This window comes from Eublepharis macularius, chromosome 15 (genome assembly GCF_028583425.1).
Source record: "Eublepharis macularius isolate TG4126 chromosome 15, MPM_Emac_v1.0, whole genome shotgun sequence".
NCBI classification, from domain to species: Eukaryota; Metazoa; Chordata; class Lepidosauria; order Squamata; family Eublepharidae; genus Eublepharis; species Eublepharis macularius.
The window spans coordinates 55,432,444-55,487,380 of record NC_072804.1 but is presented as its reverse complement, the minus strand read 5'-3'; the positions used below and the strand labels follow the sequence as shown (position 1 = coordinate 55,487,380).

Sequence of the window (54,937 nt, the reverse complement as noted above, 5' to 3'; positions counted from 1 at the left end):
CCGGTGATGCCTACAGGCTTGTTCTGTAGAGCCACAAAGTTTATAACCAGATTCCAAATTTGTTCCCATGATATATCCCTCGGGTTATTGTGGAGAGAGAGAGAGAGAGAGAGAGAGAGAGAGAGAGTAGACTCGCCAGTTTATGAGATGCACAGAACTTTTTGTTAGGAGAAAGCACCACCAAGCATAACTGCCTAAGTCCCAAACAAAGTCTAAATTAGTTTGGACGGTAACTTTGTTCCAACAAACCAAAAGGGAAGGGATATCAAGGTTCCAGATTGCAAGAGAAGCTCATATGACACATCCACAGGACCATCCAGCCCCACAGAACAGACATACACACTGGTCCAAAAAGACGTACAACCAAACTGGAGAGAAGAGAAGAGGCACGAGGGGACTCCTGGAACCACGACTCGCATTTTCTGGGGGTTTTCTCCATTGCTAATATATACTGGAGACGGTCACAGCCTCCTCCTCACAGTTCCATGTAATGGTTCTTCCTTCCCTTTCCCATTGAAGATCAGAAAATAAAAGGAATCTTGTGGCACCTTAAAAACTAACACTTAAATCTGATGTAAGCTTTCCTGGAGGAAAGCTGGAGCCAAAAATGCTTAGACCAAAGTTGCCTTGAGTTTTCCCCTTCTCAGTTTTAAAATGCTCCACTTAGCAGATCTGTTTCCTCCCAATTCTTTCACCATCTCTTGGTCTCACTCTCTTTCCATCCCTGCTCTTCTCCCAAATTTCCTCCTCCCGCCTCAGTTTCTACTCATCTCGGCTATTATGCCCCAGGACAGAAATTCAGAGACTCATAGAGGACTGTAAAGGGTTAATTCAGCTTCTTGACGTAGAAGAGCCAAAACTACATTTCCCAGGGCAGTGAGTGGCGTAGAAGCCCGGATGCTCTTGCGCATTTCCTGCCCCTCCCTGACGCTTCCCTTTTCTCCTCTGGAGGCCCCCTCCACTCCCAACTGGCCATAGTTCTATTTTGTGGGGGGGTGCTAAGGTGGGATTTCGACAAGCGGTGGGATTTTTTTTTTGCTTGCAAGGATCTCAGCGCTAAGCTACAAGTGACGCCTGACACAGGTTGGACACTTGTCAGCTTCCCTCAAGTTTTGATGGGAAATGTAGGCATCCTGGTCTTGCAGCTGTAATGGAGAGCCAAGCTGTAAAACCAGGACACCTACATGTCCCATCAAAACTTGAGGTAAGCTGACAAGTGTCCAACCTGTGTAAGGCGTCACTTGTAGCTTGACTCTCAGTCCCGGAGAAAATTATATGCCCATACATTATGTTTTGTTCCTATAGCGAGATAAACAACTTTCATCCTAGCATTGAAAACATTGATACCTAACAGCCTGGAGATGCGGCGATGGGCATAGTGTAGACGCTCCATTAGTGTAGTGCACGCATGCATTTTAATCTCCAGGCTGCAGTTCTTTAGTGCACTGTGCAAAGCACAGTCTGGCTCTCGCCAGCTGTCAGCAATCCATGCAAGTGGAGCCAGAAACTTTCATTCCCGCCCCGCTTTCACGTTCGCCCTTAGCCTGGTCATTTCCCTTCTTTCGCTAATGGTGTGCCGTTTTGATTTGCGTTACGTGCGAAGATGTCTCCTGCTTCTGGAAAGTCAACCTTCTTGGCTAGTTCAGTAGACAGCGATCTTATTTAGCTGGGCTACACGCTCCTTAACATTTACAGAAAAGCCCAAGAAATGTTTAGTTGTGTGTTTTTGGAGTAAACCATTCTTTTCTGAACTTTTGCCTTCCACCAGCTGTCGCTCACTCTCCCTGTGCAGCTTTTATGAAGTTGGCTGTGCGTGTCAAATAAGACACCGAAAGCAAAATTTCAAACATTAAAAAATTATGATTCCTACATCCCTGGATAGTTTTAGGTGGGTGGCCATGTTGATCTGTAGTAGAAGAGCAAGATTCAAGTCCAGTAGCACCTTAAAGACCAACTGGATTTCCTGGGTACAAGCTTTCAAGAGTCAGGGCTCTGACGAAGGGAGCTCTGACTCTTGAAAATTTGTACCCTGGAAATCTAGTTGGTCTTTAAGGTGCTACTGGACTTGAATCTTGCTCTTCTACATCCCTGGAATATCCCTCAAACCACCTTCTTCCTCTCTTCTAAGTCTCACTTTGGAACCCACTTTGTCCAGTAAAAATAACTATGAGACTTGTGGTACCTTAAAGACTTTTATTGTAGCCTAAATCCATCACCCAAGAATTTATGCTAATTTAAAAAAAATGTATTTTATGTGCCACATAAAATTCGGTTCTCATCTGCAAAAGCTCATGTTAGGAGAAGGTGCCATTAGCCTCTTGGTTATTTTGCTATCCCTCTGGATTTATCAGCTTGCCTGTGTCTCTGCACCCAATTACTTCCCCTAAAGTTAGGGCAAATACGATAGGATATTTGGACACCGATGGTGGGATGTTCCGTGGTTTTTTTAAAGGTCCTGATTTGGTTCAGGACCTTGGAGCAAAGGCAGAAAAGACAGATGGGGATTTGACCCTTCCACCTTCACCCAGTTTCATTAATCAAAACTGACCTTCCTCTCTAGTTATTAGCTCTGGAGAGGAGAAAAGGCAGACCCCACCATTTGTTGACCACCAGCGTCCCTCCATGACTATTCCATGTGCTTTGGAAGCCACCTGGCCCATGTTGGCCACTTCCCAGCTAGCCCCAGGCTGTCCTGAAATTTAGAGGAATTAAGCATTTCCTCCCTTTGCTTCACAGCTGCAGTTCCAGTGAGTGCCAGTGGCTGGTTTGAAGTTAATAATATAATAACATTATAATAATATTTGATTTATATACCACCCTTCAGGATAACTTCACACTCACTCAGAGCAGTTTACAAAGTATGTTGTTACTATCCCCACAACAAACACCCTGTGAGGTGGGTGGGGCTGAGAGAGCTCTGGAAGAGCTGTGACTGATCCAAGGTCACCCAGCCAGGGCTTTTTTTCAGCTGGAACACAGGGGAACAGAGTTCCGGAACGTCTTGAAAATGGCCACATGGCTGGTGGCCCCGCCCCCTGATCTCCAGACAGAGGGGAGTTGAGATTGCCCTCCGCCACGGAGGGCAATCTCAACTCCCCTCTGCCTGGAGATCAGGGGGCGGGGCCACCAGCCATGTGGCCATTTTCTCTGAGGGCAACCCACTGAGTTCCACCACCTCTTTTCCCAGAAAAAAAGCCCTGCACCCAGCTGATTTCAAGCGGAGGAGTGGAGAATCAAACCCTGTTCTCTAGATTAGAGTCCTGCTCTCTTAACCGCTGCACCAAACTGGCTGTCAATGATATGAATGAATGGGGAACATTTGCCGCTTACTACATAGCTAAGAAAGTGGCCTCTGGCAACGCAGCTAAGAATTTTGTGCCAGCAGATTCCCACACCTACCAAAAATGTGTGTTGTGTTGTGCTTAAAGCCTGTCTGATGAAATGTGAATTCTGCAGAGAGGACTGAAAGTTGAGAATTGCCTCTGGGCCACGCGAAGGATCACCTCTGGGCAGCTGTCAATCCGACAGCTGACAGTCAGCTGGCCTCAATTTCACATCTGCATAATGGGAGTAACAGTGAAATGAACTGCTGGAAACACCTTGCAAATTATTTTGTAAAAGTGCTTTCTGGATTATTAAAGAGAGTCCAATTTTTTTTTAAATCTTGGAGGCAGGAATCTTTTGTCTGGTATATAGCCCATATTCCTCCTCTCCCCACCACCAACAAAGCTTCTAAATGTTGTACGCAAAACGATTCCATGAACACCAAGAGATCTAGTATGAAAATAGTTTATTAAGTTTCCATAGAGATGGGGTTCAGCGGTGTCGAGAGGGCATTGCTGTTGGGCTACCTTGTCTCCAATCATCTGAGGCAGTAGATACTGCCTGGGGGTCTTTTCTGGCACTGAAACAGCTGGCCCCCTCACCCCACTTGGTTGCTGCCCCTCCATATCTAGTTTTCAGGCACTGGATCAGGTTGGGGTAGAGTTGGAAGGGGAAGATGGGGTAGGGAGGAAGGGAGGGTGTCTTTGGAACTGGAAGCCAGCCAGACCCTCTCATCCCTGCCCCCCTTGCCTTGGGTACAAGTGAAGCTAGAAGAGCGGTCTGCCTGCTCATTTGCATTGTGTCCCCCATGTCCAATGTCTCTGGCTGGCCTTCAGTCCTAGGCTGAACCCTGGCCTCTGCAAATAGTGACCCACTAGCCAAAATGCAGCCTGCCTGTCAGGGACCCACCAGGGGCTCAATTAAGTGGCTAGGCTTTGCTGTTTGCCTGGGCCTGCCAACACAAGGGTGGTGTGAGTGGCCAAAATGGCCTATATTTTGTTGGCACACAAGCTGTGGATGCAACCAAACCCCATTGCAGCAATGACTGAAGGTGGGGGCCGGACAGTGTCTGGTGAAGGATGAAATCTTGCATTATTTGTGTGGTGGTGGTGGTGGTGGTGGGATCTCTTGCGGGGGGACAGAGGGATGTCAGGAAGACCCCACCTCCACAGGATGTGCATCGCCTCCTTTTTCCTCTGCAGGGGGCAGCAGCAGGTCCTGAGCTCACTCACAAATTCTTCCAGCGGCCCCTGCGTTTGCGAGTAGGGATCCCTTTCCTCCGTTTCTGCGGCGATGTGACTTGGGCTGGAGACGGCCTGGTTTCAGCTGCAAGCCTGCCTTCCTCCTGCAAAGGCCTCTCCTCGCCCACCCCCTGCTCTGGGGGCAGCTCCACCTTGGTGGTAAAGGAGTCGCTGTCAGGCAGGGTCTCCGTGGAAGGAGCTGGCAGTGGGGCAGATGTCTCCCCCTGCTGGTGCAAGAGGGTATTTGCCTGGACCGGGAGGAGTGGCAGTAGGGCAGCCACGATGTCGGTGAGCCTCTCTAGGCCTTGCCGCAGGGTGTAAGTCAGCTCACGGATGGCTTCAGCTGTCTCCCTCTGGGCCTGTAGGAAATCCAGAGGAGGCTCCAGGGGCATATCTAGGCGGGTGCGCCTGCGCCGCAGGGGTGGCGAGGTTGAGGGGCAGGGGGTGGCCAGCTGCTCTGCAGGGGAGTGCTCGGGAAGCGGCCTGCAGCCTATGCTGGCTGGAGAAGGTGCCAGCTGGACGATCTGCAGAGAAGAGGGCTGGCCTGGAGGGGGTGCTGGCGAGTCGCGTTCCTTAGGCCGCAGCAGCCCGCTATCCAGAGTGCAGCAGGAAGCCCGAGCAGAAGTCTCTGGGCTACAGGAGGTGTTTCCCCGAGCTAGCATATCTGCATGGAAGAAAGGAGAAGACGGACAGTGCTGGAACACAGAACCTTCCCTCGGAGAGGAGCAGTCCTTTGCCCTGACCCTTAGCAGGCGGCCTGTGGACCACGTTGCACCCACTGGTCTATTTTTCCAGGTTTTGCTTTCTGGACAGATTTAAAACATGCAGACATGGCAAGTGGTATAGCTCACTGGGGGCTGTAACGCTACAGACAGGCAAAATTCACATTTGCCTCTCAGACCCTTTTTTCTGCTGTTCCACCAGTCCTTGGTGATGCAAATGTGCAGAAATAAGTGGTATAGCCCTTCCTGGACTGGACTGCTTCAAACTGTGGCATCAGACCAAAGGTCCATTCAGTCCAGTTTTTCATAGAGGCTAAACAGATGGCCATAAGTAGGGTGTAGGGGCTAAATCTCCCAACTCCCCCTCTGTTGCTGCCCTCCCAGCAGCTGGCATTCAGAAGCACATTGCTTCCAACCATGGTGGCTCCATTTAGTCATTGACAGGCCTGTCCTCCATATGGCTTATCGGAGCTAGCTCTGAAAAAGGGTTCCAACAGATACATGCTGGCAAACCAAATTAAACCGCATAGCAGTGGAAGGGGCGAGGGGGGCCTTTGTAAGTCATGGCTGTTTTGGCTGTGCCCTCTTTTTACCCCCACATGCCCCAGAACGAAACTTGCTAGGGAGTACGGGGACAGGTGTGTGTGAGTGTGTTGGAACTTAAGTGATGCAGGTTCATCGTCGTGTCTTCTGTGCAGTCCCACATGGGCACTGTGCGTGCGCAGCCCAGCCATGCACATGCGCAGTTCCCATGTGTGCCTGCACGGAAGAACACTCAATGAACAACAGTTACACGTAGGTGCAACCCTGTTTTGTTTAGGTAAGAAACGAGATCGAAAAGCGCTGGGTTTTTGCTGGCAGTCTTGGCTTCTTCCCCCACCCTGAACTCTGAGGCAGGATTTTTACAGAGGTGGAGAGAATTAAGAGTTACAAAGCAATGGTTTTCCTTCTCTGAAAGGAGATCAGAGTCAGGGCAGTGCTGAGCAAGGCATTGTTCCTTCACCTACCACTCCAAATGGTAGAATGTGTGACTCCCCTCGCCCCTTCAGTTTTGCAATACTCGTGTTACTCTCTCTGCAGTTTATTTGGGCCTATATGAGGAATCCAGATTGCTGACAGAAATAACCCCCCTTCAGCCCTTTGAGTGTCATCCTTGGAGTGTTAAATGCCTCTGAGCATGAGCAAAGTGCCTTTCTCTACCACAGAGCTGTGTAACCCACTCACACCTGCCTGGCATCTGGAACTAGGGGATGGATTTCCAGGACGGAGAATGCAGCTTCCAGGATACCTGGGCTCCAGCACCTCTTTGTTTATAAAGAAACAAGTGGCAGGAATGGCAACAATCGCTTTAAGGAAAGCTAAACGTGATGCAGTCCAGCCAACACACAAAACGGTACAAACTGGATGGATTGTAGGCGTTTATAATCCGTCAGCTAAAAACAACATTTTAGAAAGAGAGAGCTCTTTTCCAGTTTGAAATGACGTTTCTGGGTCTGTACAGCACCTGTCACCAATGATTCAATCCATATGTGGACATAGTGTGGAGTAGTGGTTACAGTGCCAGGCTAGCGTCTGAGAGACCCAGGTTCAAATCTCCACTCGGCCGTGGAAGCTTGCTGGGTGGCCCTGGGCCTGTGATTGTGTCCCAGCCTAATCTGCTTCACAGGGTTGTTGTGAGGATAAAATGGGGGCAAAGAGGATGACTTGACCCTTTTTAGGTCCCCCATTGGGGAGAAAAGCGGGATATCAATATATCTAAATAAGCAAATAGAAGTAGTCACTGAGCTGGCTGGCTGGTGATTCAGAACCTGCTTTGCACTCACATAACCAACCCATATTCCTATGAATATTTCAAGCCTGTATTTCACACAGGCGGCTCTCCAGATATGAGTGCGTAAGGCATAATTGCCTTTGCTACACGGTTCTTCTCTCCTCCTCCCTTTTAAATCCTGTATTCGTTCCAAAAAAGCAGTAAAGATTTACCAAGTGCTGGTTTTCATCAAGCACTGGGGCTCAGACTGGCCTGACACTTACAGCTCCTTGCCTGGAAGCTCTCCCACCCCACCCCACCCCACCTTTAGCCCAGTCCTATATGGGGCCCGGTTGCAACTGTCCAGGGCAGTAAGGGAAAGACCCTGCGTACGTGCTCAGAGGCACCAAGTTAATCACTTCACGTTGTTCCAGGTTAAGGCCTGCCTAACACCCCCACACACATTTGCTTTAGAAACTGACTGTTGGAATATGTGATTTACTCCTGTGCCCCTGTTGGGTCTGAATGCCATCCTGCCAAGTGGCACACCCAACGCTGTTATTGTTGCATCACAGCTCTTCCTGATGCCATGGCAAAACCAGCATCAGAAGTGGTATGTAGCCTCTAGCTGGCATCGCAGCAGGAGACTGGCTCTCTGCCCTCCGGACAGGTCTGGCACTCTGCGTACTCACCTGCGCCGTGTTCTGCTGCCAGGCGGTAGCTGTGGGCAAACCCTGGGGTGTTCTGCATGGTGTTGGGCTCTGCCCGGCCTGTGCCCATCATCACACCAGGCCCCAGGATGGCAAAGATGGTTTCCTCCTCAGCTGAAAAGGATTCGTCGCAGGCGTTGCCCGCCCCCTGGGTAGAATGGGGCACCCTTGCCAGCTTCTCCTTGGTGCGCCGCTTGAAGTCATTCCAGCGTTTCTGCACTTCTTGGCCAGTGCGTTTCCAGCTGGTGATCCCATTGATCTTGGCAGCGATGCTCTCCCAGACCCGCCGGCGTTCGGCCACTGTCACTCGCCGGCTCTGGGTGCCGTACAGCTTGCCGTAATTGGTCCTCACTTCTTGGATAAGAATTTGGTTCTCCTCATAGGAGAAGCGTGGCTTGCGAAGGCGGGTGATTTCTTCACTGTCACCAGACATTCTGGGGTTTGTTCGGAAGCCCCCCCCCTCCTTTTTTGCTGAAGTTTCGCTGGCCACACAAAGCAGCTTTGTTAAGCCTGGCACTGTGCAGCTGGCACCGTGCAGATGACAGAGGCAGGGTGGGCGCTGGTCCCAAGAGAGAGAGGGCTTTCTGGCATCACTGGTCAGGTGCCTGGCATCTTATGGGCTGGCACGGTGTTGCCATGAAAGGGGGCACAGTGCCAAGCAGGCACACGGCATTGCAAATTTCCCTCCAGTGATGCTCTCTAGCCTTCCCCCCCCCAACCCTCCCCACCTGGGCCAGGGAGAATGGGGAGGGCTCAGCCTCCGGCACTGTGCTCCAATGCCTCCCCTCTGGCTGCCTTGCTGCATTGAAAAGCCTCCCCCGCTCCTCCCTCCAGTTGCTCTTTGGTTCCTCCTCCTCGGGCATGCTCACTCCTTAGCCGCACTCCCAGCAGGCCAAGGGGCTGCCTGGGTGGTTTCCGTGGCAACCCTGGCCTCCTGCCTACTCACGGGGCCTCCAATGGCAGGCGGTGGGCCGCAAAGGCTGCTGGGGGTGCAGAAACATTGGTTCAGAGGAGAGCAGCTTTTTCCTAGCCGCATCCCCCTCCAGGGGGTCACCTGAGCATCTGGAGCAGGTGGGAAACACCTGCAGCTGAGGAGTGGCCAGAAGTAGAGCTGTGCCAGCCACTTTTTGTCAAAGCGTTTTTTAAAAAGTTGCTTTGCCGTCACACCAAAGCGGCCGTTCCATGTCCTGATTCCAGCATTAGCCATTCCTTTCCTTCCCTTTTTAAAAATGTTCGCTTCTGCCGTCAGATGTGCTGCAAAGGCTGGTGTTCTGTCCCTGATAGGAAGTGAATTCATGTATAGCTAAATCAAAAAGAGTCCAGTAGCACCTTTAAGACTAACCAATTTTATTTTATTGTAGCATAAGCTTTCGAGAATCAAGTTCTCTTCATCAGAAGCTAGAGAATGCAATTTTGTTATTTCTTTTAAAAAAATGTTTATAATGCACCAAGCATCTCAACAGACATATAATACTGATATCAGAAGTTTAAAATACGAACATTAAAATGGTGAAATTGGTGACATTTAAGACAAGGAAATAATTTCATCTTTGCTGCATAAATAGAATGTGAAAAGTTGATAAATCTAATGGCATCTACAACCGAGCTGTGCCAAAGACTCAAATCTTTGGAATAGGGGAGCAAAGTATCTGCCAATTCCCCCCTCCCACTGCTGACCTCCACATAGCTCCTGCGGGTCCATCAATACCCTTGTAACAGAATTTGGGGAGGGGGGGGTTCAATGGGTTGCAGAGAAGGAGAAACAGAGAAGTCCAGCATTGTGGGGAGAACAGTTGGCTGACTGCACTCTACTGACTCTTGAAACCTGCTATCCTTGTCTTCTTCTTTGGTGTTTGGCCTGGCCTTGGTCAGTTTAAAAATTACAAATGCATCGTTATTTTTGTTCGTATGATAAGGTTGGGTCCTGCAAACCTGTGCCACTTACGCTGCGGCTTTCCTCTAGGTTAATAACGTTCTGATGCCTCTCTTAGGCTCCTTGTCATGGAGGAAAGTCCTGTTGTGTGGGATGGGATCCAATCCACGTTATGTAGCCCCATCAATTGTTCATGGTGTTTTATAGAGAAACAAACTCTGCCCCTTGTCCCCAAGAAGAATACAATGTACATTTCAGCTGCGCAGATTAGGAAATAAGAGGATGCAAGGTAAAAAGAGATTTGCTAACAGCTAGCCATTTTTATTACACAGGAAAATGCACTTTAAAAACAGCAAGTAAACGTCCTATTTTTGTTTCTGTGTTCAGTAAATAAGCACAAAAATCCATCCATGAAACACCCTGGTTTGTACCCAGGTATTTTTACACACATACACAAAAAATCTTCAGAGCCATTTGCAAGCTTTTAAATGAAACACATTGAAACACATTAATGCTGAAATTCCGTGGCACATATTTTATTTTAAATTAGCAGTAATGACAGAGGTGTAATGGTTTATTCAAGGGAATACATTTTTTAAAAAACTAGGCTCTTAAAAAAAACAAAACAAAAAAAACCCTGGGCTCTTCAACAGCAGCAATGGTGGTACCAAACCGGCATCGGCATGCTGGGAGAGGATTCCTGAACTGTAGTGTCACCACCGAGAAGGCCCTGTCTCTGGTTAACACTGACCTAATCACAGGTGGTAGGAGAGCCGCTGATGATGCGATGTGTGAGGGACCAGAATAGTGTCAAGGGAGGCAGTTCTTCAAGTTTTCTGGACCCAGATTGTTGAGGGCACTCTAGTGCACAGCTGCCACTCTGAATTGTGACTGGAAACACATCAGTGGCCAAATAGCCCCCTTCAGGGTACTTTAAACACTTATAGAGTTGAACTAGCCAAGTTTCCTCTCTCTTTTTCATGATTTCCATTTTTGTCGAAGGCTTTCACGGCCGGAGAACAATGGTTTTTGTGGGTTTTCCGGGCTGTATTGCCGTGGTCTTGGCATTGTAGTTCCTGACGTTTCGCCAGCAGCTGTGGCTGGCATCTTCAGAGGTGTAGCACCAAAGACAGAGATCTCTCAGTGTCACAGTCACTGAGACACTGTGACACTGAGAGAACTGTGACACTGAGAAATCTCTGTCTTTTGGTGCTACACCTCTGAAGATGCCAGCCACAGCTGCTGGCGAAACGTCAGGAACTACAATGCCAAGACCACGGCAATACAGCCCGGAAAACCCACAAAAACCATTTCCATTTTTCTTTAACTGACTCAACATTATGCACCAAGCCAGTTTTTTGGGTGTGTGTGTGTGTTTTTATAATTTATTAATAATATAACATTTTATTTATATACCACCCTTCAGGACAGCTTAATGCCCACTCAGAGCGGTTTACAAAGTATGTTGTTATTATCCCCACAACAATCACCCTGTGAGGTGGGTGGGGCTGGGAGAGCTCTGAGAGAGCTGTGACTGACCCAAAGTCACCCAGCTGGCTTCAACTGGAGGAGTGGGGAATCAAACCCGGCTCTCCAGATAAGAGTCCCGTTGCTCTTAACCACTACACCAAACTGGCTCTCAGAGCTATATTTTGCTGGATACTTGGGGAGTTCTTCAAGCATGCAGAAGCCTCAAGGTTGTAAGATGTGGCCCTGTTTTACTGTACTAACAATAAGCATGTGACCACAAAATGGTAGTAAACCGTAACTATTCAAGTAGTGGTTTGCCATTGCCTGCCTCTGCAATCCTGGTCTTTGTTGGAGGTCTCTCATCCAATTACTAACCAGGGCCAACCCTGTTTAGCTTCCAAGATCTGACAAGAGCGGGCATCCCTGGGCTATCCAGGGTCAGGGCACTTTCTTGGTTGGCATGAGTGAACAGCACCCAAACCAAGAACTGGCAAGTAACAAATTGATCCCTGCATCCCTGCAGGATATAGCAGAGAGTAATTGATCAAACTACAAGCATAAGTAAAGGAGGGAAATGGAAAAGAACTGTAGCCCTGAGAAACTTCAATAGCTCTTTGTCATCACTTGGATAGCGTGACGCTGCAATTGTATTTTATATTTTAAAACAAGTTACTAGGGGCTCAGAACAGGAAAAACACGGGGATGTAATAGATTAACAACCTGTTGCCTGGATTCTTTGTTAAAACATGAATGAATGAGTTACGGTAATTTCAGATTAAACTTTACAGACCAATTAGTTAACAGTAATTCTAGACGATGAGTGAAGCAACTAAATGACCAGCAGGTGGCAGCACAAAAACGGTACCCAAATCCTGGGAGTTACGATTGATAAATTCATGGGATGAATGCTGCAGTTTATAACTGAATTTTTTTTTAAAAAAAATGCATTTGTATTTATTGAAGAACGCAGATGTTACTGCGTTCCTTTAAAAGGGACAGTAAGAAAGCAAGAGGGAAGAAATCCAATTTATTTCCATATCTAGAGTCATTTGATGAAAGCAACAAAACTGAGCCTATCGCAGAAATGGGGGGAGTTAGTCCAAAGTCCCGCGGGGCTTCCCATTCCAGATAAGTATAAAAATATGACTCTGTAAATTGACCCACACTGGAGGGGATATAAAATAAAAACCCCTGGCATGGTGAGCAGTGAGCTGACGACACTTACGTAACTTAATTTTTAAAATGTATTTTATTTATTAGTGGTCCGTCTTTCTCACTGGGATTCAAGGCAGATCACACGGTGCGAGTCAATGCAATGAGCTGGATGAGAGTCCAAGAGATAAAAAGAAGGAAAGATGAGCCCACCCCAGCCCTTGAGCGTTTAGAGGATTTGAGGGGAAGGTTATGGAGGGGGGGGTTCTACCCCCCCCCCCAAGTTCTGCCACTTGTTTTTAATACATTGAGCAGAACCACAAGTGACAAAAGGCACAGGTTGGACACTTGTCAGCTTCCCTCAAGTTCTGATGGGAAATGTAGGCAGCTTGGCGGAATGTTGGACAAGTGACAGTTGAAGAGTCCGTTGGACAGCAGTAGGAGAGCCAAGCTGCAAGACCAGGATGCCTACATTTCCCATCAAAACTTGAGGGGAGCTGACCAGTGTCCAATCTGTGCCCTTTGTCGCTTGTGGTTCTGCTCAATTGACCCATGTGGAGTTGCGTTCTAGTGCTGCAATCCCAATCTTCCCAATAGGGGGAGCCACACTCTGGTGGCTCTCCCTCCACGCTGAGCCTGATTTTGCAGCGCACCCGAGGCACGACGCTTGCCCCGCCTGCAGGGTCTTTGGGGCATTGAGAAAAGGGGACCGGGCTGGCAGCGACGGCGAACCCTCCTGCCCCCCGGGATCTAACTCCTCTGGATCTATGCTCCTGGAGCCTGTGTGGCACAGGGAGGAGGGGCTGCTCAGAGTCCAGATGTGTCGTCTTTGGACAATAGGGGAGTGAGCGAGGACAGATGGGCCAGCTGACACAATGGCCGAGCCGTTTAGCATTCACGGGCTGTGCTCGGCCGACTTGCCTCCCCTCCCCCGCTGCCTGTGCCGCTATTGAGCCAGCCAAAAGCTGCCAGGATGAAAAGGCCTCGCCAGAGCCCATCTGCCGCAAGCTCTCCCCCCCCCGCCGCCCCTTCCAGCCTCCGAATTCAGCTGAGGAGCAGAGATTGCAGTTCTCCGTTTCCCTCCTCTTCTCCATCCACAGGAATCGCCAGCGGTGCGTGTGCGTCTCGCTAATTGGCTTAACCACACAAATCGTGACAAAATGCTTTCCCATCTTCTGGTATGTTCATCCTCACAACAGCCCAGACAGCAAGGGTGACCCTGTACCCATTTTAGAGGTCGGGGTAACCGCTTCTAAGAGACAAACTCCTCAGTTCTATCCCACGCTTCAGGTTCAGTTCTTTTTTTAAAAGATAGGTGTAGAGTATCCCCTGTGCAGAAAGACAGTGTGTACAGTGATCCAGAGGAGTTAGCCATGTTAGTCTGTAGTAGCAAAATCAAAAAGAGTCCAGTAGCACCTTTAAGACTAACCAATTTTATTGTAGCATAAGCTTTCGAGAACCACAGCTCTCTTCGTCAGATGCATGCATCTGACGAAGAGAACTTGATTCTCGAAAGCTTATGCTACAATAAAATTGGTTAGTCTTAAAGGTGCTACTGGACTCTTTTTGAGTGTGTGCAGTGGTTAGTGTGTTTACTTAGCACCTGGGAGGCCAGAGTTTAAATCCCAAGTCAGTCCAGAAGCGCACCTTAGGCCACTCACTTGGTCTTAGCCTAACCTAACCTAACCCATAAGGTTGTTGTGAAGATAAAATGGAGGGGAGGGGAATTCTAGACACTGCCCTGAAGTCCTTGGAGGAAAGCCAGAATAAATTTGTGACAGATAGACGCATAGATGATGGACAGACCTTGTGATGTGAAGCTGCCTTGAGGACCCTTTGGGTGGAGTAAATAATCTCCATAAGCAAATAATTAAAAATCCTTCCTCCTCCTCTGAGTAACCAATGCCTGTAGCTTCAGTGGAAGGCCATAAGGGGCATTTGGCTTTGTGCAGCATTTCCTGTCCTTGGCAGCACAATGAAGTGACAAGCTGTGTGTGTCGAAGTTTTCTTTAGCACAATTATGAAAGGCAAGAAGCGCTGTGCTTCATTGCTAGTGGCTAGCCATGGCTGGTGTGGCCTCTTCTAAAGAGCTCCTGTGCCTTAAACGGCAGCACGGCAGATAGAAAAATGGAACAGATGGGGTTCCCCTCCTTTGCAGATTCAGCCACTGAGTTTCTGCCTGCTGGGCTGCAGTAAAAGAGGCAGGAGCCCTGCTGAAACAGTAAGTTGGCAACTCTGCTCCCACATGAGCTGTATCTCTTGCATGCCTCTCTTCATGGACTCAGGAGAGCTAGTACAAGAGATCTTGAAGAGATATGAAATCAGGAAGGACCCATACAGTAAGGGGGATTTTACAACAATGTCATTCATTCATTCATTCATTCATATCCCACCTTTCCATGTGGTTCAAGGCAGTTTACAATCATAGTTTTTTAAAAAAATCCAGTTTAAATCAAAATAAATTTCCAAACCCCTTGTCTCTCCCTCCCTCTCCCCAATAATACCATTTTAAGAACAGGGTGCTGTCCGTAACATGCACCTGTTGGCCTGCTGCCTGCCTGTGCTTGAAACTGTATTGCTATTTGTGGGGCTGGGAGCCATGCTTTTCAAGCTGAGTTTAACAATGGAAACTGGCGTGCTTATTTTTGAGCTTGCACGTAGCAAAATGCGCATCACTCTGGCAAGCTTGACGTGGCGGAGGCGGCGTCTACTCATATTGCAAGAACCCCCAGCAGTGGGGGCAATGCCTCTCTGACTGCACTCTCCATGTGAGATCCCAGTCAGTTGGGAGCCAGTGTCTGGTTGTACTGTGACCCAGTAACCAAACCAGTCTGGAACTGAGTCAAGAGGAGGGGTGAACATGAAGCTCGCCTCTAAGTGTAGAGCCACCAAGGTCATGAACTGATGAAAATTACATCAGTTGCTGCCTATGGTTTTTATCCAAGTGAAGCTAAACAAATAGCCATACAGTCAGGGCTTCTTTTCAGCGGGAACGTGGGGGAACGGAGTTCCGGCACCTCTTGAAAATGGTCACATGGCTGGTGGCCCCGCCCCCTGATCTCCAGACAGAGGGGAGTTTAGATTGCCCTCCGTGCTGCTGGAGCGGCGCATAGGGCAATCTCAACTCCCCTCTGTCTGGACATCAGGGGGTGGGGCCACCAGCCATGTGACCATTTTCTCCAGGGCAACCCACTGAGATCCATCACCTCTTTCCCCAGAAAAAAGCCCTGCATACAGTGATTGCTGCTATCTTGGTAACTATTTATTTATTATTATAAATTGACTAAGATCTTTGTAATGTTTTTATGAATTTTTATGAATAATTGTATGTAATTATGTTCATTGTATTTTAAATGATATGATCCACTTGTGGAGAGGGCGGAATAGAATTCCAGTAAAATAATAATAAATAAAATTTAAAAATAACAAAAGTAGCCCCACTCATACAATCCTGCCTCATATCAATCCCCACCTAGCCAAGTATTGTCTCTTCTGACTGGCTGCGGCTGCCTGCTACCCATGATCCTTTAGCAGGAGATGCCAGGAATTGAACCCATGCCCTTCTACACGCAAAGCAGTAAACCTGCCACTGATCCATAGCCCCAGGGCTTTTTTTCTGGGGAAAGAGGTGGAGGAACTCAGTGGGTTGCCCTTGGAGAAAATGGTCACATGGCTGGTGGCCCTGCCCTCTGTCTGGAGATCAGGGGGCAGAGCCACCAGCCTTGTGACCATTTTCAAGAGGCTCTGGAACTCCGTTCCACCGCATTCCCGCTGAAAAAAAGCCCTGCATATCCCTTTCCAAGTCTATAGTGGGTCCCTTTTGCTTTCTCCCATAGAACATTTGCTGCTCATTCCAATGGGCGAATGTAACAAGTTACTTTGGAGGGGCAGCAAGAGGGAGGGGCATTCTACAGGTAGAGAGCAGGAGCAGAGAAAGTGCTTGGCCAAGCTCGCACAAGCACGCAAGCAAAACTCATGAGAGGGCACTACCTCTATCCCCCCCCACTCCCCACTTTGCAGCTACATGCAGCTTTCTGACCATCGTAACAAATGAAAAGTATTCTGTGTTAGCCATCCTCAAAAATGGTTTGGAGGCTACAGCTGGTGAGGAATGCAGAGGCTCATCTCCTACGGGGAGTGAGTGGCAAGAGATCGGTTCTCTGTCTGTCCTGGTTTCCCTTAGTATTGTAGGCCCACACAAAAGATGTGCTTTAGCAATGATTTCTGTGTTGGTCAGCAGGTGGCACAGCGGCTTAACCCTGCTGTAAGGAACACTTTGGTGAAAGGAACCAGTGCCTTTAACAGCTGCCTTGGTGGCTCAACATTTAATTGGGCCCCAATTCTGGGTGAGGGATTATAAGGAATAAGATGGAACCCAAACAGCAAGAATTGTAACACCCTTGTATGGATCTATGTGAAAGCTGCATTAGGAATACTTGGTACAGTTTTGGTTGTCTCCCTCTCAAACAAGAAACTGTATAACTGGAAAAGGTTTGTAAAAGGGCAGCCAAAATGACTGATGGGTTGAAATACCGTCCCAGCACAGCAAGCGCGATGAGTTTGGGGCTTTTTAGTTTAAATAAAAGATGACTGGGGTGGGGGGACATGATAGAAGTTTATGAAATTATGCACAGATTAAAGAAAGTGGACGGAGGGACCTTTTACTTCTCCTATAATACTAGAAATTGGGAGCAGCCAGTAAAGTTGATGGGCAATCGATTCAGGCATAGGAAAGGAAGCACTTCTTCACAATTAACTCATGGTAGCAGGCTACAGGGATGGCTGCTAGTTTAAATGGCTTCCAAGGAGAGTTAGACAGCTTTGTGGAAGAGAAACCCAATGGTGGGGATTAGCCGCAATGGCTAAATGGCACCTCCATGTTCCAAAACTGTGTACCGCTAAATACCAGGGCTGGGTCTTTGTGCAGGGGGCTTATAGGCCTTTGTGAGGCATCTGCTTAGCCGTGTGGAATGGTGGTGAGACATAAAAGGCTGGACTAGTTAGATCTTCGGCCTGATCCTGCATGGCTGCTATGCTGCTCCTAAGATTACAAAGAGCCAGGGAGCTCTCCAAGGTCTTGTGCGGAGGCCTTTCCCAGCCCCATTACCTGAGAGCTTTTAAGTGGAGATGGGGCGGCGGCCGGGTGTGTGTGTGTGTTAAACCTGGGGACTTTGACACGTGGGTTTGCCTGCTTCCATAAAGCTTGAAGGTGTACTCCAAAACAAACCCCGGGTCAGATGCAACTTTTTACATGGAGACGGAGAGCTGGTTCCTAACCAGTTTGTTGAGGACCTTGTTGAGAACTTAGGATGGATGCAGAAGATCAGGGGAAAGCCTTGTATGAGCAAGCCCCCCCACCTCCCCATTGCAAGCTGAGTCTGAAAGCAGACCTTCCTGGTATGGAAATGGGTGGAGAAGGTGAACGGTGGGCAGCCTGTGGTGTGGCGGGGAAGGCAGAGCCGACCCCCCCCCCAAAGCGACCTCCCTCCAGGAAGCTCTCTTGCTCCAGGGGCAGTTCCCGGTCCTTCCAAGGAAGCGTTTGCAAGAGAACTTCCCCAAGCCTCTGCTGAGCAGGCAGGAGGTCCCCAGTTCAACACCCCCCCCCCCGCATCTCCATTTCGAGGATTTCCGCTCAGAGGTGACAGGAAAGACTTCCCTGGCCCCAGACCCTGGCGAGGAGCGAGCCCTGAGCTGGCGGTCCCTGCACACGACCATATTGAAGACAGGGACCCAGGGAGAGAGCACCTGTTCGGTGTGCAGGGAGGCACGTGCCCGTTTGAAGAGTCCCGGACAGCAAGTCCTGGGAAAGACCCCTTTTCGGGTTGGGGTTGGACAGCAGCTCTTGGAGAAGGTCGGACCGAACTGGGTGCTTGGGCTCCAGCCAAGGCAGTCTGGAATGGACGGTGCCCTCCCGGGCAGCAGAAGTCCTGAAGAGCAAGTAGCGCACAAGATGGGCGGAGACCCGCGTCCCGAATCTCCCCCCTTCCCCCCACCTTCTTGCCCCCCTTTCTTTTGCGCACAGCTGCCTCCCCCTCCCTCCCACCCACCTGCTCCCCCTCCCGCCTCTGCCAGCCCCCCAAGGCACAGAATAGCCTCGCGCTCTCTCTCTCTCTCTCGCTCTCTCTCTCTCTCTCTCTCTCTCTCTCTGTCCCAGTCCCCCCCCCCCTTTCCAGAGCTGGCTTGTCAGCTTGGCCCAGCTCCTCGCAGCCAATCTGCTGGGGGGAGGGAGGTGGGTCTCTCCTCCGACGTCAGGGGCTGGGTCGCTGGCTTCCCCACCGCTGCCATCCAGTACAGGCGAAAAGGAGGATGCTTTGAGCCAAGAAGCAAGGCTTGCCCGCCCGCCTGCTCTCTCTCTCTCTCTTTCTCTCCTCTCCCCTTTCTTTTTTCATGAGCTCCAGGCGCTGCTGCTGCTTCCTCCTCCCGCCCCCAGCGCCCTCCAGACCTGCTCCATCCCTCCTCCTCTTCTCTCTCCCACCTCCTTTGAATTAAGCACTTTTGGGGTTTTTTTTTTAAATCGGGGGAGGGTCTTCTCTTTTCCGCACCCCCCCCCCCCATCCTCTGCATCCTTTGTGAGTGTTAATTTCTTTCCCTTTTGGATTTTTCTTTACTGGAGGGGGTGGGTGGGGGGTGGGGGAAAGAAACTGCCAGGACAGAGGACCTGATCACCCACCGACCCACCCGCTCGCTCCCAGGCCCCGCTGGTCAATTTCCTTTCCTTTGTCAATTTCACCTGCGCGCTCTCCCTAGCCGGACACACCTCCCCCTCTCCTCCTCCCACCCACCCCTCAGATCGGAGCATCCTCCCCCCCCCCCAAACCTCCCCCTGCTGGAGTCTCACGGGTACCGCGGGGGGGAAGTCCTCCGCGCCCTCGGCATGAAAATGATGGCAGGCGGTTCCGTGCACCAGAACGGCATCTTCCCTTCGGCTTCACAGCAGCAGCAGCAACAGCCAGGGGGGCCTCAGCCTCAGCCGCAGCAGCCCCCTCAAGCCCCTCCGCCACCCCACATGGATTCGGATCCCCCCGACTCTAGGAAAAGACCCTTGGAGACCCCCACGGAAGCCATCAGCACCAAGCGAAGCAACACGGGAGGTGAGTGGATTGACTGTGTGTGTGTGTAAGGGGGGGGGGGTCAAGAGGGGAAGGAAATCAGCGGGCCACGTTGCCTCCCACCCTGTATTGCCTAGGCTGCAAGGAGAGCTATCCTTAGGGGCTGCTGGGGGGGGGTCTAAGGAAATTCAGCACATAGGTCCGGCTGTGCAATCCGGTCCCTCAAATGTCTCTCTCCTTACCCAGAGGCCTAGTCCCTCTCTGCTCATCTCCCATTGCCACCACCCAGAAATCTGTCCTGCAAAGCATCTCCCCCCCCCCTCCAAACAGGCACTTGAGTGTCTCTCCTTTGGCTGTCCTCTCCAGCTGTTTCCACCCTCTCCCCGTCTCTGATCTCCAGCCTGAGCTGTTTATTCTCCGTCCCTGCACCAAACCCCATCAATCTCCTTCGGAACCCCACATCTCTCCTTCTTTCCACTCCCCTGCCTCCACTTGCTCCCTTTCCCCATCTATCCTCACCCCCCCCCCGCCTCCGCCCGCAATCTTCTATGCTCCATCTCTCATTCGTTCCTGGATCTGTCCCCTTCTTCTCTGTTAACGTGGGTTCCTCATACCCCCCATGACAATCTGCCCCTCCCCTTTAGCTCCCTCGCCAAGGACGAGAGGTAATCTCACCCCCCACAGTGTGGGATTCAAAAGATGGGTGTCCCCCCTCCTCCCTCAATTAATTTCTTCCTGCACCCTCATTCCTACAAACAGATGCAGGCATTTGAATAGAGAAAGCCCAGCTAGGGAATTCTGTAAGCCATTTGTTTTTCCTGGCATGGGTGGGTGGAGGACGCAGCAATCTAATGGGCCTCCTCACAAGAAGAGACATTTCTTTGCAAAAATTGTGCATGTACATGCAGCTGACAGGTCAAAATGGAGTCTGTTCGAATAACTGTCTACTTCTAGGGAGGAAGGAAAGGAGATGGAGGGATTTTTCTCTCTCACACACTCTATGGAAAACCTGTCAGCCCCCCCTCCTCTCCCCACCATCACGGCCTGCCTGAGGAAATGAAGAGGGGAAGGATGTGAAAATTTGAAAAGAGGATGCAGACAGCTGGGATGTTAGAAAGGCACAGTGTGTTCTTCGGAACTGTGGGGAGCTGGGGGGGGGGGAACGGCATCCCAAATGAATGGGGGGGGGGAGAAAAAGTCAAGACTGTTGAACATTTTTGAAGGAGGTGAGTTTTATGATGTAAGAAGGGGCTTTAAAACAGAAGCCCATCTTTCCCGACACCCAGATTCCAGTTGCCACCAAAGCTGCATAAAAATAGTGATTTGTGTAGCTTCCCTGTCTGACTCACCCATCCTTTTGTGAAGGGCAGCCAAGCTCATTTTGTTGTTCTCGAACCAGCAACGGTGGCTGCGTGGAGCTTTTGTGCCTGTATTATTGTTGTTGATGATAATATTATTAGTAATGTATTGAAAGATTCCCTTTATGGCTCGGAAGGCAGGCACAAGCCCCGTCACCCTCTAGATGTAATTAACGTTTTGAGACGCTTGCGAGCTTCTGCATGAAGGCGATAAATATTGCGTTTGAAAGAGGCAGGGCTCCTCTTGGGGAATCGTCCTCCTTTTACGATGGCTTCGCTGAAGCGAGTAATGTAGCAATCAGAAATAAAATCAGTGAAGGAGGGTGAGCTCTTTGCCTCTGTTTGTGTGTGATTTAGGTTTAAGGCAGTAAGTGTGTGTGTGTGGAGGGGGGGACGACGACTGGAGAATATTCTAAGCATGTCTTCCCCGGCTGGCTGCATCGGAGATGGTGGGTGTTGCAGCAGAAGCGTGGAAGGGACATGTTTGAGAATGCCACCAGGGCTGTCTGGGCCAGCTGGTCAATTCTCCCTTATTGGTTCTTGTGTTGTTTTCTTTTTTAAAGTGCTGACAACTCGGGGTTTGAGGCTTGGGTTGATTCCAGTGATGGATACGGGGAAGGGAGGAGGGGAACCAAGCAGCATTGATGGTGATTACGGGGAGGGGGGAAAGAGTGTGACGGAGATGTAGGGGGACGCATTAGTGGTACCTAGCTTGCATTGCCAAAGGACACCGATTGCCGAGGAAATGCGCAAGAGCGAGAGTCATGCAGGCCTCACGGCCCAGCTGAGAGGTTAGCAACCGTGTGGGTGCCCGAGTGCGTGAGTCTGGTCTCAGTGTCATAGCTCGTGTGTGGCTGAAGGTCAAACGGAGTGGGATGTTTTGTGTAGGATAAAGTTTGGGGATCTGAGCCGAAGAAGAGCAGATTGTTTGAGTGGGCAGGGATATGTACGGCAATGGTGGTGTGGGTAGATTTTTATATGATTCTTCTTGGCCATGTGGAAAGTGGCCGTGCTAGCCCAGGGAACTCCCATTGAGGCCAGCACACCCCTCTGAGTTGTGTTAGCAAAAGGCAGGCCTTCCAGGCAGCAGGGAGCACCGACGTCACCGGCAGTGGCGCTGACCAAAGGAAGATGGATGGCAGCCGGCTCTCTGGCTGACACCTGCATAGAGGGGTGTAAAGGATCCCAGGACAGATTGTGGCAGGAGAGAGCATCAAGGCGGGCAGTGGGGAAGGGCATTGTGAGGCCTAGTAATGGGAAGAAGGGCTTCTGCAGGCAACAGGGGGTCTCTTGGCTGATGGTTCTAGCTCTGGTTGCTTATAGACTGGTAATGGACCGTCTAGAGGCTGGACGTTGGGACTCGGCTTCAGTTCCTTGTGTCCCTTCGTGACCTTGGAGAAATTCTGTTTCTGCTTCCAGCTGACGACATGGCAAGTGCTCTTCTCCCCAGTTGAGGAGCGAATCCATTTCAATGGTTTCTCTCTTGCTGGTCACAGGCCCGGTTTCTCCCCAAATGGCTGCAAAAGAGACTGCTCCCTGGACTGGTTTGGGGGTGGGGGAGGTTGGGAGATGATGAAACCTTCAGACCCAATATCAAGGCTGCAACCCCTGGGAAACCCATGGCCTTTTCTCGGGTGTCTCTATGGCAAGCTGAAATGGAATGGGGCGCTTTGAGAGCATGAAGGAACTCCAGTGACAAAATGCTCCAGAAGAGGTGAGGAAGGAGCTGGATGAATTGAGCGCCTGTGTGACTTTGGCAGCAGGGCAAAGGAACCAGGTGAGGAGTGGCCCTGGCCGCGAATGCCCTGAGCTTAAAACAAAACCTCTCTGAACCTCGCTGCATGGGTCTTAGCTTGAAAAATAAACTTTAAAGACAAAATAACCTAAATGAAGGTAGAAATCTAGTAGGGGCAAGTGGGCAATATTGAATTGGAGAGGGGTTCACCTATCTGACTCTCTGCCTGCTGTGCAGAAGCTAGAAGGAGTCTGCTCAGTGCAATGAACTCTTGGGTATTACAGATCGCAAGGCGAAAGTAGCAGAAAGCGGGTGCCGCAAGACGGGCAGAGCACTACAATTCTCCAGCTAACAATTCCTCTGTTATTATAGAGAACTGAGGGCACACTTTATGGAGGAAGAGGCAAATGACCCCTTAGAAACCCATTTCTCAGGAGACTAATTGAGATACCTTTTTTGCCAAGGATACACCTCTGTGGTTGTGCTCCTGGAAGAGGGAGATTTGACAACTGGAAACAGCAAGATGGGTTTGTAATGGGCATAAAATTTTCACAACTTGCCTGCCTGGCCTGAAGGTTGCAGACCTCACCTGCTGTTTAAGGCTGAGATTGTGGTGGGAGGAGTCAGGGCTCATGGGCCCTGCCAGCACTGGCCACCTTGGGCAACGTAGCGGCGTAGCTGGGAGCCAAATTTAGGTGCTGTAGTTCCAGGACCCCCAAGGCAGCGTTTTCAGAGACAGTTGGGCCAAACAAGCAGGCTGCATGGTCTCAGTCATGGATAAGATGTTGGTGTCATGCAGGGGGGTGTAGGTTTGCAAGGTACCGAGGGGACGTTTTGGGACTCTGCACAAAAGGAGAAAGGCTCCACCTGGACCCGCGTGGAACCAAACTGCCAGCCTTTCACATCACAAAGGTCACAGAAAGCAGCTATTAAACTGACTTCCGAGAGAGCTGAGACAAGCTGGGGAGGAGCTGGTTTGGGATAATTCATCTCTTAGAGATGAGGGTATAAATGTTCATGGTCCTCAAAATGGGGATAGGATAGAAGTTGGTCCATGGGCAAATGACAGAATTGTTAGGAAAATGGAAGTCACAGGAGGTATTGCAGTGTATAAAATGATCATATCCAAACTACAATCCCAGCCACAATAGCAGAACTGATGTTCAATGAGAACACAGGCATAGTGGGTGTATCAGAAATCTGTCAGAACAGAAAGAATTTTTTTTGGGGGGGGAATATGGTGATCTCTGATTACAGGAGAAGGAGGAAGGGCACATTGAGGGCGTGGTCTTGCTCAGAATGTCACCAATGGTATCGAGTCAAATTGGCTGGAAAGATTTAGAGGAATTAACTCCTCCGCAGCGTTTCTGGGGGTGGACATTCCAAACCCAAACAGTAATTTAGTAATAGGGGTATGCAGCCACCTCTATCATCCTGATCAAACCTCTGAGGGTGATTTTGAAATAAATGGGGTGGGGTGGGGGTGGGTCAGGGAGGCAAAACCTAGAGCGGAGGTAATTGTGCTGTAAGCACAGAGGAGGTAGCCCGGATGAAGCGGATTGTAACTTTATGGCAGGCAGTGGTGTGGGACTGGTTCTTCAGGGTGACCTGATCTCAAGGGTTAGGTTATTCTGGTCTGGTTACCTTGGACAGTTTGTGGCTTGGACTGTTTTGTTTCCTTCAGTTCTGTGGCTGACTAATGTCTGATACTAAAAAAAAAAAAAGTTGCAGGTCCATTTTTTTTAGAAATTGAGCCGTGAAAGAGGGAGGGGACAGAACTCTATGCATGCTCAGAAGAGCTCCTCTGTCTCCACTTCCTGTATGGAACCCTGGGTTTTGAAGAGGAGCCTTGGGGATGTTGGGGCTATCTCAGTGGATGCTCTGAGTGAAATATAGGTGGCTGGGATTGCACATTTTGGCAGATAGCACAATGGGAAAAGTGCAGGAAGAAGCAACCCAAATAAGCAAAGCGTCCGTCTGGTTATGCTTTCTGAGAGGGTGAAGATCCTGTGAAGGTTCATTTGCTAATACTGCAGGCCTCTCCCCTAATTGTTCAGCTTTTTGAAATGAAGTCTCTAGTCCTCAAGAAAAACCTGTCATGCAATACTCATGCAATACTCTTCTTAATGCCCTGTTCAAATAATCTTGTTTCCTCTTCCTGGCCAGTGAACAGAAAGGTACTGAGATTATTGACAAGTATTTGGTGCAGACTGCCAGGAATTAGATTTCTGCCGCTGGTTTGCAATGGCCCTCACCAGTAGCCCACCACTATATTTCTGGTTGCATGCTTGTACATCTCTGTCTCACATCCAGGGGGGATTTTTTAGAGGATGCAGACCTGGACTTCTCTGCCTCCCATTTCCAAGAAAAAGACTTTCCCAGTCCAGTCCTTTCCTGTTTAGAAATCCAGTTTTCCCCATTTAATTCTGGGTCCAAGAATCTCTCAACGCCCCTTTCTCCCTGGCTTGCTGTGGTCACATAGAAGAGCAAGACAAGGGAAGATGCAGGGGTGGGGGTATAATTGTTGGCCCCGTCTTGACCTCAAAGTCTGTCACTGTCCACCCAGCTGTTTGCAGCTGTTCTATGCAAGGATTTGCTCTTGAGCTGCGGAGAGAGCGAAAGGAGACGCTGATCATCATCTTAACTTAGACGTGACCAGTTCTGAGCAACGCCCCCTTTGGGGGACCATCTCAGCCACATCACCTCAGTTCTGCAGCTAGTTCAGCTGCCACTTAGAATGGGTGCCAGAGGCAATCATAGCAGGGTAGTGAAGGGCTCCGGCCAAGCTTTGCAGGCCCTTAACCTGACTTGTTTTCTAGCTGGAAGGTGAGAACGTTGACGCAAAAGCCAGTGAGACTCTACAAACCCGTACCTGTTTGGTGCTTTTTAAAGCTGTTTCTCCATCCCTGGCTGGCCAACATGCCAGTCCAGCTAGTGCCTGGCTCAGACTTCCCTTTCTGCCTTGCCTCTCTGTGGCATTTTTGCCGCTCCGGTGCAGTTCACCACACTGGTATATTCACTAAAGCAGTGTGGTGGTTCAAGTGTCAGACTGGGACTAGATCTCGTGACCTTGGGCAACCTCTCCCCCTCCAGCCTACCTCGAAGGGTTTTTGTGAGGATGACAGTGGGGGAAAAGGGACCGTCTATGCAGTCCTCAGCTCCTTGGAAGAGGATGAGATGAAACACTAATACAGATATCATTAAAAAAAAAGGATCTCAACAGGAAAGATCTCAAAGAGCTGCTGTCAGTTGGATAAGGCAGAACTAGGAGCGACAGCTGAGAGGTCGGATTTTGGCCGAGGCAGCCTCAGAGGTGACTCAAGTAGTCAGTGCGGTCTCTGTCCTGTCTGTCCTTTGAGATTTCTGTCTGTGCCTTTTTATCTTCCCCCCTTTCTACCAAAGAGTTCAGGGCGGCATGACATGACCCTTCTTCCAATTTGACCTCCACAGGCCCAAGGTCCTCCTGCAAGTTTCATGGAGGTCAGGTGGGGATTGGAACCTGGATCTCCCGGATACTCCGCCTTCGTCGCCCGCAGCAGCCATGTCCTTCCTTTTTTGCCCTGCCAGCTGTGCCACCCCAGCTTTGGAATGCCCTCCCCTCAGCTCCTTCCTTTTCCTGGTATCTGACGGGCCTGTGTTTCCTTTGCAGCTGCCGGCTGTCATTTGAGTGGATGCAGTGAGAAACTGGATGATGAACTAGATCAGGGGACCAATCACAAGGCAGCTTCCTGAGCAGCTGTAGGCTTTCAGGAAGAGATGCCATTTGGTTTCGGTTTCCAGAGAAAGGGGGTGGGTGGGTTTGCTCCCTGCACCGCCCCACAGAGGTTGCCAGGCCCAGAGATATAAGGAAGATTGCATCTGGGGCAGACAGCTGTGACGCAGTGGCCCAGGATAAGCTGAGCACCCTGGGCGAGCGACCAGAAGTTCCTTGTTCTTTCCCTCTTTCATTCAAGAGTCTTGGATTTTATCCCTCCAGCTCTAGAAGGTGGTGGAGGAGGTAGAAAGTGCCGTCAAGTCATACCTGTCTTATGGCAACCCCTGCTGAGGTTTTCAAGGCAAGAAGCGAACAGAGGTGGTTTGCCATTGCCTGCCTCTGCAACCCCAGTCTTCTTTGGAGGTCTCCCATCCAGTTACTAACCAAGCTTGACCCTGTTCGGCTTCTGCAGTCGGGGTTGCCTGGGCTATGCAGATCGTGGCCAAGAAGGTAGTGGGCACCAGGGAATACATTGCCAGCCACCCTGGCGCTCACGGGAGTCGTAGGGGGCCAGTGTTGCTGAACTATAAATGGACCTTGACCCTGATCTGGTACTGCAGTTTTCAGTTACATTCCCAACACTCTTGTGTTGAATCCGTACTGGTGAAGTCTGGGTTCAAGTTCCCCTTCTGCTGTGAAGCTCACTGTGTGACCTTGGCCCAGCAACCTTGCTGTGTGGGAGGGGGAGCCTCGCCGGACGGTGCCACAAGCAAGTTTTTAAAAACTTAGTAATGAATTGCCCCCAATAAAAAAAAAAAAGGAAACAATTTTACCAGACAATAACTTGTTTTACAGAGTGGGGAGATGGGACATGAAATGTGTGGCTTGGACTCTTGGGTTCAGATGAGATCTTGTATATAATTTATGCTTTGGATTTTGTCTCTCTTCTTGCATATAATTTGTACCTTTCATGCATTGGCCAATGGCTTCTGTTGTGGCCTAGTAAGCCTCAGGTGGGCGTGGTAGCCTTCTGCAGTTTATGGCTGGTGAACAGGATACTTTGCTGTGCGTGGGCCAAATGTCCACCTTGGAGCCACAGAGCCCTGTGGCTAAACCATGTGCTTCTTATTACTAGGGACGCTCCCTGTTTTCTTCTGCCTCTTCCTTCTAAATCGCTAGCCCTCTTTTTAACATTTTGGTAAGATTGTTGTGGTGCTTCAATTCAAAGCTCAGAGTGGGGAGCCAATCTATCAAGTATCACTGCATGCAACTGAAAACTATGATGACACAAAGATGCTGAGATGCATTTTGAACTGGTGATAAACAATTGCAGGACAATTTTGGTCTGTCTTTCTGGCTTATAGTTACCAGGTTGTGGAAAAGGAAAGGAATACTGTAGCCAAAAAAACACCAAATAACCTTCATCTATAGGCGGTCATGGTGCCTGTAGCATCTGTGTGTGGTCGTGGTGGAAGCTTGGGCAGTGCTTTGAGAATCGGGCTATTACAAAGGTACCCCCCACCCCAGCTTGGTCTGTGAAATGTTGGTAAATGCAGTTGAACAGCAAGAAGAGGTTGATGGATGGACTGGTAGGTGGCCGTTACTCTGACGGTGACGATGCAATCTTAGGCCTCAGAAGAGAACAAAGCTAATCCACATCAGTCCCTGCAACTGGCAGGCAGTATGAAGCCACCAGCGAGCAACTCGTAAGCCCACCACCTGGCCTTGGCTGTTTCACAAAGCTGGAATTTCTGCATTTCAGGTTTTTAACCAGCTGAATGCCCCCCCCCCTCCATCTTGAGTTCTTGATTTTAAGGACCCTGAGCAGAGAACATGCCATTTAGGTCTGACAGAGGCCTAGCTGGTCAGGACATTGAGTTTGTCAAACCATTCTCCCCTTTCTAAAGTGGTGGGGCAAATCAGAGAAGCCAGGCCTTGTGGATGCTGTCAGGGCAGCAACTGTCCCAGAATTAGAATTGCCAGCCTCCAGGTTGGAACTGGTGATCTATCTCCTGGAATTGCAACTCATCTTCAGACTACACCTTTCCCCTTCCTGCCCTCCCCAGGATTCACCCCAAATTACCAGGAATTTTCCTACCCGCAGTTGGCAACAGAGCCACAGCAAGAGCATACTTAGCCCTGAAGCATCAACTGTGACCTGTGCATGCCCCTTTAGTGTGAGTACGCATCCGCCCTGAAGGTCCGTTTCTGCTAAAAATGTCAGTCTTTGGCTCCTCCCCTCGTAAATTTGATTGTTCCCATACTAGGAGCAAGGCTGAGAAAACTGGGTCAGATATTCTGAGATTCTGATTCAAACAGACCTGGGCACTAAAGGTGTATGAAAAACAGAAGGATTAAGGCACAAGGCACAGGTAGGTGACCCATTCCCTAAAGGATGTGGAGCCAGCCAAGGCCCACTTCATGGTTTTGCCTCCAGCAAAGTACATGAAAGCTAAATAGAACATCCATGTTCAGGAACAGTGTACCTTTAAGTGTTGGGAACTGTTGCTGAGGATGGCCATCACGTCCATGTAAAACAAACCAGAAGTCCAGTGGCACTTTAAAAGACTTTAATAACATTTATTTCAATATAAGGTTTTGTGAATTGTAGCTCATGTCCTCGGATAGATATATCCCGTCCTTGCCTTTTTGTGTTTTGTATTTTGGAAAGACTTGTTGCGAGAGGGATGGAAGAAGAGGCAGTGAGAGTAATTCAGGTTGGGGATAAGAGTTTTGGGCTGTGGCAGAGGCCAAGGGAGGGTCGGAGTACAGGAATGTCCAGCAGATTCCCTCCAAGGCGGCTGTGCTGCTCTTTGCTGATCAGCTTGATCTCCATCACCAGTTTCTAATGAACTAACTGGTTTAATCCACCCACAGGGGAGTTCTTTTAAGTGGATTTGGCTACAAGATCCTTTGGGCTTAGAAAAATCATGGTGAGCAACCGATTAAGGTGTCAGGAGACAGAGGCTCCCCCAGATGCTACCCCCTCCCCACACCTTTGTCCTGTAGGGTTGAGTTCTTATTTGGAAATGTATCTCTTATTTTCAAATGGCATAATGTCATGAAGCTCGATTGGTCAGCTGGGGCCTGTTCCAGTATCCCAGCAAACAATTTAACAGTGCAATCCTAATATAACACATTCCTAGAAGTAAGCCCCATTGAATAGCAGATCTGCTTAGGATTGTTGTCTTACATTGAAATCAATGGGCTTACACTGGAGTAACTCTGCTTGGGGTTTCATTGTTAGTTTGCTACCAGGTAGGTGAAGCTGGCTTCTTCTAAGAACACAAGTTCTCAGAGTTGTAAGAACATGTGCTGGGTGTGTGGGGAGGGGAGCTTTCCTCTTCTCAGCTACACAATCTTGGGCTCTGAGTGCTCGGTAAGGAGCCTACGTTGCAAATCTGAAACCAGTTTCGGTGTCAGGGACTCCCCTGAAGAAATCTAGGATTTGCAGTTTTGTGAGAGTTTTGAGAAGTCTTCATTAGAGGCCCCCAGAGAACTCCCGTTCTGGAGGCTCTTTGGTTGGGAGGTGTGGCAGTCCAGGAAAGCTGAAAATGGTTTAAATGTGTGCTGCAATCTTAATGCAACCAAAGTATGTAGCAGTACCGCAAATGGATATTAGTTTCAGGTGGGTTGATCTCTAGTAGAACAGCAAGATTTGAGTCCCGTACAAGATTTTCCGGCTGTGAGCTTTCAAGAGTCAAAACTCTGATGGTGGGAGCTTTGCCTCTCGAAAGCTTCTACCCTGAAAACCTTGTTGGTCTCTAAGGTGCTGCTGGACTCTTTACCAAGGGCTGTTGGGCTGACTGGAGAGATGTCAGTTTTTCAAACTGTGTTAAGGAAATCCCCTATTCCACCATTCACACAAGTAGGCCACGTGTGCAAGCACTTATTCACGCAGAGCAACCAGACACAACGGCTTACACGCTATACAAAGTATCATTACAGCACAGTAAAAGCCAACCACAATAAAGCAATATTAAAAAAAGAGCTGGCAGATAAAAAGTTAAAACTCATGGGAAGCCACAAACCAGGGGCAAGTCAAGCTGAACTGCGGTGATGCTGGCCCCACTGCTGGAAATGCTGCATGGGTCTGAGCCAAGCAGGCTCCGACTTGAAGGAAGTGCCATAGGGGTCACTCCTCTCAGAATGCTCTTTGGCCATTTTAATGCCCTAATTTACTAGAAGGCCAGTCCAAATCAATATATTTTATCCAGCTTTCCAAAACTGCCAAAGAGAATGTCAGACAAACATCAGGGATGGGAGGAGTTCCATAATCTGGAGCTGCCACTAAAAAGGCCCTGTCACGTGCTGCTGCTTGTCAAAAGGGCTCAGCGCAAAGCCAGCGCCTCGCAGGACGATCACGAGGTTCATATTGGAGAAAGTGGCCCTTTGGGGGGAATAATTTGAAGGGCTTATGAATTAATTTTCCAAGCTGCAGTTCACATTGCAGTAGTTGGGGAGGGAGGGAAAGGGACCAAGCCTAAATGCTTCGTCAAGGAACTGTGGCGTGCCAAAAGCACGGATGAGTGAATCTCTTAGAGCAGCTGCATATAAGCCTTCTATTATCATATATCATTTATTAAGCATTGGCAGCATTAAATATACTGAATTAAGAAGTCCAGGGAGATTACAGTTGTTAATATTGTTTGGAAATTACCAATTGCCTTGACACCCCTCCCCTAGTAAATACCCAAAAGTTACCAAGGGGATCACCCTTCAGAAATTCTGGGGCAGTTTGAGGGGAGGTGGTGCTCATGTTTAGGGAAATAGAAAACATTTTCTGTGAAGGCACAATTATGTGCTTGGACCAAATTGGACCAAATTCTATTCTAGTTTTTTTGACAAAATATGTTAGGGTGGGAAAGGGGGGCTTCTGCAAAGAGGAACAGCAAGCATGCTTTGGAAAAAAAGAATGTATAAGGGTGAGTTTTGTAGAAAATCCAGTCTTTGTCTCACTTTATTTGCTGCTTCCCCCTTTTAAATTGCTCTGAAGGATCAGAAGCCCCTATAAGAGTCGTTCGGCAGGACTGACCCAATAATAGAATTATGCTGCCTCCACAATAAATCTGGAATTCCAGGTTTTGCTCTGCTGCCACAGAGGATGGCTGTACCGTCATTTGCCTTGTTAAGAGGTGGTGGCTGACGGTTTTGCTGTCCACTGGCTGCCAGGAAGCTGAACTTGACCCTGGAGGTCTGGGATTCAAAGCAGCCACGTATGTGTTGGGGTGTGTGTGTGTGCAATTTGCAGCAGCAGTGGGAAAGGAGATTTTAACTCTTTCCTCCTGCACTGGAGATAGATCAAGATGGGTAGCCGTGTTGGTCTGTAGCAGTAGGATGGACACATCTGAAGAAGTGAGTTGTGACTCACGAAAGCTCGTACCCCACCACAAGTTTTGTGAGTCTTATAGGCGCTACTGGACTCTTGCTCTTTTCTCCTCCTGCACTGTGTTCCTGATCTCAGTTGTCACTCTGAGCTGCATTTTTGCTCCACGGGGGAAGCATACAAGTATCATACAGGGGCACAAATAACAGCTGTGTGCATTGGGGAAATGTCATGGGAGATAAGGGTGAACCCTCTAATCTGACTCACAGAGTTTGTGCACGTCCCCCTCTCATGACTGCTTTTATCCTTTTGTATATCTCCTCTTTGGAGGGACACAAGCCCACTCACATATTATTTGATGAATTGATCTTTTTTTAAAAAAATAAAGTTGAAAACGGCTTCCCCCACCCTCCATAGTGGCTTGCAGCAGTTTAAAAAGAAAGCCATGAAAAACAAACATCCATTTTATTTATTAAAATGTTTTTTATTCTGCATTTTCCACCTCGAAGCAGCTGATGACTGGTCAATTACAAAACAAGATAAGAACAGAGAAAAATTCAGAAATAATCATGTCACAAACAGAGGGTGACTAAAAGAGAATGAAAGTCAAAGCTACCCAGTTAATACCCAGTGAACCAGCCAGCTGATGCTCAGGCATGCTCCAACACTGAATTTATCACCTGGGCCTCTCGCAGCAGAACGTTCCGAAAGGAACTTGGTTGTTTCCTTGTGGGGTGGACATGAACATGGAATACAGACAGTCCCTGAGCTGGTTCTCCAGCCAATTGATGGCTTGGGGAGGCACCATGAGCATGACGCCAGTGCCCTCGCTGCTGGAAGAAGCTGCGGGTTAGGAGAACGAAATACCTCGAACCTGCCCTGGTGTCAGCCCACTGGTCTACTGAGCTTTGCATGGTCTTTGACTTATAGTGGGTTTCCAGGGCATCAAGCAGAGAAAAGTCTTTCTGTGAACCTGCTAGCGGAAACAATAGTAATAACTGAGCTTATATGCTGCTCTTCTAGACAGATTAGTGCCTCACCCAGAGCAGCGAACAAGTTAGTTATGATCCCCACAATACCGCTGGGGAGCTGGGGCTGAGAGGAGTGGCTTACCCAAGGCCTCCTACTGAGCTCATGGCAGTAGTGGGATTCGAACCAGCAGAGTGCTGATTCGCAGCTGAGTCACTTAACCACTGTGCTACAGCAGCGCAGCAGAAACCTTTTAAGCAGAGATGTCTGGTTGAACTAGGGATTTTCTGCATGCAAAGCAGCGGTCTGCTGCTGAGGCAAGGTCCCTCACGGAATATTGGGCAGGATTACTTATCATGAAGTGAGCTCCTTTGGTGGTGGGCTTAAGAGCACCCTTTGAGGACAGCAACAGGCTCTAACCCGTGGGGCAAAGCCAGCAGGCCACCCCACAGGATCTCCTGTTCATTTCCGTGGGGCTGGCCCAAGAGAACGGCCCACAGATTGTGTCCCACATAATTCATCGGAGGGGTTGGATCGATTTTCTGTCTTGAAAGCCAAACTCATGGGTCAGCCTTCTGTAACGGAGGCAGAGAGGTGTCTTGTCCCAGCCTTGATTCCAGGCCAGAGTTGAGAGATACTTCGTGAATAGTTCGGGCCTTCTCTGATGGCTCCATTCCAGAGAGAGAGAGAGAAAGAGAGAGGAGAGATCTGTTTTCATCCTCGGAGGGCTTTGATTCTGTACCCTGGGGGACCGTTGCAATCTGGACACAGCAGCGGGCCCAAATCGCTTATCACAAAAGCTTCTCTCCAACCTCGCCATTGACATTTCCCTCAGCATGGGATTCAAAGCATAAGTAGGTCAGGCCTGAGTCTCGAGTAAGCTCTGTGCCACGGCAGCCCAACCCCTCCGCCAGGGCCAGATAAAAATAGGTGCTCTTGTTTCATGGAGAAGAGAGGAAGTTGCTTGTTATAGAGCTGGGGAAGAAGTTAAGTTGCTCTCGTGAGGTCGGTCAGGTTATCAGCCGTCACTGCCACATTTGGAGACTAGATCAAGCCATTTCTAGATTCTCTGTATTTGGGCTTTAGTTTTTGCATTGTGAAGATCTGAGTTTCTGGTTTTAAGTGTTGGTCATAAAGGGTTCAATTTACTGGGAATAATTATTTTTTAATAAACTATAAGAACATAGTTTGCTTGGTCAGACCAGAGAATCAGTGTGGTGCAGTGGTTGGAGAGTGTCAGACAAGGGCTGTTTTCACACGTCTTTACCAACTCCGGTATGTTGCACAAAGCTCCTGCAAGGACAGTGTCTTCCTGGCGTGATTTCCCGGTTCTTGTGCACAATCGTACCAGGAAGACCCTGTCCTTGCGGGAGCTTTGTGCGACGTACTGGAGCCGGTAAGACGTGTGAAAACTGCCGAGGATTGGTGGACCTTGGTTCAGATCCCTACTCAACTATGACTGGGTCACCCTGGATCAGACATACACTGTAAGCCTAACAATTGTGGAGCAGTGGTAAGAGTATTGGGTTAGGGGAGACTTGGTTTCCAATCCCCATTCGGTCATGAAACTCACTCGGTGACCTTTGGCGGGTTACATTCTCTCAATGTATCCTACCTCACAGGATTGTTCTGAGGATAAAATGAGGGAAAGGAGAACCATGTATGTTGCCCTGAGATCCTTGGAGGACAGACATAATGAAAATGTAAGAGAGATCAATTCAACGCAGCAGTGAGTGTCTAGGTGCTTTTGAAAGTTCGCGATGGAGGTCGTGGCTATCCTGGTGCCATTTGTTCCTGGGTGTCTGGTGCCCTGAGATATACTGCACCTGAACATGTAGGTTCCCTTTATTAGGATTGTGAATTGGTGTGGTGAAAGGATTTCCACTGGCCCCATCCGAGCATCTACCATCATGAAGACCCACAGAAGGATAGTATGAAATTTGCCCTGGTTCAATTTAAAAATAAACACAAGTGGGACATTTTGCGGTTGCTAAATGAGCGAGTGCTTATTGGATCCTCTGGCCTGAGTAAGAGTCTCATGTGAAGAGCCATAACCATATGCTTTGTTTCATAAGCCTTTCTGGGAAATGAGCGGGAGGGAAACCAACAATAAGTTATGGCTGAGTTGATCGTGATGGAGCCAGCCTGTTCTAGACCAGGGCAGCTCCTATGCTCGGTGCAGATGTGCTTTGCTGCTGGAGCTGAAGTTCTTGCCAGCACCTTTTGGATATGCACAGGCATGCTCTTTGGCCCATCACCCTGTAAATACACGGAGCTAGGACTTGGAGAGCTAGTGTGGTGTAGTGGTTAGAGTGTCAGGTGAGGAGAGACTGGTATCCAAATCCTCATTTATCTGTGGAGCAGGCTGCGTGACCTTGGGCCAGTTACTCTCTTTCAGCGACTGTGGCTGTTATGAGGATGAAGCGGGGAAGGAAGTATGATGTTCCCCACTCTGAGCATCACAGAGGAAGGGCAGGATCAAAATGCATCAGACAGATAGACAGGAGGAGCACAGGGAAAGAAGGAGTGGCAAGAGCTGGTGGCAGCTTGCCACAAATCCATGCCCCGGTGTGGCTGGGGGGTGCCAAACTACTGAGGGACAGGAAGCTCTGTCTGTGCCCCTTTTTTCTGGAAAGGCACAGTCAAATCTCACAGATCCGTTGTGCTGGCAGGGGCACACAAATTGTCTTGTATCAGCGAAGGCTTCTCCCAACAGAGGTAAGCACCTCTGCTAGCACAACGCATCGCTCTTGAAAAATATTAAATGAACCCCAAACATCTGCTCGATGAAAATGCACAGTCTGTATCTCAGATAAATAACGCAGATAAGGATCACCATGTTTTCGTACTTTTCCGTCAAGCCGTTCCTGCTTTGACTCCAAATTGCCAATTTTAGTGATTCCCTCCCTCCCCCCCCAATACGGAATTTAGGAGGAAGGAGCTGAGCGGTGCTGGACAGAAGGAGAAAGGTGCTTCATACAAGGGCAGGAAGATGGCTTTCTCCCTCCCCACCCAGTGTGGCTATTTTGCATTAAACGTCTAATCAGGCGGAAAGGCAGCCATTTTACTTCTGCTGGGCGGGGGAAGGAAATGACAAAAACCGACATGCTGGAGTCCTTGACATTGGCCCCCTTCCCAGTCCTGAGATTTTGCTGCCATCATCTGAGCACTATCAAAGCGACATTGAAATCCAGAGGCCTCTGGGAGGCTGCATCTGTTCACTCCCAAGGAAAAGAAACATCTCCTGGGGAGGCCGGCCCCCACCCGATATAAACCCCATCTGACATTCTGCTCTCTCTCCTTTACCTTTCCTCTCCACTCCCCTTTCTTTTGTCTTTTTAGTCTGGACGCCAAGGGCAGCCGGAGCTGTGTGCCTCGATGTGTCTTTCGACCCATATGAGGTGCTGCTCTTTGCAAAGCAAGACAGGACTGTGATAAGTAAATTCTGCAGCCCTAAGGGCATCGATCACACTCTTGGTTATAAATGGAAATTCTAAGGATGAGGCAGAAGCCTGGTCCGGGAGATAGGTCTCCTTAAAGCGCCCAGAAGTTTTGTATTCCTTAATGTTATATTTTTCTGAAGACCCTCCCTCACAATTTCAGACTTAGCCCTACCCTTTGTGAGTAGTAGAAACTTTCAGGGAGCAGGTTGCAAAATGAAGAAGACTCGAGTTCTCAGGGATCTAAAATGGGTTGAGCAGATGTGGGGCTGCGTAGAAATTGAAGATTGTGACGGGGCTGGTGTGTGGGCATTTGTGGGTTTGTGCAGCAGTTCACCTGCCCGTTACAGCTGTGGGGGGAAATTCACCTTTGCTGGCTTCCAGTCCACTGTGATTCTCGCCCCTTGGTGGCTGCAAGCTGTTCTGGGCCAATTCCTGTGCAAATAATCTGATTTTCTTTATAAATGGGTGCTTCTGGCATTCTCCTGCTATTGACTGTTGTGAGACTTATACAGTGCTGGATTTTGATGATACCACATCAGCTCAGTTTCCGCTGCTTTCTTTCAGAGGACGGCGAGTATTTCCTGAAGGTCCTGATCCCCAGCTATGCTGCCGGATCCATCATTGGCAAAGGAGGCCAAACCATTGTGCAGCTGCAGAAGGAAACGGGAGCTACCATCAAACTGTCCAAGTCCAAGGACTTCTATCCGGGTGAGTCTGGAACCGATCAACATCTATCCAACAAAGAGCAAACTGAGTGGGAAAGGGCCTGACCTTCAGCCCCAGGTGAAGGTTCCTTTCCCCAGAGCAGGGTTGCCAACTCTGGGCTGGGGAATTCCTGGAGATTTGGGGATGCAGCCTCTGGAGGGGAGGGACCTCGACAGGGTACAATGCTATAGCATCCACCCATCCAAGCAACCATTTTCTCCAGGGGAACTGATCTGGAGGTCAGCTGTTATTCAGGGAGATCCCCCGGCCCCACCTGGAGGATGGCAACCATATCCTGGAGGCTTGCAAAAAAGGGGAAAAAACCCAGAGACTGTGGACTGGTTTGTAAATGCCTGTGCCCCACCTGGCGATTGGCACTGAACGTGTGAACTCACTCCTTTGGAAAGGGCAACTATTTGATAGAAGTTCTGTTTGTGCTTTCAGCCCTGTGATGGCATTTAGTGGCACACACTAGTTCTCCCATGTGGATGCAGCCCTCAAGTGATGAGCCTGCATGTATGAACTAGCCCTGGAGCTTTTTGCAGAGGTACTGGGAAATAAAACAACCCGGGAGTGTTCCGAGCTGAGCAGCCCTGTGGCCCTGGCGTTGCTACCGAGCTGCTTGTCTCCGTCCCGGCTACTGGTGGTGACGGCAGTGAGTGTAGGCTCACCCACCGCTCCCTGCCACTGACCCGGTCTGAGCGAAGGGGTCTCCAGCCACTTAGTTCAGACATTGCTCCGTTGGAGGTGTAGGAGGAGATGATCAGCAAGCCAGAGCCACTGAGAACTTTCCAGATAAGTTAAGAGGCCAGTCTGCCCCTGCCAGGAAACTCTGTCTGCCTCAAATGGCTTGGGACGACTGGGGCAAAGCGTGTAGCCATTTGTGGAACTTTAAGTACACCTTTTATGCTGGGAGATTTTGAGGTGCCTTGATGCCTCAGGAAAAAGGCAAATTATATATCTTAATGAACAGTGATATGCACTCCTCCACTTCCTTTAGGCCTTTCCCTTTTGTCAGTCTTTGGCCTGCTCTTTTTCCTCCTCCCTGATGTTCAGACTCTCTGAGCTCCCAGGTTCTTCTTGAAATTCTCTTATCCATCTTTCCTTCCCCGTCTATTTGTTCAGCCTCTCCTGTCCTTAGACACCATGTGGGTTTTTGTCCCTTCCAATTAAACAGGCCTTCCTATTCCCTTGTACAATCTACGCTGCTTGAATTAAGATTGTCTTGGTTTCTTAGAGGCTCGGTTTGGCTTGCAAGGTGTGGCGGATGCAAAACCCAACGTTGCAGGAATGCCTAGGAACCAGGGAGAATGGAACCTGCCCTGCGTTTCTGTCATCCCAAATGGTTCCATCTTTGGATCGAGCCCCAAGATGAGAGGGCGACCATGGATAGCTTCGGCCGAAGCCTGGGGAGGGCAGGGTGGGTCCTGGCTGCCTGCCCCAGCCTCTCCGTAATCCCAGCTGCGAAGGAAGGGCAGACAAAGCCCTGACAGTGCAGCCCCTGCTAAGCTGCTTTCCTTCCACATTCTCCATTCTTGATTGCGGGATTATGGGCCTGGCTGTCAAATCCTCACCACTGCAAAACGATTGGGGGAGAGAGAGGGAGGGATGCTCCCCCCAGTCTGTGTTGCCATGGCAATGGGGAGCAGGTGCATTGTTTATATGTGATTTCTGAGAAGACCCCTGGCTCCCCTTTCTATGGCAGCAGTGGAGGAAATGCATTCATAACCTAAACCGTTATCCTTTCTTGCGGTGCAGACCAGCATTCACGTTTTTGTTTCGTTTTTTAATCTCTGAGCGTGGCTTAGGCCACATATCCCAGATCACACCCTTGCCCTCTCTGCGAGTGAATCCAGAATGACTGTCATTCCCCAGACCTGTTCTCACAATCGCCACGAGGAATCGGGACTGCTTTATACCAGCTTGCATTGCTTCCTGGAAGGTGAAGTATTTCTTGCAACCAGCCCCTAGGTCCAAGCTTAATTTGAGGCAGTGCTTGGCCCCCAGACTGGTTGGCAGTGCAAAGAAAGCATGGCTCTGGAAGATGTAGGGGAGCATGTGCAAAGTGCCCATACTGCTGGTGGCCCCCACCAATCTGCAGGGACCCCAGGAGCCACTGAGGGCTGAGCCTGCGTGAGGCGGCAGTCCCAGTGTTCTTACAAGCAACTGGGTCAGGGTTAAAGTATGAAAGCACATTTTAGACCCAGCACTTGTGTTTTAGAAATTAAGCACTGGGCGTGCCTGAAAAGGTTGGTGAAGGATGTTTCCTTTCCTCCCTCTTTGAGAAGCCTGATCTCGAGCCCTTGCTTGTCATCTGAGTGCGGTGTGTGGCTCTTTACACAGCACAAAGTCCTTGCCCCAGTGAGTCTACAGTGTAACAGTCATCATAATTGAAAGCTGGAGCTCAAGCCACAGCTTGTTTACTCAGACGTAAGGCCTGTTTTTGGTCAGTGGGGCTTCCTGTCAAGGAAGTATGTTTAGGCCAGGAAGGGGTGCCGCCTTAGAGCAGCAGGGGACGCAGGACTCCTGGGTCCAGAGGAAGGGTTGGAGGCAGGGAGAAAGCCAGTTCTCCTAGGCTGCCGGGTCTGGCGTCTGCCTCTGCAGTCTCTCCTTGCCTTTTAGCCCTTGGTTGCGCAAGCTGGGGGAGGGACTCCTCGGGGCATCTGTATGAAGCTATGGCAGGGCAGGGTCCCCCTCGGCAGCAGCTAGCAGAAGCTGAACTGCAGCCTTGAATGTTGTGCAGTTGCTGATGTTGTTGCTGCGCAGGATGGGGGTGGGTAAGGAAAGGAAGCAGGAAACAGGGCCTGGGCTGACCAGCTGGGGAAACTGATTCAATGGCAGGAAATGCTCTCCCAGATAAGGGGGCCAGAGAACGGCAGGCTGGACTCCCACCGGGTTACGTGTCGGTCCCTGATCCAGACTGGGGATCTACTCTCCTTCTTCTCCATCTTCAAATGGTGGGGGGAAGGAAAGGGAAAGAGTGCCCTCCAAGGGAAGAGGAGAAGGGGGCAACATCCTGGTTCGTGAGAGGGTATGTGTTGGTTATATTGGAGGGGGGGGGGTTAGGTTGAGCACAGACCTGGGGGCCTAGAGAAACGAATATATCCTAGGAGGGGTACATAGATACTCCATGCCTGAGTATCGAGGAAATGGGAATGTGTGCTGTGCATAACCCCGGGGAAAGCAAAGAAACAATGGAAAAGCTGGTTGGGAAACTAGGAGGAAAAGCAGAATATAAATTAATACACAGGCAAGGCCTAAAAGTTTCACTAGCCCGCCTGCTCACATAAGACAATGTAATCCATCTGGGGCGTACTGCTGGGAAAAGACTCATATACTGAAATGTGACAGCTGGATTAAAGGCAGAGGAGCCTGGCCAGCAACCAAAGGTGGCCACGGCAACCCTTGGGGAACTTCATTTCTCCCTTTGCACCCCTCTCAGTTTAGCCAAACGTGGGGCTGGCAGTCGTGTCGTCTACCAGGAGAGCTGTGGTAGCCGAGCTCTCTGTTGTGTGCCAGACCCTGTGAATGTGCCAGGTCCCTCCACACCCTTTCCTCTTAAACAGCATTGACTAACCCTTGGCTGGGCTGGGCTTGGCTTATTGTTCCCTGAAAAACCAAAACATTGTGAGCGAAGGGGGTGGGTAAGCAGAAGGAGACTGTTGCAGCGGATTCTTTGACTTGCTGCCACCACTGTCAGAGGAGTGGGCCCCGGAAGGTGTTGTTTCTGGGCTGCTCAGCTGATTTGGAGTGCTGCAAAGCAGACACCCCCTCCTGCATCCCCCACAGCTTTGGAGGCTTCATAGTGTCCGCATGATAGAGAGCCCTCCTCCATTCGATAGTCTGGTCCAGAATCCGTTTTTCCTCCAACAGTGGCCAGTGGGACCCACACACACAGGGCAAGAAGGCACAGCCCTTCGCTGGGGGTTGACCCCAGCATTCAAAGTTATGTGGCTCCAGGGTGTGGCAGTCCCTGTTTAGCTTAGCAGTCCTGGGATGCCGTTGCCCCTGGGGGACAGTCCAGCCGCTGCTGAACAGCTGCATTAAAAACAGGCGCCCGGGGAGAAAATGAAAGGTGAAAGGAGAAATAGGCTCTGGAATTTGCCGATACAGATTAACAGCGTCGCTGCATTAGAAGGGCTGGGTGGGAGCAGCGGATCCACTCTTTATGAATATGTCAAGGTGGCCACTGGGTGCAAATCCATGTTTGCACGAACCCTGAGGGCCAAACAAGACATGCACTGGGAATGTTGTGTTTGGACCTCGCTGCGTTTTTTTGAAACTGGATTTTTCAGGCAGGCAAGCCCCCAGTTCAGATCAGGCATACGAAACGGAGGATTTTTTCCCCCCTTTGGAATGACGGCACATACACGTGACAGCTCTTAGTAACAACCGAGGCTGTGGTGACTGGTGATGACTCTTTTGGTGTGGGTTATACAGGGAATCCTCTTAACAACCCATGTTGTGGCCCAAGCAACTTGTGGGCATTGGCTTTTCTTGAAATGGTTTGTGGGAGTGTTTTTGGAAGAGGCACATTTGGTAGCAATTGCCTATGGTTCTCATGAAAGGAAGGTGCTCTGTGCTGCCATTTCCCCTAGGCATTTTTATAGTATTTATACATGTTCTTGGTGTGTAGAGTTGTGACTGGCTGCAGCTGTATCTCTGCCCTTTTGTGTAAAAATGGCATGAGCAGGGGACAGGACAGGTTGAAGGGTCTCCTCTTCACACGCTGTGGTCCCAGTCCGAATAGAGCTCCTTGCACCTGGCAATTGAGTTCACAAGCAGGAAGCTTTCAGGCACACATGGGTGATGCGGAAAACAGAGTTAGGCCCTCTGTGGTGACACTTGTGTGGAGCAAGTGAGGCTTGCACTGGGCAGGTGAAGAAGTCCCCAGTTCACCTTTAACCTCAGGCACAATCTCACTTTCAAGGTCATAATGTCTGCAATATGGGGATAGTGGCCTGCCGTTCAGGCCTGTTATAAAGATTACTGAGGTTGTGTAATAGTTTCAGATGGGTAGCCTTGTTAGCCTGTAGTGGCAGAACAAAATTCAAATCCAGTCGCACCTTAAAGAACAGCAAAATTTTCCAGGCTAGAGGCTTTCGTGAGTCAAAACGCACTTTGTCAGATGCAATGCTTTGACTCCTGAAGGCTCGTACCCTGGAAAATGTATTGGTCTTTAAGGTGCTGCTGGACCCTTGCAACAGTATAATATATTTTGCAGCACTCTGAATACTTTTAACATGCTATGTAACTGTATTATTGTTAATTTCTAAAATGGGACTCCAATCAACTTGGAGTTCGAACCCTCTGATGAGGTGCCTGCCCAGCAGTAATCCCAGTTGTTTGGAGGCAACTGTTGCTTGGGGCACAGTTAGCTAGGTGAAAGGCGTTCAGCATATGCTCAGAGATGCTATTAGTTCTTGGTCGCTATTTCCTCCTTGAGGTTGAGCCCTGCTGTTGAAAAACAGTTTCTAGGGCTGAGCCCAAGGGACTCCTCTCCCTTCTGCACACCCCAGTGGCTTTCTCCAACCCTGTTGCTTCTCACCGATAATGTCATCGTTAGTTGGGAAAGGGGCAGCCAATACCCATCCTGGTACAGTTGCCATCATCCAGGCGGGGACTGGAGATCTCCCGGAATTACAACTGTTCTCCAGCCCACAAAGATCAGTCCCCTTGGAGAAAATGGCTGTTTTGGAAAGTGGGCTCTATGGCATTATACTCCATTGATGTCCCTCCCCTCCCCAAACCCCGCCCTCTCCAACCCCCCCCCAAATCTCCTGGAATTTCCCAGCCCAGAGCTGGCAACCCTACACCCTGTCATCCATCCCTTCCACACTGGGGGGGGGCACAGACAAAGGAAAGAAGCATCCTTTGGGCCCCGCCCTGCCCTTGTCCTGTTGCCCAGGTGATTTGTCTCCTGTCCCTCAACCCCCCCCCACGAGCACATTCCTCCTTTGCGGATGAGGGGGTGCCAGTTGCCATGACAACAGGCCCTTGAGGCCTGCAACCATGGATTGCGAGGCGGTGGCAGCGGGGAGAGAAGGCCGCTCTGGGTTGCCATGGCGACTGGGTAGCAGAGATGCATTGTTGAGGCAGCAGCAGCTGAGGGAAAAGCCGAAGATGCGGGGACAGTTGGCAGTGGCGGTGGGGGGGGGGGAAGCAACATTTGTGGCTAGAGAATGAGAGCACTCCTCTTCTGGTATCCATGGTGCTCGTCTTTGCCCGCTCAGGTGGCTGAAAACATTTCTTTGCTCCTTCCCTACCAAGCAGATAACGCCCCCCCCCTCTCCTCCCCAGACTTCTTTTATGCTTTTTAAATTTGTGGCTTGGTCGTTCTGGTCATCGAGAAAAGGCAACCGACATCCCTGGACGACCTCACGAAGGCTCAACCTGTCAATTAAGCAGCAAAGGGCTTTCATTGACACACCACAAACCCGAGAGCCTTTCCAATATGGTGCTGGCTTACTCACTAAACATGTGTCACTGCTTTGCACAAGTGTAACACAGTTCAAATGAGAACCTGAGCCTGTGCAAAGACTTCCAAGGAAGTACTTTTCCCCTCGCCAGTCTGGAGGAGAACAGACCTAAAGAGGACCAACCACTTTTGGTCCACTTTGGGTCTGTGTTCACAGTACCGGGGGAGCCTATTTTTGGTGTAGTCTGTAAGAGAAGCCTGCTTCCATCCCTCTGCAGCAAGCTGATTGCCAATTTTCAAAAGCACCGGTAGCTACCAGGTGCCAGGCTTTTTGTGTGTGCATGTACACGCCCACCCTGGCGAGGGCTAAAAGGCTGGTACAGCTTATCACGCAGGAGTAAGAACAACAGCAGCTGCCCAAATTCTCCCTTTAGTGCCATTCCTAGTGCTCTCCCCCTTCTTCAATGCTTGCCAGTCCCTTTGCTTCTTGCTCATCTGCTCAATGATCTCTTGGGTTCAGAATTTGCTTCCTTGCTTTTAAATGTGTGCCACAGCACTTGCTTTGTACATTAACAGTGTCCCTGGACTGAGCATTTATTTTCTGCAACGTTTCAAGAGTGGAGCCAGTTTGGTGTTGTGGTTAAGAGCAGCGGGACTCTAATCTGGAGTTTGGTTCCCCACTCCTCCACTTGAAGCCAGCTGGGTGACCTTGGGTAAGCCACAGCTCTCTCAGAGCTCTCTCAGCCCCACCCACCTCACAAGGTGATTGTTGTGGGGATAATAGTAACATACTTTGTAAACCGCTCTGAGTGGGTGTTAAGTTGTCCTGAAGGGCGGTATGTAAATTGAATGTTGTTATTATTATTATTCACAAAATTCCTGAGAGCAATGATCAGCTGAGGCTCTTGCCCATGTGTAAATCCCACTTTGAGGCTCTGAACAGATGCAATGTGGGATATCTGAGGAAAGGTGCGAGGCCACCCCTCTTTGCTCCAAAAGCAGTCAAAGGAGTTGCTAATTTGGAAGGCCTGGTAATTTGCTTGGTATGCCTGGAGTTGGGAAAGGCACTATATTTCCTGCAGAGGCCTCAATGCTTGTGGCAGGAATAAAGTTTGCCTCTTTCAGATGTGTCCCAAAATGCAGTCTATTGATGTTGCCCCAAAACATTGGGTCTGGGTCACTGCAGAGGCCTGCCCCGTCATCCGATATCACCGTCCTATTTTTTTCCCCTTCTTGATCCCTCAGATCCTGAGAGTTTGCACAAGAGGAGACCCCGTCCTTGCCCCTCTGCTCACATTCACTCCATTTTAAACTTGTCCAATTCTTCCCATTGATACAGGGACCACAGAGCGTGTGTGTCTGGTACAAGGCACGGCGGAAGCCCTCAATGCAGTACACAACTTTATTGCCGAAAAGGTCCGGGAGATCCCCCAGTCTGTGGTGAAGCCAGAGTCGGTCAATATTTTGCAACCCCAAACAACCATGAATCCTGACCGGGCCAAGCAGGTGAGTGATCTTACAGAGAAGCCATCTAATTCTTGTGAGGGAATGGGGTTGCGAGAGTTTTGCGAGCTCAAACCAAGGATGCTGTTTCTAAAAGTGACCAGCCAGATCACAAAACTGTAGCATCGGAAAGTGTTTTGTTGGCCTTCTAACTTATTCTGGTGCTCAGTGCAGGAAATCCAAAGCGGGGCCATTTCTTAGCCTCTGCTTCAAGCGCTCCAGTGCAGGAGAGGCCACCCACCACACAGGTGATCCCGTTATCAAACCGTACTCACTGTTCAGGAGATTCTCCTAATAGTCAACCAAAATCTACTGTCCTGTAACTTGAGCCCACTAGATCTAATCATGCCTTCCGAAGCAGTACAGAACAAATCTTTGCCCTCTTTCACATAACAGCCGAGAGCCTCTGTGAAGCTCCTAAGTAAAGAAGCAAGATTTGAGTCCGGTAGCACCTTAAATGCCCGCAAGATTTCCAAGGAATAAACTCTCGAGAATCAACACTGCCTTTGTCAGACATCTGGTGAAAGGCACTCGACTGTCAAAAGCTTATGCCCTGGAAAATCTTGCAGGGCTTTAAGGTGCTACCGGACCCAAATCTTGCTCTTCTCCTGCAGACCAACACGGCTACCCACCCACAATTAAACGGGAAAGGCAGAAGCTTTTCTATGTCTCCAGCATCTTGTGGCTCCATCTACCTAGACCTGAAAACCTCACTGAATTTGTTTTGGGATGATGACAACATCCCCAAACACCTGAAACAGCAACCAAAGTGTCTTAAAAGCTCATACTCTGGAAATCTAATCGGTCTTGAAAGTGCTGCTGAGTCCAAACACCCAAGTGTGTGTGGGGGGGGGGACCATGGTAATACAAGACCATTCTGACCCAAAATGATACATTTGGAACACGTTCCAAATCTATTATCTTTCAAAATTCATATTAAGGAGAGAGATCCTTTTAAAACTATTGCTTCTTAATTCTGTATTTTTAAATGCACTGTTTTAGTAGACCTGCTTTCCAAAACCAAATGCTGAATGAGAACAGTACACTGTTTCCAAGTAAATTAGACATAGCAATATGAAGGGGAGAAGTTGAAACATTAGATGTCTACGCAAGAATCATGTCTGTAGTTTTCTCTTTAGAGGCTCTGGAGTTACAAGAGAAAACAGAGCTAACTGGGGCCTGAGAAAGTGGGGGAGGCTGTTTCTTTTTCCCACTGAAGGCTGGTGCGTGGAAGAGGCGGGAATGCAGGTTTTCATTGTCAGTCGGCTGTGCTGTTGCTATGGCAGCATGAAGTAAAGCCAGCTATGGACTTGGTGCTGAACACAAGGATTATGGCACGGCCACCTTAGCTGTGTGCAGCAAGCACAGGGCAGGAATGGAAGAGGAGGTCTTTATCTGGCCGATCCCAAGGAGTCCCGTCAGATGTATGCATTGCTACTCCTTGCAAGCTGAGCTATCTGCCTCGTCTTCCCTTATAAAGCTGTGAGGAAATTCTGCATTGAATTTCTTTGGCAATGCTCTGCTTTACCCCCTGCTGCAAAACCAGGGAGGCTCCCACACTAAGCATTTACAGTGCAAAATTGCATCCTTCTAAGCCCGTTTTAAGCAGGTGTAACCCAGCTTAAGATTCTACTGTTCGTCTGGAGTTTATTTTTGTATTTTACAAAATTTATACCCTCCCTTTCTGCCCACCATCAAGGCAGCTAACAAATTAAAACATAGGCAATAAAATCACATTTTAAAACCAAACAAAAATACACATATTTAAAACAAAACCAGAGATAAAATACATACAAAGACATAAAAACAATTAAAAAGCAATTAAAACATTGGACAGGAAAAAGAGATCATTGAGCATATGCCAAATGAAACAAAAAAGTCTTTACCTGCTGGTAGAAGATGGCGACAGGAAGGGACAGGAGAATCTCCCCGGGAGAAAGGTTCAGAGTGTTAGTGCCAAAACTGACAAGGTCTCCTCCAGGGTTGCCAACTGCCTAATCTCAGAAGGTGGGGTCTCCCGAAGATGTCTGTGGTGATCAGGTAGATTCATAAGGGAGTAGGCAATCCTTCATGTAGGTCATAGATCCAGAGGAGTTAGCTGTGTTAGTCTGTAGTTGCAAAAAAGTAAAGAGTCCAGGAGCACCTTTAAGACGAACCAACTTTACCGTAGCATAAGCTTTCGAGGACCACTGCTCTCTTCGTCAGATGACTCTTTACTACTTCATGTATGTTGGTGCTTTAAGTGTCAACACCAGCACTTTGAATTGTATCTGGAAACAAACTGGGAGCCAGTGTAGATGGACCAAGACCAAGAGTTGCCATGATTTGTATACTCTAAGCAGTGCTGGCATCCTGCTGCATTCCATTGTTTTCCTTCTTGTCATCCCCTGTGGTGATATTTGGTGTGGTGGCTAAGAGCGGCAGGACTCTAATCTGGAGAGCCAGGTTTGATTCCTCACTCCTCCGCTTGAAGCCAGCTGGGTGACCTTGGGTCAGTCACAGCTCTCTCAGAGCTCTCTCAGCCCCACCCACCTCACAGGGTGATTGTCCTGAGGATAATAATAACACACTTTGTAAACTGCTCTGAATGGGTGTTAACTCATCCTGAAGGGCAGTATATAAATTGAATGTTATTATTATTTAAAATGACATGCAGCAGCAGCTGTAAGCTTTTCAGTGTGAATGGTCAAAATGTTATTGCAGTTTCATGTGGCTACTATCCCTTTACATTTTCCTCCTTTCCTTGCACTTAATTTCTCCTTGTTCTCTCCCATGGCATTCATGAATCAGTTATTATCAGTTCTTGAGTGGTTTGTGGGTAGGACGTTGCTTGCAAACAAAGCCACTCTCATTTTAAAAAGTATTTTTGAATGATTTTTATACTACTGTTACAAAATTATTATATTTTTAATATGAGCAGTGGCTCTGTCTACAAAGTGAAAAGCGGTATTTAATTTCCCCCATCACCACCACCAAGAACTGAACATTAACAAATGATTAATGAATATTTTGATTACCATGGAAAGAAAGGTAAATAATTCATTGGGTTTTAAAACAAAGGAACAAAAAGAAAATTGCAAGGGAGAAGCAGACCTTTGTTGAATGGGTTTTATTTCCAAATAAACATATAGTGAGCATCGCTGGCTTTAATAGAGAGATATAGTGTATTAAATACCATGTGAAACCTCATTTTCAGTTCCGATCCCAACTGACTTGGAAAGACTTCAGTAACACCCTTGTAAAGGTAGTTCCCACATCCATCCATTCACCCTCCTTTCTCAACTTCTGCCGTTTTCCAGGGTCTCTGCAAACAAGGTTGCTATTCCACTCCCCACCCCCAGCCCTGTGTCTTTAACAGATGGCACAGATGGAGAAATGTAGCCTAGCAGACAAAGCTTTTTCAAGCATGAAGATAAAGTGTCCACAGTCAGCTGAGACTCTAGCTCAACCCCTTTCCTTGCAAAAGGATGACCTGGCCACCGTTATCCATGCTTTGATAATATCTAGGTTAGATTACAATAGCACATTATATGTGGGACTGCTTTTGAAAAACACTCAGTAACTGCAGCTAACTGGGGTTCGCACAGTGAACTGATCACACCAGTACTAAAGACGGTGCACTGGCCTCCAGCCTGTTTCCAAACTCCTACAGAGTGCTAAACAGCGTAGAGGCAGGGCGCCCGAATGACCGCCTCCTCCTGTGGGGATCTACCCACCCACGGAGATCATCTGGAAGCCCCACTGCCCCAGAGATCAGGCAACTGGAGACCGGAGACTTCTCAGTTGTGGCACCCGTTTTGGAAGGTGAAAGTGGTGCCTGTGCTGTATTACTTTAGGTGCCGTGTCAAAATTATTTTATTTTCTCATGCCTTGGGAGGCTTTTGTGTGTATGTGTGGGGCTGGCAATCTTCTCCTGGGTTTCATCATTATAATTAATTTATTCATTAATTATGATGCTGATTTTAAGATTGAAGAGCCTTGCATTTTTTAATGAAACCCTTATTTTAATGGGTACTATCTTACGCCACCTCAGGCAACTCCTTGGAGAGGCAGGATATATATTGGTTAGATAAATAGAGCGAGAGATTCATTGCTTGGATTTGTCTCTCTCTCTCTCTCTCTCTCTCTCAAGCTGCAGATAAAGGCAAAAGCCGAGTCAATGCAAAGGGTGATTTTAACGACCAAGACTAAGGGACTGGGAGTGTTTTTATTTTAATGTAGTCATTTTTTGTATTGATGAATATTTGTTTATTTAATTGGAGCGTTGCGGCTTGCTCCAGTCCTTGAAATGGGCAGGCTAGAATTTCTGGGCGCCGGCATAAGTGTCCTTTAATCAGCAGCATGCAGGCTCCCTCATTGGCCTGGCTAATTTTGCTGAGAGGCGTAATCGGTCTCTGTAAGAGTCTACAACCTGAGATATTTTACGAATGTATTTTACAAAATCAGAACAATAAGATTTGGGGGGTTGGGGGTTGGCCAAGGCTGGTGAGTAGGTGAACATGCAACAATTGATATGGGTGGTGGGGTGAGGAGAGAGAGGTAAAGCCCTGATAGGAATAGAGGTGGAGGAAGGCAATTCTGGGATGGGGGGCGGGGGGGCGGGAGTGAAGTGTTTTTCCAAATGGCTATTGCTAATGTGAAGGACATCACAGCAAGGCGAGGTGCTGGGTTTAAAGTCACCAGGACGCCAACTAGGATGGGACAGAAATGGGCTCACGCAGTCTTGGAACAAAGAAGCTGTTAATGAGAGCCACTTCAGAGTTCGTGTGGAACTCTGCCTGCCTGGAAGAGATGGCTAATTCTCAGATTACAGGGCTTTCTAAGCAGGATTGCTGCACCTTTCTGCCAAAAGAGGGGCACTGCCTCCCCTCTCCTTCTCTCCCTCCCCTCTAATCCATCCCCATTGTTGTCGGCTGGCCCACTGAGGCAGTGGATTTCAGGGGACGTCTGTGACTTGATTACATAAGAGCATTTCCTTGCTAAATCTGGACAGCTCTCTCTTTCTCTGTGGTTACATAAAGGGTAGGCTGGTTGGAGGAGTCCCTGAAGCTGCCTCTCTTCGTACCTACTGTTTCACACACACATCCATTCCTCCCATTCTCTTCAGCTCATGGAAACATAGAATCACATGGGAGAGTGAATGTCAAAGAAAATCTAGTTCAAACCCTCTGCCTTGAAGAAGGACCCTACAAAAATCAAAAATTAAGATTATAGTTTACACACACACACGCATGTGCTTTATTCTGCTAATAGGATGCTGTAAGCAAAGCATTCTTCATAAGTACAGAACAATTTCACAATGTGGAATCCAACTTCCTAAGAACAGCTAGCTGCTTTTCACTATTTTAAAATCAAATTTCTATTCTTCACGCTTGTGAAGGTACACTTGAAAGCTGGTGGGCAGAGTCCCAGAAACTTGGGGTGAATAAGATTTCAGTTGCTGAATAAACAGGCCTGATGTTTTTATATTCCTACACATCTGAGTTCTGATTCACAACAGCTTATGCTGGGATGCATTTTCCTAGTCTTGAAGTGCTATTTTTATTTTGTCACTGATTAGGATTTCTTATGGCTAGGGGCAGGACTTTGGCACCCTGAAGGGTTTTTTTGCCCCTCCCCATAAAATTGATTAATTTGAAATGTGGTGCTGGAGGAGAGTTGCGGATACCATAGACGGCCAAAAAGACAAACATGGGTACTCGATCACATCGAGCCTGAATTCTCTCTAGAAGCTAAAATGGCAAAACTGAGGCTATCGTACTTTGGTCACATCATGAGAAGACAAGATACTCTGTAAAAGTCAATAATACTAGGAAAAGAGGAAGACGTAAAACAAGATGTCCGGACTCAATAAAAGAAGCCATGTCTGCAAGTTCTGAGCAAGTGTGTTAATGATAGGATTTTGGGGGGGGGGGGAGGGGGTCTTTCTTCATATGGTCACCATAGGTCAGAGGCGACTTGACGGCATATAAAGAGCGAACATGAATTAAACCATGCAAAATAAACGACATCAAGCAAATGTGTTTTTTTTGCATGATTTTACTCAGCCTATAAAATTCAGTGGTAATTAGCACCGATTTTAAAAAAAAACTTTTTTTTGGCAGAAGTGGCCCTGGCTGCAAGTGGAGGCAGTTTTGTCTTCCCTAAGTTTATGTGTGTGCCTCAGTTTCTCCCCTGGTTTGGATGGAAGGCCTGGCTCTCCATTTGTCACAAATGGTCCCAGTTCACAAGGGCACTGGGGAACCCAGGCGTGCTGCAGCAGAAGCTGGATGGACGCCTCTTCTGCAGGAGCTCTGCTGGGGTGGAAGGTGGTAGGAATGCCTCATGAGCAACCTGGCCTGGCTTTCCGAAACAGAGATGGAGAGCGTGGGGCTCGGATGCAGGGTGCCTGCTGCTCTCCGTGGTGCTGAAAGGAACTCCTCCCCCCCCCCCCCGGCCCCAATCTTCAGGAGGGTAGGCGCTTCCGTCTGATTGCCCAGTCATAGTGGGATGTCTTTTACAAAGGGAGGGGAGGTGTGATTGAGGGCAGGCAGGGGAATTAGAAGTTTGTCTGTAGGAAGGGACAGCGAGGAACCCTCTCTGTGATAAACAGGAGACTTAAAAGCCAGCAGCATTTATTAAAGCAGAAACTTTCATGGTTTACAGTCCAGTTCATCAGAGATGACATTATTGCCTCTGATGAAGCAGGCTGTAGTCCACAAAGGCTTATGCGGGAATAAAATGCTGTTCGTTTTTAAGGCGCCACAAGACTCCTATGTGGTCTTTCCACAAGAGGCTAACATGGCCACCACTTTGGAAATAGCGTCCGGCAAAAAGAAATCCCTCAGTCACAGCCTTTGCCGTTCAAAACTGAACTGACTCAACAGTGAGGGCTAGGAACTTGCTCTGATTTTCCCCCCAATGCAAGGTAAGATTCTCCAAATTCCGATGGGCCTTTCTGTCCATCTCACACTTCTCACAGTAAAGTAGCATGCTGCTTCCTGTCACGGTGCAGAGATTACTTCCTGCTCCTGCCGTGTGGCCTGGTGGTCTGCGGACCAACTTGAGAGAATGGATTTGATTGACAGAGCCATAGTATGGTTAGGGGGCCCACTCCAGTACTCCATCTCTGCAGGGCAAGCCCTTTACGCTGGGCATTGGGTACCACCCGACCGGCCAATTCAATACCAGATGCGGCAGTCAGACTGTGCTGGTCCCTTCTGATGCAGCTCAGCCCTTGGAGAGTCATGGGATCCGCCACTCCCTTTGAGGGAGGATCTACTCCTGGGAGTGAATAGGCTGCTTCCTGTGACATTCGGCAAATCTCACTTCACAGTCCGTGATGCATGGGGTGGGGGCCTTCTGGTGGGGGTAGGAATGGAAACGTGAGTGAATCAGATTCTCGGCTCACACGCCTCTCATTTTCCTCCAATGCAGGCCAAGGTGATTGTTCCTAACAGCACGGCTGGGCTGATCATTGGCAAAGGCGGGGCCACGGTCAAGGCCATCATGGAACAATCTGGGGCCTGGGTGCAGCTGAGCCAGAAGCCCGAGGGCATCAACCTCCAGGAACGCGTGGTGACCATCAGCGGAGAGCCCGAACAGATCCACAAGGCGGTCGACATCATTGTCCAGAAGATCCAGGAAGATCCTCAGAGCAGCAGCTGCCTCAACATTAGCTATGCCAACATCACGGGCCCTGTGGCCAACTCTAACCCGACAGGATCGCCCTACGCTAATTCCACGGACGTGCTGCCAGCGGCTGCGGCTGCGGCCACCGCTTCAGGCTTGCTGGGCCACACCAGTCTTGCTGGAGTCGGGGCTTTCCCAGCCGCCCTGCCAGGTTTCTCCGGGAGCGACCTTTTAGCCATTAGCACGGCTCTCAACACTTTGGCAAGCTACGGATACAACACCAGTTCATTGGGGCTTGGTCTCAACTCAGCAGCTGCCTCTGGGGTGCTGGCAGCTGTAGCTGCTGGTGCCAACCCAGCCGCCGCTGCCGCTGCTAATCTCTTAGCTTCCTACGCCAACGAGGCTTCTACCAGCACCTCCACGCCAGCCGGTGCAGTTGGAGCCTTCACCTTGGGCTCTTTAGCTGCAGCCACGGGAGCAGCCAACGGCTACCTGGGGACGGCCTCCCCGCTGGTGGCCAGCTCCTTCTTGGCCACCGAAAAGCTTGTGGAGAGCGCCAAAGATATGGTGGAGATCGCAGTGCCAGAGAACCTAGTGGGCGCCATTTTGGGGAAAGGAGGCAAGACGTTGGTTGAGTATCAAGAGCTGACGGGTGCCCGCATCCAGATTTCCAAAAAGGGGGAGTTTATTCCAGGCACTAGGAACCGTAAAGTCACCATTACAGGCACGCCAGCCGCCACACAAGCGGCCCAATATCTCATCAGCCAGCGAGTAACATACGAGCAAGGAGTTCGAGCGACCAACCCGCAGAAAGTGGGATAAGAGAAGGCTGAAGAGAAAGCTGGGGGAAGGAGTAGGATTCAAATCAAGTCTTTAAATCATTCAAGTTGTAACCTACCTGACACCAGCCCCCCCCCCCAATGTCCATCTTGCACACAAACACACACACACACACTCTCTCTCTCTCTCTTTCTCTCTCTCTCTCTTTCTCACTCCTCTGGTTGGGAAGCAGCTCAGCATTTCCTCTGCTGGACCTTTATTTCGCCGATGGTGCGATCTGTATATGTATATATATATGGCAACATTTTCTTTTCTTTTTGAGTTGATGGATTTTAATAGAAAAAAAATCATTTTTTAAGAAAAAATCCTCTTTCTTTCCCTCTTTATTTCTAATTTCCTGAATCAACAATCTTGAAGGGGCGGGGGGGGGTCTGCCTCTTAATTCCCCTTCCCCTGCACTGTTGTGTGTAGATCAGGTCCAGAATTTCCTAACAGGGGTGTGTGTGTGTCCCCTCTCGATGCCCGCCCCAACTTTTATGGGATACAGGTGCTCAGACTGGGTTTCCGTATGCATGGGGGAGGGAAGTCAATTTGGGTTTGAATCCTGGTATGGTGATTCATCAAGTGCCATCTTCCCCATGACCTCGAAACCTAAAATTGGCATTTCTCTGTAGTGTATCGAACCCACACGTTTTCTCGTACTGAAGCAAAGTGTAGTCTACCGGAGGGTAGCCGTGCTCGTTTTGAGACAAAGTTGAGGCAGGAGGGGATGGACTCTGAAACGGGGAAAATGGGTGGGGTGGGAGGTTGCCCTTTACCCATGCATATTTTCATTCGGGGGGCGGGGATTACTGATGTGTATCCTTCCTTAGCCCTGCTGTAAAAAAAATATGTGAGGTATTTGGAGCAAAGGGTTATTGACGAGGAATGGCCCTGTGATCTACCTAAAAAAGTGGCTGGAAGAGATGTCAAGGAGACTGGGTCATCATGATATCCACAGCAGAGGATTTTTGGAAAGGGCTGGTGGTGACTTGATTGGAAACAGGGCTCTGAGATGGCTAGGTGGCTTCTCTTGCGGTACCAAGGATGGCAGAGAGTTTAGAAAAACTATCACGTCTCCTGAAATGTGATGCATGTCCAAGAACGGGGCAGTGGGGTGCTTCCCATGAAGGGGAAGAGACTCGGGATTCTCATGTGGTGTATAGGCTTCTTCTGGTAACGTAGTAAGCTACTTTCTCACACAGAGCCATGTGTTGTGGCTTGTTTCCTGACGTATTGGGGTGCTTCTTGTTGCATCACCAATGTCTCTCAACGTAACGTCCTGCAGGTGAGAGATCGTCTCATTGAGAAGTGGCATAGCCTCTCGATAATACAGTTTGGCTCTCAACAGTGGGAAGAAAGCTTTCCTTGGTTTCTCAGAGGTTGTCTCTAAACCAGCCATGTCTTTTCATAATACCTTGTCATTAAGACATGCTATCCTTTTTGAATTCAGCTGGGCGGCATAGCTGGAAAGGAAAACACCCATTTTCTTATTCCACATGCTTCCTGCCTCTCCAGGAGCACAACCTGGTATGTCCAGTAAGCTGACTAAAGTTGCACACACACCCCTACGCAATGAAAGCACGGGGGCGCATTCACACACCACTATCAGTATTAGCTCCTGCTGTGGTGTCGTACCTTAGTCAAGGGACTGCAAGTCCAACAGCTCTTGAAATCCCAGCTCAGTTGGGGGTTTCTCTTTGACCCCCCTTCTTTCTCTCTGTACCCCCCAAACCCTTGCATGAACAAGCAGTATTATCAACCCACAGCTGTGAGAAGGCCTTTGATGCTGACCGTCACACAGCGGGGATGCAGCTTCTTTCCCATAACGGCCTCCTCTCTTGTGAATATCTGCACTCCCTGTGCATTCACATTTCCAACTGAATGCCTGCTTTTTGGGTGGCAACTGATGCCTGCATCCTTATAATGCAGGGGGTGGTGGTAAAGTGACCCCCTCTTTCCCCCTCTGACTGCCCTGCCACCCAAATGGCAGCTTTCAGTTCAGTCCAGGGCTCTGTGTTGTTCTAATCTTTTCTTATCCTGATGTATTTGCAAGGCTTTCTGT

At 49.2% G+C, this 54,937-nt stretch overlaps 2 protein-coding genes across 2 annotated transcripts; one reads left to right on the top strand and one right to left on the bottom strand.

The window, feature by feature from the left end:
• Positions 1 to 3,825: 3,825 nt before the first annotated feature.
• On the bottom strand, positions 3,826 to 8,427 carry MYPOP (Myb related transcription factor, partner of profilin). The gene is made up of 2 exons (XM_054999740.1): positions 7,730 to 8,427; positions 3,826 to 5,229 (listed from the first exon to the last, which is right to left on the bottom strand). Exons 1-2 carry the CDS (start codon positions 8,178 to 8,180, stop codon positions 4,553 to 4,555), a joined length of 1,128 nt encoding a protein of 375 aa, XP_054855715.1. The 5' UTR covers positions 8,181 to 8,427; the 3' UTR covers positions 3,826 to 4,552.
• Positions 8,428 to 19,097: 10,670 nt separating this feature from the next.
• Positions 19,098 to 52,929, top strand: NOVA2 (NOVA alternative splicing regulator 2). The gene is made up of 4 exons (XM_054999614.1): positions 19,098 to 19,333; positions 36,381 to 36,524; positions 44,279 to 44,445; positions 51,859 to 52,929. The coding sequence occupies exons 1-4, from the start codon at positions 19,117 to 19,119 to the stop codon at positions 52,873 to 52,875; spliced, it is 1,545 nt and encodes a 514-aa protein (XP_054855589.1). The 5' UTR covers positions 19,098 to 19,116; the 3' UTR covers positions 52,876 to 52,929.
• The last annotated feature ends 2,008 nt before the right edge of the window (positions 52,930 to 54,937 follow it).

Bases quoted from the DNA above. Each gene is read 5' to 3' on its own strand.
- NOVA2 (XM_054999614.1), top strand. From the start codon at position 19,117: ATGAAAATGATGGCAGGCGGTTCCGTGCACCAGAACGGCATCTTCCCT. The intron at 19,334-36,380 runs GTGAGTGGATTG...GCTTTCTTTCAG, and splicing joins CAAGCGAAGCAACACGGGAG to AGGACGGCGAGTATTTCCTG. The intron at 44,446-51,858 runs GTGAGTGATCTT...CCTCCAATGCAG, and splicing joins ATCCTGACCGGGCCAAGCAG to GCCAAGGTGATTGTTCCTAA.
- MYPOP (XM_054999740.1), bottom strand. From the start codon at position 8,180: ATGTCTGGTGACAGTGAAGAAATCACCCGCCTTCGCAAGCCACGCTTC. The intron at 5,230-7,729 runs GTGAGTACGCAG...TCTTCCATGCAG, and splicing joins GGCAGCAGAACACGGCGCAG to ATATGCTAGCTCGGGGAAAC.